The sequence below is a fragment of the Dipodomys spectabilis genome, unplaced genomic scaffold (assembly GCF_019054845.1).
Source record: "Dipodomys spectabilis isolate Male_0828 unplaced genomic scaffold, ASM1905484v1 ptg000001l, whole genome shotgun sequence".
In the NCBI taxonomy this organism is placed as follows: domain Eukaryota; kingdom Metazoa; phylum Chordata; class Mammalia; order Rodentia; family Heteromyidae; genus Dipodomys; species Dipodomys spectabilis.
In genome coordinates, this window is record NW_024870678.1 from 29,183,588 (window position 1) to 29,255,676 (window position 72,089).

Consider the following 72,089-nt stretch of genomic DNA (forward strand, 5'->3'; position numbering starts at 1 on the left):
CCATCATCAAATAAAACAGATGTAAATCTCTGACTCTATGAAGTTCACCCTGCAGTGAGAGGATGTAGACAATAAAATAAGGAAATTATGTAACATGTTGTCCTATAATTATAATTATAATTAGAGAGGGATTGTGGGCAAATTGGGACAAGCAGAGTCAGGTAACTCTTTGTAGAGTGGTAACAGGGGAGACATCATTGCGGGTGGTGTGCATTCATGGAGAAAGAGCCTATCGGGTTGTATTAGTCTGTCTTTTGCTGTTGTAACAAAATACATGGGTTCTTCATGTAAAATAAAGAACCTTCTTTAGCCAGAAGACCAAGATCAAAGAGCCCCACAGGCTCAGCTTGGAGTTAGGGTATCTTGACTGTGTCATGCAGGAGGGATAGACTGAATGGCAAAGAAGCCAAGAACATGGGCAGTCGCACTCTGTAACAGTAGTGTTCACAGAAACTGGCTAGTGTCCTGTGTGAGAACCACATTAGTTCCTCCTGATGATAGCACCCTGACTAACCTAATACCCTGCCAGTGAGCCTCACCTCAGAAATTCTACCACGAGCAACATGATCCGAGATATACTTTTCCAGGCTCTTGTGTGGGGGCAGATTTGACAGTGGTAGGGTCTAGGAGAGAAGGAAGGACAGAAACAGGAATTCTGCAGAGGAATCTATTCCTGAAACCCAGTGTGGCAATCAGACTTGAGAAGGTAAAGCACAGAGAGCAGATCTCCAACAGGCTTTCCTGATGGACCCAATGTGAGGTCTGAAAGAAAACAGGAGAGACAGGGATGGCTTAGAGACTAAAAGCATGCTATGGCTTGAGCATGTCACCGCCCCCCCCCCCCCCAAAATACCAGTATTGAACTTTTATGCTTCAAGGTGCCACTGTTGGGAAGTGGAGTTCAGTGTCATAAGAAAAGACTTGCAGGAATGATTCATTTTCTCCCTTTTTCACAAGTGCCCACATGCCCTTGGCTTTCTACCACGCATTGAAGGAGCATGAAGCCCTCACCAGAAGCCAAACAGATGATGGCACCATACTTTTGGACTTTGCAGTCCCCAGAATCAGGATATAAAATACATTCTTCTTTACACATTCCATTACAAAAACAAAAAACAGACCAAAGCAAAACCTGAATGAGTGAAACTATATACCCTTAGCTGAACTGGGAAAGACTTTTGACATCATGGTATAAGGAAGGGGGGAAAAATACAGTAGCTTCTATTATTGTTCAACTCCTATATATTATAAGTATTATTTTTATAATGAGAAGTGGCTTCATCAGATTTTTCCATTATTTTTATCTAGATCACCCACCAGATTCTCTTTTATTTCCTTGCCCCTTCTGACAGCTAGTGGAAGATTACTTCTAACCAATCTTTCTCTGTGCTGGTACTGGGGCATGAACTTAGGGCCTCGTGTTCTCCCTTAGTTTTTTTTACTTAGGGTAGGTGCTCTACCACGTGGGCCACACCACCATTTCCATAGCCAATCTGATTCCTTCTGAATTCATTCTTGTCTCGCAGAGAAGTAGGAAAACACTGAGCATGTCTAACACAGACATGTCACCTTGACTCCCTTCCGCTTCAGAAGTCACACCATCTCTCTCCCCGCAGAAAACATCTGCTTTTTCTCTTTTTAGGAATATCACTTTTTTTTTTGCTTTTTCTTGCTTTATTCATGTTCTCCCACCTCCCCAACTTCCATGAATCCTTCCATCAATTCTTCTTACTAACCACACTGATCTCATTTCCATTAATTCTCTTCCAATTCCTCAATACCACAATAAATCCTTTGACCTAGCTTCCTGGCTAACTTTCCTCTGGCCCTCAATTACAACTGTTTCATATAAGGAAAAGTCGGTTGATACCTTTGGGTCTGGCTTTGGTTTTTTGCTCCTTTTTAAAATGAAGGAATTACCTAGATTATCTTTTAAATTTGTTGTGTTTTAACTTCTGATTTGGCTCTATGTTTAACTATATTCCATGCTATCACGGGTACCTATCTAGCTCACTTTTCAATCAATTATTTCTCTCATTCTTGAGGCTTAATCATATTTTTGCACCATTTTAATGCCAAGTCACAAGTTTTTCACTTGTACCTTAACGTTGGTCAAAAGGGAGCACATAACTTTTCTACTTTTCCTAACTTTCTTGTACATAGGTAAGAGAAGGATAATGTTCAAAGTCTCTAAGAAAGTAACCTTATTTGGACATTTGTTTACTTGAGTGAGCACTTCTTTTGATTATCTTGGAGAAAGCTGTGGTTGAAAAGTTTCCTAGATCTGGGGGATAGCTAAGTGGGAGAGTGCATGTTTAGTAAATAAGGGTCGTGGATTTAATCCGGAGTACTTCCACCCAGGATAAGCATTCATGCCAGAGACAAGGAGCTAATAACACCCTAGCTGCTTTGATTTTCCAGGCACATTCTTGAAGGTTCATCCTCATTTCTCTGAAGTACCCTTGCATATGAATTCTTTGTCAACTAAATGTGCCTTTCCATAGGCTAATTTGAGAGTAAGAAACAGAGTTTAACTGAGCTGACTCCCCCGTTTACAAATGAAAGCTTATTCTTTGAGGTTCTAGATTAAATGGATAATATTAAAACAATTCTGTCTTTTTGAAATTCATTTATTTAGCAAAAATTCCAGGTGATCTGAGGTAGGGTAGCCATCCTATTCATTGAAGACTACAGGTTATTCCAGAACACTTTCAATAGCCCTAAACTGGTTTTGTTCGGCAGAGCAAAAAGACAAAAAGTTGGAAATACACTCCAAAATTCAATTCTATAGTGGAAATTATGAAGAAATTATACACTAGACATTAAAGAAATTTACACACACATACATGTATACACACACTTATGTATATGAATAGTATTCCATTTTTAGCATTAAATTTCACATGTAATATTATGATTGCTAATGGGTTCTTGAATACAACAGCTATTTCCAGCTCTTTTTAGCACATTATTCAATGCTGGTTTAGCTATTTAACATTGTAAAACTGTACAATTGTAGGGCAAGTGTTGACTGTCTAGTCTCCTCTGCCCAAAACAAATGTCACCTCTCTTGAGTGCCACCCTGCCTCGGAGTGCTACCAGAACTTATTTTCTATCCTTTCCCTAGACCCTCTAAATCACTGTCTGTCCTACCTATCAATACATTACTGTGGAAGAAAGGAACAGAAAAATACACAGGCATTTTAGTTTAACTTTTAAAGTTTGGGTTTTGAGTCAGACAAATGTAGCTCTGTATTGTGTGTCACGTGACAATGGATAGTAGATTTCACCTCTCTGAATCTTAGCTTCCTTGTGGACATACTAAAGATAATGCAAGCTTCCCCACCGGAGCCTATGAAGGTAGAATTAGATAAAATGGTAAAGTACCTAATATATGAAGATGCTATTAGAAGGCGTCTGCACCTGTTGCAACAATGAGAAGTACAAAATGTCATGTCAAAACCAGCTTTACAATGTCGGTGGGGGGGGGGGGGGTATGATTGGGTGGGGGGGAGGGGGGAGGCTGGGAAGGGAGGTGAAGGGTAAACAAAGGAGGAGGCTGCAATGCTTGGTAAGAAATGTATGCATTTTCCTGCCCATGTAATTGTAACCCCTCTGTACAGTATGTTCTCAAATAAAATAAAATTAAATTAAAAAAAAAAAAACTAAAGGAAGGCGTCTGCATCCAGTGTTCTACCATGTCAGTCACACTGGTGTCAATGCAGGTCTGTTTCCAGGTCCTGCATCTCAGAAGGACAAGTCTTGCTCATCTTTGTATAGCCTATAGAACCCAGTGGTTCTAAAGAAACCAGGTTCTAAAGAAACAGCAGCTGTGAGCTGCTTACACTGACAGCTGAACTGTGATCAGACTCAAGCTGCTGAGTCAAATCTGTGGCTTTGGCTCTTGGGGTTGTTTGGATAATACAGTTCTTCTCGGGAACTATGGCCACTCAGGCCCCAGTGGCCTGTAGGTCATCTACTGTGTTTTTAGGTTGCACAAATAGAACTTCTCATCTAAATTCTTTGGCAACTGATCAGGATACTCTTCATTTCTCACTGTAGAAACTGCTACAGGGGTATCGACCTTATCCTGGATACGGATTAAAGTGAATTGACTGCACTATGCTAGAAAGAACAAACTGTATTGAAAACAGCGCTATGTCAGATAAACAAGGGTAACAAACACCAGCTCAGTCCTGTCTAACCACCAGACCCTGGGCAAGTGCTCTATGCTCATTAGACCTCAATTAAAGCAAACACTGAGCTAACTCTAAATCTGCTGTTCCACGGGGAGGCTGGGTAGATAATGAAGACAATGTCTTAAAGTACATTTTAACCATCAGAAAGCAGTATGTAGAAAATATAATGAATGGGAAGCCATTACTTTTGACCCCATTGATCTCTTCCTTTGTCATAATTCAGGCTTCTACTTTTATTTCTCCCTTTGGCAAATGATCATCATTTTAGTTAATAAAAAATGCTCTGTGTGTGTGTATACATGTACTCATAGACTACAGTAATGAACTCCACCAGTCAACCAGGTCAACATGCCAAAACCACAAGAAAGTGCTGTTTTGAATCCCTCACACATAGTAGCAGCAGGGCAAACGTCTCTTCTGCAGCGGAACTGAGTGCATGCTTTGGTTATCTGGTGCTAGAACACTGCATGGCCAACTGCCTCTGGCTTTCTCTCCTGTGGCCATCCCAGCATCCTTTGCACAGTATCTCAAAGACATAGTCCACTAAACACGTCACAGAAAGTCATCCTCACAGGAAGGAAAGAGGCATGGAGGAGGAGAGCACACCAATCTTCACACTTCAGGTGGGGTCTCAGTCGCTAGATCACTTAATTAATATCATCTCACACTTCTCTAAAAACAAGCAAACAAACTGAGAGGAACGAGAAGCAGGTTGGCCAGCTACCGAGTGCATCCGAGAGAACAAATCTTCCCGAATTTCTGGAAGAAATCTTCTTGAGCCCTGGACAAGGCATCTTCGTCGATGAACACGGCGGGCCTCTTGGCCATGAGGAAGTATTGTATCTTCCTGAGCTTCCAGCCCAGCACATAGTGGAGCCAGCCGCAGACGGCCGCAGTGGAGCGCCCCACCCCGGCGTTGCAGTGGACGTACACGTTGTGTCCATTCTCCAGGAGAGCATGCAGGAGACACACGGCCTGGGGTAGCATCTGCACTCGGCCTAGGATTGAGAAAGCACAGCAGGCACGTGAAAGATGAAACCTCCACATCAGCACCCACAACTGAGCCCCCCAGGGCTTGGGGTAGGCCCAGCCCTCTGTGGGGAAGGCCAGGAGGGGAGACTTGGCCTCATTCCTCTGTTTTCAAGAAAAGATGAGATACGTTTAACACCTGCTCAGAACCTCTGGACACTGCTGCTCCGCTCAGTGACTGTCACATCAATGCAGATTTCCCTTGTAAGGAGAATTATTGCCTGTGGTTCAAAAGGATGGATTTGCACATCTTCCAGAAGGGTTTGGAATTGAGTTTCACTTTTCCAAAATGTCCTACTAGCTCAAGAACAGCTGAGTAGAATTCACCCTTATCAGTTAAAGACCTGAGCTCATTCATTGATTAGACAAATGAAATTAGAAACAATTAGATAAGGCTCATTTTCCTTTGTGCAATGGAATGCTGGTACATGTGGGATAATATAATCCTTCATTTCTTCCTTCATGACCCTGTGAGCACTACACCTGATTGAATTTCTGTGTTATGGGACAATTATGGCTATAGTTATGACCATTTTAGGACTGCTATTTTAATTATTACACTATCCAAATACCTTATACTGGGCGAGGGTGTGCCGTGTCCTGCTGAGCCCTGACTAATTCTGCTCCTCCTGTAACCCTGCAGAGCAGAGGAACACTTCACAACCATCCTTTGCACTCTTGCACACAGGAGGACATTCCTGCTCACACGTACTCACTACAGAAATACTTCATGGGTTAAGGTTTTTGGTTGGTTGGTTGGTTGGTTGGTTTTCTCGCGGGTGGAGGGTCATTGTAAATGACTACCTATACAGAATCATGGGTTATAGTTCTGCACTTTCTTATACCTTGGCCTTCTCTGCCTTCCATGGAGGAACACAATGCCCCAGAAGACTATTCCTAGGACTACACAGGAGAGACCTGTGCAGGCTTCATGCTGCCATTGCCACTCAAAGACTGAGGAAACGGGAAAAGCCACTTCCCCAAAATGTCTGATCTGCAGCCAGGTGCCCAGGGCTCACGCCTGTAATCCTAACTGCTCAAGAGGCTGACATCTGGGGATCATGGTTCAAATCCAGCCCAGGCAGGAAAGTCTGTAAGAGTCTTATCTCCAATATATTACCCACCCACCCCCAAAAAAAAGCTGGAAGTGAAGCTGTGACTCAAGTGAAAGAATGTCAGCTATGAGCAAAAGAAGCTCAGGGACAGAGCCCAGGCCCTGAGTTGAAGCCCTAAGACCAGAACACACACACACACACACACACACACTCTCTAACCTGCAGATCTTCCCTAACCACAGATTTCTCCTAGAAGAGCCACTCTGGTCAGTTTAGCCCGTCTTCTTTAGGTCTTCTTTTGAAATGCCACAACACACTGCAGTCAGGTACCAGTACCTTGGAGGAACAGTAATTTTGCAAAAGAGCCCCTCATGGCTGGAAGGCCCTTTCTCAGTCACCGTTCTATCTCACTTCAGGCTTGTCATGCTCTGAGAAGGAGTGGGGGTCTGTAGAGAAGCTAAGATAGTATTCTGATCCTTCTACCTGCTCTTCAGCCCCTCGAACAAAACCATCTAGAGCTGCATGCCCTACCCAGCAGTTCAGAGGTGTTCGCAAGGGAATGATTAGGTGCGCCCAGTTGGTGGTCCCCAGGGGCTCAACTGATGCCCCTCTACTGCCCAGTGCTAGCAACGTGTGATCTCCGCCTGGTTTCTGAACACATCTCGATTAGAGACACACTGGCTCCATGAGAGTCTGGGTCCATGTGCAACCTAGGAATTTTAATTCATTGAAATCCATAGGCCTAGTCTCAGGATGCTCTGAGCAGAGCAGACCTGGCCAGACGTCCTCCTTGAACTCTCTTAGAGGCACTAAGTATCCTGGAGAGAGACAGCAAAGTGGAGAAAGGATCGGAAGTGCCAGCAAATTGCCTCCCTGTGGTCTCAGCCATAGCACTGTGTGGTAGATCCACCATCTGAGTAGAGCTCAATGGAGGTCAACTCTCTTAAGATGTGCTTGATGGGTGTTACTGCTCTCTGCATGGATTCTAGTCCTACTGAGAGGAAGTGCGACACCTGCTGCCACATTTCTGGTGGTAAGAGAATCAACTGGCAACTCTGGGATGCACAGGTGCCTCCCGCTTCTCCCCCATTGACACCACTTGAAAAGTTCTCATCCAGAGCGGCGTTTCCCTCCACCTCCCCTTCGCCCCTCCCTGGATACCATGCCTTGGCAGGAAACATAAGCAACAGTGTTGAGGCAGGTTCTTGTCAAACGCCCGTTCTATGCATAGGCCACAGTCACATTTGCAGCAGGAGCTTCTGGTCTGGGAGTTTCCGCTGCTGATGCTCAGCTTACACTGCATCAGTGAGGTGGCTCTGCCACGAGTCACGGTCTCTCCCCTAGGCCTCGGCCTGCCCTCCGGCTAGAGCTGCTTCAAGGAAGAGTCTTCTCCCATGACACTCATGGTATAAATACCTTCCTTTCTTCTTAATCTCTGAAAGATTATTCAAGAGGCTGACACACAGTTTACTAGTTAGAGGGACGCATGCTGGCTTGAGGTTCTCCTATCTCAGGTTCATCCTTCTGAAAGAACCATGGCAGCTACCCCATCAATGAGCCAAAGGCTCGCAGCTTCACATAGATTTCACACACAGGGACACACCCACCCGTGGCCTCCTCACACAGCCTGACCATGGAGGAGCAGTGCTGAAGAGGACAGGTCGATTTTTAGGAAGGGCACCCATGAAGTGGCCAGGGCAGTGTGTCCATCATCTTAGGCTGGGCCCACTGGAGCCCTGGTGTATCTGAACACAACTGCAGTGACTTCACTCTGCTTTGATGACTGAGAGACAACATGCTGAGGCCTTGCTGCCCACCAACGGCTGTTCTAAGTTCTCCACATCGAAGAGATCCTTGATAATCACCCTTCCACATCTGTGAGGCTGGTGATATGTTGTCCTCTGTTTTTAGATAAAGGAATTGAGGCCTGGAGGTTTACCCAAAGTTAACTCACCCTGTGATCACTCAACTCAGTCCCACCAGACTGACTCCAAAGCTTCTGACTTTAACATCTCCACTGTGGTCCTTCTCTAACTTACATGGTTACTGATACCATCTCCCCAGCTTGACAGTCTGAATTCTCCCTTAGTCCTTCTGTGCCCTACTGTGCTAGTCTTGTGCTGAATGGGAGAGGTATGCCCCATACATAGCAGCACTTCTCCTACAGAAGCTCTCTGCACCCCAAGGGGCCCATCTCTCTGCTTCCTAGGAAGCCCAGACCAGTAAGGATCAAAAAGAAGGTCCTGGGCAAAATGCTATTGTATACAGGTACCATATTTTTTGGATCCACTCATCTTTTGTGGGGCATCTGGGCTGTATGTCAGTTGCAGAGAAATGAATAGAACTAGAATAAATCATGTTAAGTGAGGTAAGCCAAGATCAGAGAGACAAACAGCACATGTTCTCTCTGATATGCAAAAGTTAGATCTAAAACACATTGGGAGATGACAAATTATATAGGATTCTAGATATTTGCATACAGTAAGATCAAAAGAGGGTGTTGTTAGGAGAGAATCACAAATGTGCAATGCCTAAGCGCCTCTTCATATTTTTATAAAATATATACCGAAATGAACTCCAAGATAGGGGAACAAAAGACTTATTTTTCTTTTTTCAGTTTTCAGTCTATCTTCTATACCTTATAAATGGTGTATTCACATGTGCATTTTTGCACAGGGCACAGAACTCTAGGGGAAAAGGGTAAAAAAGTACAATAGTGGAGCACACTGGATATTGGTAAAAATAAAGTATACAACTTGTGAAGAGACGGGAGGGAAGGAGTAGGAGAGAATGAGGGAATGGCTGACACTGTATGCAAGGAAATGTACTTATTACTTGACTGAAAGGAAATGTACTTATTACTTGACTCATGTAAATGTAACACCGCTAGACATCACCTCTATAATAACAATAATGTAATTTAAAATTTTTTATTGGAAAGGTGATTTACAGAGGGTTCAAAGTTACATGAGGTAATGAGTACATTTTTTTTGAACAATGTTGTCCCTTTCCTCATTTTCTCCTGTTTTCCCACCCCTCCCACTTTCCTCCCTCACCAAGTTATAAAGTTCCAATAGAGTGTCTTGTGAGTATCGCTGGTGGATCGGTTTATCCTTTGTCCTACTGTTTCTGTGATTCCCCTTCCCTTTCCCAAATCAGATAAACATATACAAGACAAAGGATACAAAATCAAAAACAGTGACAGCAGGAATAAACTAAAGGGAAAAAACAGAAAGAAAAAAGAACTGATCACGAACAGTACACTAGAATAAAACCTCTTGTTTCCATTTCTTGGAGTTCATTTCAATAAGCATCATTTTATATGGTCATATGCATAGCTATTGAACTATTGTGATTCTATGCTAAGAATATCCTAGACAAATTCTAGTTATTACAAATGAGGGAAAAAATGCAGTCTATGTTTCTTTTGATCTGGCTTGCTTCACTTAATAAAATTTTTTCCAAGTCTTACCATTTCCTTACGAATGGGCCAGTATTATTCTTTATGATGAAAGCATAGAATTCCACTGTATATATTGATCCATTCATCTACTGAGGGCATCTGGATTGATTCTGTATCTTAGCTATGGTAAACAATGCTGCAGTGACGTGGTTGTGGTGGTAGATTTAATATGGCTTTGTTTGTGGTCATTTGGGCAAATGCCCAGGAGCAGAATTGCTGGGTCCATGTTTAGTTTTTTGAGGATCCTCCATACTGCTTTCCAGAGTGGCTGAATCAGCTTACATTCCCACCAACAGTGTAGTAGTGTTCCCTTTTGGCCACATCCCCACCAGTATCTGTTATTAATTTTCCTTGATAATGGCCATTCTAACTTGGGTGAGATAGAATCTTGGTATTGTTCTGATTTGCATAAAAATTAATAATAAAGTAAATTTTAAAAAAGAAGATCCTCAGGGTCAAGGTTCACCATAAAACACCTGCATCACAGGGTCAGTGTCCACCAGAGCAACTAATGTTTAGATTTCCTATACAATAGCTCCATAGAGAACTTAATTTGAGAAGAAAAGTTTCCATTTGTGAAAAAAAAAGTAATATATCTCAAGATAAGGCAAAAATTCAGATCTTTTTATGTAAAAGATTCCAGATTTTAAATGCTGGCAACTGAGTTGAAATTGTATAAACCTTATGTAGGTCAAACAAAATACTCTACCATCTGTGTTTCTCACTTTGGAATTTAGAACAGGCTTTGGGGCTCAATAGACGTTCAGTAAACATTCTTTAAGTGCACAGATAAAAAGAAAAATAATAAAAACATTCAAACAATCCTGAAAGGGCGAGTCACTGCTCAGATCCTCTCTACACAATTTTTGGTTCACACTTAGTCCAGGCTGGTCCAATTCTGGACTGATGAAAGCATCCTGAAGGTGATCCACCTATTGAGTAACTCAAGGTTGTAAGACAGGATAGTTCACTTGGGCACATTATGTGGAGCCTCCTAAAGCATCAGAGTCTCAGACAGGGAGGCCAATGATCCCTACAGGAATGCTTTACCTGCAGCTGACTTTGTGTGCAATCTTTCATAGCTCGATTTTCAGCCTTTCTAAAACACACACACATACACACAAACACACACACACATACACACACATACACATACACACACACACATACATACACACATACGCACATACACATACACACATATACACACACATACACACATACACACATACACACTTTCCTTACTACAGAAGCAGACATATGGCTGAGAATATTATTATTTCATTTGAGCCTATCTTTTTTTGAGCTTAATGTGGATAAGGTCCATTCAATCTGTAACAACTTTTGGAAGAGACTTAGAATCTGAGGACTGATCCTATAGTCCTAGCTTCAGGACTTTCACGGCCTTTTCGTTACCTGCCCCTATTGCTATAATCCAGTGAGGTAGAAATTGCTGGGTCTATTTTCCAATGCAGGAGCTACAGGGTAAGTGTCGCACAGTTGCTCAGTGACTACATTGCTGGTGCCCAGGTGTCCTACGTCCAAGGTCAGTGCCCGCACAGTGGCAGTGCTGAGCTCAGTCTGTTGAATGAATGAAAGCCAATGTGATCCCAACTACAGAGGGTGGCTGAGGACACTGAGCGTCACACTAACTCATTCAGGAGGCCAGGGCAGGCCACACATCATACACAGCTCTGCATGAACCCAGGTCAGAATTCAATCTGAATTCTCTCCATGGGGTGGATGTTTCCATGAGCAACTTTGTTCTGTTCAGATGAATCCTGAATTTGGGAGACATTCACTTTTCAGGAGAGAGACTAAACTTTAACAAGAAAGAAAAAAGAAGAAGAAGAAATGAAGCTAAGCCACGCCCATGGGCAGATGACAAGGTGCACTAGAAGGATCAATAACACAACCAGTTGTAACCAGTCGGTGACAAGCAGTGGGAACAGTCCAGCCTCACAGACAGTCTCCTTCCCAGAGTTCATCTGACAGCATTATGCCGCTGCTCAAAATGCTTCCAAAGGGATGTGGGTTTATTTTTTTCCTCTAGAGTTCTAAAAATATTCTGCAGGTTTCATCTCTGTGTGCATAGTGCTATTGTTACAAGCAGCATGGATTATCTATTGTAAAATGTTCCTCGGTCAGGCAGGAGTGGGGAGTGGGCGGTAATGCTTTGATAACTCCTTGGGGTTAAGCTGAACGGAAGCTTTCGTGTCACTGTCACCTGTGCTGCCACACTGCCTCTGCACTGAAGGTGGCCCCTGCAGCACTAACTGCTATTGCTGTCTGGGACCTGGTGACCTCCTGACCCCACCAATGGATTGAAGACAACTACAAGGGTTCCTTGGGGACAGATCTCCATCAGGCATCTACAGAACCCAAAGACATTGAGCAAATGACCTACTGCCAGCAAAACCACCATGCCTGGATAGCGTGGCAGACAGAGAGCTCAGCTTCTCTTAGCCTGTCTCCTATAGTAGCCAGGCAATGGAATCGAAGCAGCTACCATCCAGACGCTCTGGTCCTTCTATCCCAACAAGTTTATCTATCTTGAGGCAGCAAAACATGATGGCCAAGGCAAATGCAACCTACGTTTTTTTGGTTCCTTGAGAAAGGACAGAGCTCTTAAGACTAAATCCAGCTTCTTTGTATCAGCTTACCAAAAAGAAATAACCAAGCTATCCATAAAGCTCCCCATCTCTGAGAATAACAATTAGACCCCCATCTTCAGTGGTAATGGGTCCAGTCTGGCCAATGGGACCACTTGAGGCCCAAAAGAGGCCAAGGAGGAGCTTCCCTGTGGTCCTCGAGGTGCAACGTCTTGCCGACCACAGACTCTTCCAGAAATAAGCAACCTCCCCTGCAGCTTGAACCCTTGCATAAAACTCTAGTTTATCATGGGTGTTATGGACTGAAACTATGTCCATCTATGGAATGCGCCTGAAGAGTATGTTTGGGAATGTAGGGAGACATTTCATAGTGTTGTATCTGGGGCAATTCTCTGGCTCAAGACTGCAGGCCTTGAAATCCAGGCTGCGTGTCTTTTTAGTTCTATTACCTGGTCAAGCTTACTTAACTTTTTGCCCCTTACTCTCTTCCTCTGTGAAAATGGAATTAACTATAAGGTCTGTCCAGAGCCACCTTAGGAGAATTAGTTACATGCATGCATGTAAGCTGCCTAGGAAAGCATTTGCTGGGTAGGAAGGGCTGATGGTACAATGTTTCCTGATTCCCTGTCTGGGCTTCACTTTGAAGCCTGTTGCCTTTTCAGAAACAGGTTACCAAACTACCTCTGCCTATGAAATTTCCACAGCTCTCTGCTGCCCCCTGCTGACATACCATTGACACTATCAGCGTAACTGTCAGCTACAGTTACCACTACCCACTCAACATTGAATAATATACCCTAATCTATAACCAAGCTGACATACATATTGTCCCTCTAAAATCCCATGCTTTCTGGGTCACTAATCTACTAAACATATCCTTTCTCCCCTCACCTCCCCCTACCCAAGCCAGGCCCATCTGAAATACAAGGCATTTGCCTGGCCTCACTGTGCTCCTCCAAAACTCTAACCCTCCCAGAGCACATTGCTCATTCTATCACGTCTATTCTTCTCTTTGTGGTAGTACGTTGTGAACTCATCTCTGCCTTTAGATCAGAACTCTGCCTCCCCAGCAGCACAGGAATGACCACACACTAATTCCCTGTTCAAAGGCCTCCTGTCCAGTACTTGCAGAGTCAGTGATGGATGATTCATCAGCCCCAACCCCTGCAGTCACCTGGGCTCCTACTCAAGCCTCACTTCCTGAGGAAAGCTTCCTAGATGATCTGGGTTTTCTCAAAGCAACATCTTTGTATCATTCTAACACCAGCATGTACCATACCTTTCCATTTCCATTTTTACTTGTGCGTTTAATACTGGCCGTCCCTACAAGACTACAAGGCTTTACGACGGCCATGGTGCCTGCCTTTCTTTACCATCCTGTTCCCGGACACCGGGGTACTGCCACACATACATGAAGTTACACAATGAACTATTTGATGAAGCCAGAATAAACTAAGGAAGCCAGAATAAACAGAATCTGAGTCAAGATGTTAAGAGATATGTATTCAATGTATTCATTCTAATACTTTACATTTGCTCCATTTCAACCTTTCACATTTAAGACACTGAATTATAGCTAAGTAGGGATATAGATTACATAGATGGATAGATCGATGTTTAGACAGAGACAGACAGACAGACAGACATAGACAAAGAATAACCGTTTCCTAGAATGCGGTCAGAGTCTTCCTCTGATCTTTACCTTCAGTGCTCATGTCTGCTGTGGGCATCCAGACATAGGCCAAGCCTTCCTCCTTATACAGCTTCATCATAGTGTCTGGACTCATGGGTTCTGGGTAGCGGTTACAGCCGGAGGAGTTCTGCACGATATCCCATTCCGTCTGGAAATTCATGACAGCTGTAATCCCCAGTTCATGCTTCAGCTTGACGGTAACATGCTCCACTTGGCGAGGACAGCTTCCCAGCCAGATATTTGGCACAATTCTAACAAGAATACATGGGCCAACTATTAGCATTGTGGCTCTAACATGATGGCCAAGAAGTATTAAAATATAATTTGCCTTTCGGTCTGGCAGAGAGAAACTTGCATTTTATAGGGCTGTGAAGGACAGTGCTATTCTTATTGAAAGAAAAGGCATGTGGATGCTGCTGTTTTGAGGAAAACAAAGAATTCACTTAGCTAGGATGTCGGACATGGGTACCAGCAAACCTCATCAGACGGCACCAGTGCCCTTTGCCCCTCCAATCTCAGGCCACCCTCCACCCGGTATGCTGCAGGGAGCAAGATGTCTGATGTCACTTCTCAACAGTACGTAAACTTGTACAAATTTGTTCCAAAGAGAATAATCTGACACCTTTAAAAGTGCCTTTTTGTTCATTTTATCTTACCTCTAATCATCCTTTAATGTGAGTGACAGTTTAAGCAATTTTTAGTATCAGAATTTTTAAGGTAGGAAAAAAAGCTTGTTTAAGTAGGCTGTTTAGAGAATAAAAATTCTATTTAGGTACCTTTTATGTAAGACATACCAAAACACAAAGACATAAGAAAAGAATAAATGTTATGGCGATCTTGCAATTGAATTGTAAAAGACATTATAACTCACCAGAGAACCATTTTGTGAATAATTTACCACAGATTATGATTGACATGGAGGATGTCTGGTTTCTCTAGTAGAGATCATTTAGAAAGGTCAGAGAAGTCACTACCAAATGGACAGTGACAATCTACCCAGAGAAGGATTAAAAGCAGGGCTTAAAAATATATTTTAATTATCCCTAAGTAGTTCTACAAAGGATTTGCAATTCCATACGTCAGTCTCTGAGTGCAATGGCTATGGATTAATGTCACCCCTTTCGTGATTCTTCCCAGTCCCTGCCAACCCTATCCACCCCTCAATTTATCTAGCTTAATTTGCATATATACACAACTAATAGTATGACATTTGCCCACCCTTTCTAGCTTTGCATTCATGTCACATGAGGTACATTATAAAAACAGCTATTACCAGAATCTTTCTGAGACATATTCCTAACATGGGTCTTAAATAAGGACTGTGATTTCATGGATCATTGGTCTTTCTTGTTTCTCTAAGAAATTTGCCAGATTATTTATTCAGTCATATTTCAGACTCACAGCTTGGTAGTCTCTTTAAGCATGCAAGAAAATCTTCATAAATAGATCCTGATACCTTTCAAAAGCAGTCTGTTTGGAAAGAAGAGAACATGGAATTTCTCAGTGACACCACATGTACACATAAATTGAAGTCTCATCTTTCTCCACAAATAATTTCAAGACTGTAAATGACTCCTAGACAGAAAGTAAGAAATATGACAGAGTTTTGAGAGACTGTCTGTCCATGTGTTTAATGCACAGGGTCAGGCACCAGTGGCTCACACCTGTAATGCCAGCTACTCAGGAGGCTGAGATCTGAGGATCACAGTTTGAAGCCAGGATGGGCAGGAAAGTCTGTGAGACTCTTATCTCCAATAAGCTCTACTAGAAAAAGCTGGAAGTGGTGCTGTGGCTCAAGTGGTAGAGCACTAGCCTTGAGCAAAAGAAGCTCAGGGACAGAGTTCAGGCCCTGAGTTCAAACCGCAGGACTGGCAAAACAAAAACAAAATCTAAACATTAAAAAAGAAACACCTAAACATACTCGAGTCATGACAAGTATTTATTGTGGTTATACGCAAAAAAAAGAATAATTTGTAGGAAAAAATTGTACGCTTGAATTTTTTAACTATTTCTGCTGAGATTTAACCAAACTACATTTAAATAAAATCCATCCTAGTCATGTTACAAGTTAACTGAACACCAGGGGAAAGAAATGAATGGCTGCCAATTTGGAGTCTGCCTTCTCAGACTACATCTCAAAATCCATGTAATCCATTTGAGGGAGTGTGGGCCTGCACAGGGAGTCACGCCATTTGTTTAACCTTGGGGACTGGGAGCCTGTCCTACAGCAGCTACTGAAGTGAAAGGCATGAGCCACTGGCTCACATCAGCGGTCAGGCAGAGGAGGCCTCCCTGGCAATAATGAGGACACCAGGTAGAGTGAGAACCCACGTGCTGGAAAAAATCACCACAGGGGACTGATGGGAAGAACTGGCACAGAAGAGACAAGAGACACCAGGAGGCATATCCACTCCGTGGGCTCAACAGCAGAGAGCCCATCACTAATGGCCATGAGAAACTGCAGAATAACCTTTACCTAAAGGTAAGAATTATTACGTCCACAGGAGATATAAAAAGAGTAGCGAGAAACCCCAGATAATGGTGGCACAGATGTATGCACATTGGCTTTTATTTATGCAGTGCCCTCCTCCCTGGCAAACCAGCCCTACACCATTCTAAAAGCAACAAACAACAACAAAAACAAACATGAGGCTCTTTCAAAACCCAGCTAAGAACTTAAGGGGAAAACACAATGTGGTATTTTGTCAGTTAGATAACAGTGCTACATTTAAATTATTTACTATTTTGACTGTGGCTCAAGTGGTAGAGTGCTAGCCTTGAGCTGAAGAGCTGAGGGACAGTGCCCAGGTCCAGAGTTCAAGCCCCACGACCGGACCAAAAAAAAAATTATTATTTTGGGGGCAATTCAATGTGAAATTAAAATGTGGCCTGGCTACTAAATAATAAGTAAAATAAAAAGTCTATCAGTCCTGTACTTTGGACCTCATTAGTGACAAAGCAAGAGAAACATAAAAAAAAATCAACATATCATAAGCTCTAACTTTCATGAGCGCATACAGCCCCTTCTGCTCAAAGTTTGTCCTCTAGTATTCAGTATTAAATTATTAATGACAAATGTCTACTCCAAAAGGGCGCTTATAACAGGGGAAGCTAGTTCAGGCTGAATAACTGCTCCAAGACAAATTCCAGTTTAGAAAGTCATACTAATTAGCTCCTTTTTAAAACATCATTTTATTAGCATTTCACATGGATCACACAATATAGCATACATAGAGTGCATGGAGATTGCGTTAAATGACAATACTAGGGTTTTTTTTCACTATGTTACATAGCCGATAGCCAGATGAAGCAAACAATTTTGATCTAATGTCCTTTTTATTTTCTATCTTATTATATTCCATATGATTAAATCAATCACAAAAATATAATGAGATGATGTCCCCCAAAGTTTATATGATGAAGTCTTTACACCGTCTTCTCGGAGAGTGACCTTGTGTGGAGGCAGGGTCTCTGTATTAGTAACTAAGTTAATCTGAGATCCTCCATCCAACTCAATGCAGACGATGTTCTTGCAAGGCAACAGCTGGAAATAGACACCGAGGGAAGGCGATGTAAAGACACAGAAAGAACATGGTCACTGCTGCAAACCGGCCAAGGAGGCGGCCTGCAACAGATCTTTCTCTTGCCCCCTGCCCCATTATGAGAACTTTTAGACACACAGAAATGTAAAGCCGCACATCTCTCTCATGAGACCACTTATATGACGGGCCTTTGTTACAGCAGCCATAGTAGACTAACAAATGCCTGAACCTTCTGGTTTAAAATATATCATCCATCCCATCATCCAGATTCTTCTTCGTATATCGAGCTACAGGTGTATTTTCACAGGCATTTTTCACTAGTCAGCGTGATTGTGACAAACACTCCTACTGTTTGTGTATAGCACTCAAATGACTCCCTGGGACACAGTACACACCCACCACCCCGCTCCATCATCCTGCATCCTCTCCCCTGAACTCCTTCCACGTGGCAGTGAACACCACCACATCCTGGCTAAACCCTTCCCTTCAGCTTTCTGGCAACACCTCAGTTCTGAAGTAACTCGTTTTGATCCATGCAGTACAGTGTTGAGCTCCTCCACAGGGCCTTCAAAGACTAGACTCCAATGGAAAGTCACCTAAAATGTATCAGAGTACAGTCTCTAAAAGTCATAGCTAGGCTCATGCTTTCTTTGCCTTTTCTTTTTTCCTTTTTTGGTGCTGGAAGCACCTTATTTATATGCCTACTATTCTATCATGAACACACTTTCAATCCTTTAGCTTTTAGGTTGCTTTTGAGAGGTCTCACTAACTTTTGCCTGGGCTAGCCTTGGACCACAATCTTTATACCTCCTCCTCCCAAGTTGCTGGGACCACTGGTGTGCACTATGGTGCCCAGCATTATAACTTCTTAAGGCTCTTGAGTCAAAGACAGTTTGGCCTTCTCGCTCTAAAGCATTTGTTACCCTGGAATTCTATGATATGCCATATTACAAAGTACAGGGGCAAAATTACTCACACAGTTCACTTCTTAAAAGTCAACCACAAGGTTACACAAAGACTGAGATACATAGCTTTGCGGCTTCAGCTGGTTCCCTTGACATGAATTGAAACAAAGTGTTCCTCTAAAATAGCCTCTTGGTGTGTTCATTTTGTTTCCAGGGCTGAGCCTCCTTTGAAGGAGTAAAATGTCATCTTTGGAATTTTTCCACATAATGAACTTGAAAGGATTTATTTAAAATTAATCACTTGGCATAATAAATGGGAAACAACAGAAGATCAAAGAAGTAATAAAAATTAAACATGGGTAACTGTATTTGTTTTAAGATCATTCGGCCTGTTCAACAAATATGTAATGATGCCTGTTTGTCTGGTTTGGGGTTTTTTTTTGGCCACGCACTCAAAGCGCACTTTTATTTGGGTCTGCAGAGTCTGAGGGCAGGCAATAAATATCAATTTACCCAATTTATAAAGGACAAACTCAGGGATTCAAATAGACAGTCCTGGGAGAGCTGGACTTCAGATTAGACAGGAGAGGCTTTTCTGACGCAGTGGTACTACACCTGAGATCTGACATACAAAACTGGGTGACTGGGTCATGAGATATCATCCTCACAAACTGACACGTTCAGTTAAAAATCCCTTTGTACAACTACTTAATGACAATATAAATAAATCAAATAAATTTAATTGCATTTTAAAACAGAAAAAAAATGAAAAGAAAATTCAGCCCAGGAGCCAACAGCCAACACCTACTAAAATCCAGCTGACACAAATGCTATTTCACAGAGACAGTTTAACATACACTTGGTTTCTGTGTCTCTTCCAAATTACCTCGTTAGGTGGTTGTGCATATCTATTATCTGGTCTGTGACACTCTGTTTTTCCAGTTTATGGTCACATGCCTCTTGTCTCTCTGTGATCTCTACATGCCTTCTAAGTGTAAATGTTTCTCAGAGTCCCAAACTGGTCTCTCTTCAGTTGTTACATGCCTAGATGTCTCCTTAACATAACTGCTTAAACTGCCATCCATAAGGCAGGCAAATTCCAAATCTACTTTGCTCAGATCTCAACTGGGAATTCTCCTGTATCAACTGAACTCATCTGTGCCAACTTGTACTTTTCGCTTCCTACCCACAAACCTGATTCTTCTGAATTTTGCCCAGTCTCCATAAATGGTGCTACAAAGTGCCCAGTTATCTAAGCCAGGAAATTTTACTTGGATTCTCGCTCTTCCTTTCCCTCTCCCATTAACCTAGCCATGCAAGTCAATATCCTGCATTAATGTCAATTGCTTCCTGATTGCCATTACCATCGCCTTCCTTCAGATCCTCAGCACTCAAAAAGTGGTTTATACCAATAGCTTCTTAAGTGACCTCCCAGCCTGTCTTCCTTTCCTACATTACTGGAGTTGTCATTTCAAACAAATCACGGCCAGGAGCCAGTGGCTCAAGCCTGTAACCCTAAGCTACTTAGGAGGCTGAGATCTGAAAAGCATAGTTCAAAGCCAGCCCAGGCAGAAAAGTCCATGAGACTCTTTAATTCAATTAACCACCTAAAATCTGGAAGTGGAACTGTGGCTCAAGATAGTAGATTGCTAGCCTTGAGCACAAAAGCTCAGGGAAAGCTTCCAGGTCCTGAGTTCAAGCCCCACAACCAAGCCAACCCCCCCCAAAAAAAAAAAAAAAATATATATATATATATATATATATATATATATATATATATCCTGACACCCTGCTATCAATACGGAGGTGATTACCCATCATTTTCTACGACATCTCAATACTTTGACCTCATCCTTTAGAATATGACTCCCATGGAAATCTCTAATCCCACATCACCATGTGAGCAGAAAATTTAAGGGTAATGTGTTTACTTGTCTTGAAAAGTCCCATGCCTTCTCCTCTCCTGCTACTCTTCTTCTTGTGTTGCGTTTTCACTGTTCATATTCTGGTTAAGCTAACTTCATCTTCTTGATTCTCCAAAGGCCCTGAGCTCCTTCTTACATTCCCATGACAATTCATGCAAATAATCGCAGAGCTTTAGTGCAGACTCCTGTCTCTCTACCCTGAATGATCAGTCTTACGGAAAGCTTCCTGCTCCACAGTGAGCACCTGAAAACTAGAGTGATGTTACTCATCGCCATATCCTTAGAACTTAACATCAGGGGTTTCCGGTCAGGGTCTGGGCGAAGGCGCGGTTGGCATCATGTCCGGCCGCGAAGGTGGCAAGAAGAAGCCCCTGAAGCAGCCCAAGAAGCAGGCCAAGGAGATGGATGAGGAAGACAAGGCCTTCAAGCAGAAACAGAAAGAGGAGCAGAAGAAACTCGAGGAGCTGAAAGCGAAGGCCTCAGGGAAATAAATCTGGCAAAAAGTTCCTTGTCCCTGAGATGATGGTGACCCTTGATTCCATTCCCATTCAACATCTGGATTTCCTGTCGTAACATTTCTGCCACCTATAGGTAGAATGAAGTTTTGTCTAGGACTCTGAACATTAAGAACAACCTTTAAAAAAAAAAATCCTACAGTGGCTCAGTCTGTAGTTTGTCAGCCATTGCTGAGCCATTGCTACCTCAGCTGTAAATTTCAAGTAACCCAGCCTGGGTTCCTGCCAGAGTCTGCTCTTTGTTCTACTCTTGCATTCTGTATCATCTTGAAAGTAAACCAACTCATTTAAAAGGCTAAAAAAAAAGAAAAAGAAATAGAACTTAACATCAGCCTCATCGCAACCATTAAAAGCAATAGATGGTTGAAAGAACAAATGAAGGAATGAAGTACCATCTGTAGATATGGCTTTACTAGCCAAAGACATTTTAGCTGGTTCATTCAACCACCACTAACTAAACAGCCTTTCCATGACTTTTGCAAACTGTGATGACATTTTCAACAGTGTTATCCCAAGGATATATGCAATAAGTTATTGGTTGAATTTAGCTCAAAAATAATACTTTTCTCTACAGGCAAACACAAAAGCTTTTTTTAGTAAGAATATAGAACTATGTACCTCAGTGTGTTTCTTTTTTTTTCCTTAACTGCCAGAAAGCTTAAATTTAGTGTTTAATAGTACTAATTAGACTGTCTCAAATCCTTTATAATTTTTATTCTATTTGTTCTCATGGACAGTCTGTTTCCTATCCTAAATGCTTCTATGTATTTGATAGCTTTTCTAAAACCTCCTAAGGTACCTCAGCGCAGTAGGTAGCACTTCAGTCTCATAAAAACCTCCTATTATAAATAATTGTATATTTGTAAGCTGGTGGAGAATGGTGGTAAAGTCTTCAAACTACTTACTTCTTCCACCTTCATGGTCTCCATCAAGACAGCCACATAAACACAGAGACAGGCCTCTATTTGAGCCGTCCAGTTTCATTACATTTCAGAATCCTTGAATCTTGGTCAGTTTGATTCTGCAGCTATGCACATCTATTCAAAGATCTCACTGACACAAACTAAACTGAATATTGTAACAGGCAGTACAATTCATCTGCAATAATTATATATATATATATTACCTATTATGTATTACCACCTATCATGCTAAATATTATAACCCATGCACAATAAGGCTGTTTCATTTCCTGCTATGCACTTTATATGTTAGCTATTAATCCAAGTGGACACGCTTATAGACAAAACCAAGTGAAATTCTAGAGTATGCTTAAAACCATGGACAACATTAGAATTCCTTGGAGATTTCATGGAAATATTTCTGTCCAATCCTCAGTGAATTCAGGATCTCTGCAGTGGTGGGAGTGTCTTCAAGGATCATTATTCTAAGTCTTCCTAATGATTCTAATGGACATTGAGGCTTAGCAATCACTAGGGTGAAGTGGGGGAGAAGGGTCAAGCTTAGCAATACTGGAGCCATGGAAAGGGGTCAAGCTGGAGATAAAAAATTTGTCATCTTTGCAGTTGGCCTAACCAAACAGAACCAAGAAGATACAAACCAATGAAATAGACATATAACACGTAATAAGACTGAAGCAGTATAAAGAGTCTTCCAACAAAGAAAAGCCAAGGATTCAATGGATTCACTGCTGAAATTTGTTGGACCTTTAAAGAAAAAAATAACATCACTACTCCTCCAATGTGTTCATACAATAGAAATGGAAGTAACACTATCAACTTCATTCTATGAAGCCATCACTACCCTCATTCCCAAATCAGAAAAGGACATAACTTATAAAAAAAAAAAAAATTATAGGCCAATATCTCTTGTGAACATAGATACAAAAGTTCTTAATAAAAATACTTTCAAACCAAATTTCAATAATATTTTCAAAAATATCATACACCATGATCAAGTTGGCATCACACCAGGGATTCAACGAGAGTTCAATACACAATCAATAGATATAAACAGATGAGGGACAAAAGCCACATCATCTCGGCACATAATAAGCTTTAGACAAAATTCAACACTCAAAAAATCCCAGAAGAAAAGGAATAGAAGGAATGTGCCCCAATATAACAAAGGCTATATGGGACAATCCTATAGGCAACATCATGCTAACAAGGAAACCATGAAATCATATTCACAAGAAATAATGCAGGGGTGTACATGCTTCTCACCTTTATTCAATATAGTACCAGAACTCCTGGCCAGGACAATAAGAAAAAGAAATAAGAGGGATTCAAATAGAGAAGGAAGAAGTAGACTTATCCCTATTAGCAGGAGATATGATCTTATATTTAAATACCCCAAAATAACACAAAGATCTCTGATATCTGATAAACTCAGCTGTGTAGGAGGATATAAAATCAGTGTTAAAAAATCTATAGTTTTGCCAGGTATCAGTGGCTCATGCCTGTAATCCTAGATACTCAGGAGGCTGAGATCTGAGGATCACAGTTCAAAGCTAGCCCAAGCAGGAAAGTCCATGAGACTCTTATCTCCAATTAACCACCAAAAAGCAGAAGTGGAGCTGTGGCTCAAAGTAGTTGAACACTAGCCTTGAGCCAAAGGAGCTCAGGGACAATGCCCAAGTCCTGAGTTCAAGCCCCATGATGGACAAAAAAAAAAAATCTACAGTTTATCTATAACAAAAAGGAACAGGATAAGAAAGAAACCAGTAAACCAGAGGGTAGTTCCACTGACAATAGTATTCAAAGAAAAAACTAGATTAAAAAAATGGAGATACTAGAAGACAGAAAGACCTCTCATATGCATGAAGTGGCAGAATTAATATCATGAATATGCCTCATTTAAGAGTATTATGTAACTAATCCTACAAGAACAGCATAAGGGTAACCTCACATGGGTAAACTTGTTCCAATACACATTCGGCTGCAGGGTGACCAGCCTCTGTGGAGCACACCTCAGGAAACACAAGACTGGTAAAGCCCTTTAAACCCCAGTGTAACTTGAGTCATCTCTCTACCTTCAAAGGGCTGGAAAAATATAGTCCATAGTTGAAAACCACCTTGTCCCATGTTTTGCAAATAAAGTTTTACTCAAAATAGCCATATTTAATTGCCTACCCATTGCTTTTATCTTATTCTCCACAATTGTAGCAGATTTGAATCATCAAGACAGAAACTATATAACCCACAAAGGTTAAAATGTATCTTGAAAAAAACGCCGGTCTCTGCTTTACAGGCATAATGAATTGGGAAGCCTGCAGCTCAACTTCAGACTCACTGAATCATCAAGGAAAATTTTGTTCTAGCAATGAGTACTTCTATACCTATTTGTCTGTAAGGAGAAAGGCAAGATTCACATATCTAGCTAGCTGGATGGATAGATAGATAGATAGATAGATGGATGGATGGATGGATGGATGGATGGATGGATGGATGGATGGATGGATGGATGTAGACAAAGAGAGAGGAAGAGTACAAAGACAGCAAATGGCCATAGGCGTGGTGGCAGAGACAAACAATGAGGATTATCACAAAAGCTCCTGTGATGGAGAAGAAGCAAACTGTAAACAGAAGATGATTGATGGTTCTAACCTTCAAGTTAGATGCTTTCATGTGATGGGCACTTTTTCACACTGCCTCTCCAATAGTCTATACAAATATCTTTTTCTTTCCTTTATAATTACTACTATTAATCAAGTATAGACCTAGAAAATATGCTCTGGTTATCTGATTCTCGTAAGTCAGGTCTTCTCATCTTCACTCTATAGGTGAATAAGCCAAGTCATATCAAGTTTAAGCAAACTCTCCATGCCTTCTCCATGGTTGAGCTTGTTGTCAAACTTCATTTGCTCAGTTTCAATTTTTTTTTTCTCCTACTAATAGCCTATTGATTCTCTACAAGCTCAGCTCTTGGATAGGGGTAAAAGAAAATTTAAAGACAGGTGAGGCAAAATAAAGTAAGGAATCTGCCAGAATCTGGCATAGATAGAAACTCCCATAACATTTATCTTAGGGGCTGAATTTGATATGAGTAGAAACACAGGAAGCTACTGAAGAATAAAGAATAACCGCATTGTCTGAAAATGGCAGCTGCAAACCTTCTCTCTTGTGTTCCATCTAGTCAGCTTCTCTCAGCCAAATGTACAAGAAATATAATTTGGTGTTTAGAAAATATGCTTAATTTACCACCAAAGCCATACAATTTTTCTTGAAGAAGTGAATCCTGCATCAGCGTTTTAAAATGATGGTGATTAAGATGACTACAATACACTTCCACTGTTCCTTTCCTTCCATTATTTGCGGCACCCTGACGGCAGGTAATTATGCTTTGGTGGACTTTCCTTAGATGTAATTTGGACCACTTATCTGAGATGCTCAGAAGGGAGCTGACTAAAGAGAAACCTGCTTCGACCAATGCAAAGGATGCTGCTTCTCCTGAGAGCCTCTTCCTCTCCTGGCAACACACAACTGTTCTGCAACCTGAAGCAGGGAGTGCTGTGCTCATGAATTGCCTTCTCTAGACAGTGCTTCATTTAAAAGAAAGCAAGATTTGTATGACATATGACTTCATATTTACAAAAGGAAGGTCACGAGTGTGAAATAACCAAGGAAAGAAAACAGATTTAGGGACATATGTGCCTACAGACAGACAAACACATCTACAAATTCCCTCAGCTACTCAGCTACTTGAACAACTCATAATTTGCAATTGTGCTATTTCATAAAATAGGTCAAAAGGGACTTCAAGAAGTGCATGTCTGTTTGCCACACATAGAAATTCTGTGCATGGCCGGGCGCTGGTGGCTCACGCCTGTAATCCTAGCTACTCAGGAGGCTGAGATCTGAGGATCGCGGTTCAAAGCCAGCCCGGGCAGGAGAGACCGTGAGACTCCTATCTCCAATAAAACCACCAGAAAACCGGAAGTGGCGCTGTAGCTCAAGTGGTAGAGAGCTTGCCTTGAGCTGAAGAGCTGAGGGACAGCACCCAGGCCCAGAGTTCAAGCCCCACGACCGACAAAAAAAAAAGAAATTCTGTGCATGGAAATTCTCTGCAGCCTCTTCTCTTTGGCATGGTACTCACTGTGGCTCATAAAAAGAGGATGGTCCCAGGGCTTTATTAAAACACTAAATTACTCTATTTCTGACTAGGTCCTGGGACGCTTCAACTACATTTTTATGAGACTTTTATTCCTTTTATAATCTAAGACAGTGCAGCTATTACCTGGCTTTTTTTTACGGTATCCTAACAAACATCAGGACGCATTTTGGCAAATACAGCCATTTGGCTTCACTGCATTCTTGAGATAAGTGTAAGTGAGAAGAATACCAAAGATGTGAGTGCACAACTCAGGGAAATCCACTGCAAATCAGGTGATGAACTGAAAGGAGGATTTGCTTTCCTTTGACTACACTTTGCTACCTTCTTTTGTTTTCCATGAATGGGAATCCAATTTCCTGGTGGAAAATATTGAGGGAAAACAGGGTAACATGTTCTTCTGATTATTCATCTTTCAAATACATTAGGATTTTTGCAACCTATCTTTTTTTGAAGTATTTACAAGAAAGAGTATATGTACTGTAAAACATGAGTGCTTTACAGGTATACCAGAGTATACTGTTCAGTAAGTTTTTAAAAATTGGGTATGTTCATATATCCGACCAGTGGCAGAATACAGAATACAGAACTCACACCTCTTTTCAATTTTTACCAACAAGAAGTCACTTTGTCTAGCTTCCTGGATACATAAACTTCCATGACCTTGCTTTATCTACAAACTGAAACAGAAGTACTGAGCCTGAAGTCATCTCTATATTGTCATGCAACTCTGAAAGAATAAAGTCTAGACTTTTCATCTGGTGTATTATCACCGGACTTCCTCCTAGCCAGTGGAGAGAAAAATTCCATAGGACAAGCCGATCTCTTTTGCACATTAAAGGAACTTGTGACTGCTTTCAATATAAGGATTAGAGGATATTCTCCTTCAAAGTCTTTATACAAAACCTTTGATATTGTTCCTTATGACCTTTAGCAGCTCACCATCTAGGAAAGAAAATTAAACACAGAAAAAGGATGTTAAGACAATAGATAAATTATAATCAAACCTTCAACTAATTGTCTCTGCTCAGATCACAGTTCTCAGCTGCTATTGGTTTTATGTTAATAAGAATTCTTCAGAGAAAAAAAATGAAGTGTGTGTGTGTGAATTAGAGAAAGTGACTTAGTTCAGGAACTGGCTTAACTACTTACAGAAGCTAACAAGTCCCATTTGCAGGGTGAATCTTTAGTAGGCTAAAGACTAAGAGCCCACAACACAGTTCAAATCCAAAGCAATCTGTTAGCAGAATGCCCTCTTCTTCCAGAAAAGGTCATCTTTCCCCAAGATCCACTCACACTAGGGATGCTAATCTGTTTAACTCAAAGTCAACTGTTTCATGTGCCAGTCTTACCTAAAGGTTCTGCTATGACTTGAATATGGATTAAAACTTTGGAGGCGTGGCCCCCAGTGCAACAATGTACAAGAAATAGAAGCCAAAAGATGGAGGAGGCTCTTACATCAAGGGGAGTGCTGCCCTGGGAAAGGATTAAGACACTTCTCAGGAAACACACTTTCAGTCCTTTTAAGAAAGGTGTTCTGGAAGCTGGAGCCTGGTCTCACTCAGTCTCTGGCTTCTTGTGCTGAAATGTGATCCCTTCCTACAGTCTATACCCCACCACTGTACCCACCATCCGGAGATGCAGCCAGGTACAAGCCCTCAAGCAGAGCCTTGCCTCTGTCCTGACTTTCAGCCCCTAAGACTCTGAGCTATACAGGTGTTTATTCTTTATACAGTTAACTGATCTTGGGTATTCCATTATGGTAGTGAAAAGCTAGCTCGGATACCTTCAAAGAAAGATTTAGAAAAATATTTGATTAGATATCCAATGGCTTAGCTACTAACATAAAATTTGGGGAGGGGAAGGGAAAAAAACAAAATGGTTAAATAGGGATACAGGTTGACCCACTGTAACAATGAGATATACAAGACACTGTACACTGAACTTTACAACTTCAGGTGCTAGGGACTGGGGGCCGTGGTGCGGGCAGGAGGGAGGGGGGAGGGGGGAGGGAGGAGTTCGGGAGGTGAGAAGGAAAGGGATGGTAGGGGGAAAAAAGGAGGGGGTAACAATGCTCAATAGGAAATGGACTCATTACCTTACCCATGTAACTGTAACCCCTCTGTACAGTATCTTTACAATAAAAATATATTAAAAAAAATTAACCATCAAAAGTATGTATCACATGCTTTCTCTTAGGAGTTCTGATCTTTTCTTCACTTGATAGATTGATTTATTGCTAATTAAATTAGCAGGGATTCATGCTAGTTAATAAGCTCCTAGGGCAGGGAGATTGTCAATAGAGCAATATATTTTTATACAAATGTCAATAAAGTACCATATTCTGCACAGTGTGCAATCTTAACATTGTGTCAAAGCACAAATGACAGAAAGTCATTTTAGGACCACAGAGCAGGATTAATAATAATAATATAATAACAATAATCTAACCTATGTTACTGAACATTTTCTTGATTTCAGGAAATACAAAGGGATTTTGATCTGCTCTATTCATAGTCCAACAGGAATTCCCAGGTGTCTACAGACCTTTATAAACTGGAATTCTAACTCATTTTTTTTATTTCTGCAGTATTGGTAGACATAAATAATTTGCTCATGGACAACACCTCCTGCCTATCTATATAAAATAAACCACAAATTTTGCTTGTACAGAGAATTTGCTACCTGGCTACTGATTTCCTAATATTAAGTATTTATAACAAGTATTATAGTCTAAATAATTTATCAAAATGACAAAGTAATATATCACTTATAATAACAAAAGTACATAGAGTGTAACAATAAAAATAGATATTTAAAAGGAACACAGAAAAATCCCACCTAATACAATAAAAACTGTCTTGTTTCCATATGAAGGAGCTGTGTAATAAAAGATAGCTATGGTCTCTAAAGCAAAAGCATGCTCATATTTCAAAGTTTTTAGTTAGTAAAAATAAGAAACATCCTATGTGTCTTGCAATTTATCAGAAAAAATGAGCTTATACAACAGAGAGATGGTATCTAGATTGTTAAATAAAAGGAAAGTTTAAATAGGTGGCATAAATAGGACTGAATATTTTATAACACTAAATATTAACAGGCTAGATTTACCCAGCAATAAACAAAAAATGACTCTCTTAATCATTGAAAAGGCAAAAGTGAATGTGGTAAACATAAAATCGTACTAAAAGTAAACTTGTTTGGAAATGTGCAAAATAAATTTAAAAGTAATTTTTATCATTTTCTTTTATTCAACATGAATACACCAAGGCTTAAGATTCTGGTTGTTGTTTTAAGGTAGGGTCTCACTATGTAATTCAGACTGGTGTTAAATGCTTCATCCTTCTTGCTCACTCTCACAAGTGCTAGGATTATCACTGGGGGCTACTGTGTCCAGCCAAGGCTTAAGATTTTAATAGCATGCAAGGTTGAATTCAATGCAAAAATGAGAACTTTTGGCTATTTGAGAACTTTTGGCTATTCCACAGCATTGAACCCCCTGAATGGACAATAAAATTACATTTTACAATCAATTAAATGATTGAATATGCTGATAAAATTCTTACTGACACGTTCAAATTTTTATCCAGTGGCAGGAAAAGGACTTCCCTAATGAGTTCTAGAGCAACTTAGTTGCTAATTTACAATACTCTTTATGGTGATCATCAAACATGTCTTAGAAACTTATGTGTAATAATGTTTTGCCTCATTTAATCCTGGCAATAAAACCACACAAGATAAGCTTTCAAGGGTAAGGAGTAGACAAATGAAGAGGAGAATGTATATCCTAAAGGATATGTATATCCTAAGGGATATTATCATAAGAAGCTGAAGGAAAGGGTTGGTAGGAGAAGGATGAATGACAATTTTGAAAGGGGAGATCAAAATATATTATATTCATAAACTGCTTTATTAAATAGCAACTCCTTTGTACAATTAAATAATAAAAATAAAAATGGTAAAATGATAGTCATTGTTATTCACTAATAGGCAACATAGCAGTTAACTAACCCCCAACGCCACCAATACATAGTATAAAGTTAGGGTTCAAATCCCTGACAGTCCAACTCGGAGAACAGGATTTTAATAACTCTATAATATAAGCAGAAATTAATTTAAAACCTTAATAAAAAAAAAAAAAACCTCACTTGAAGCACAGGCATGCCAGTACTGTGGGGGTTTTCAGACATTATGCTCTGGCACTAAAGTTACCTTAACCCCCCCATTTACTGGTGGACATGCTACTTTTGCGAGTCTGTCGATTCTGGTCAGGATTGGCTCAGGGTATCAATTACCTCGAATTGGTCCTATAAAGTAAATGTGCCAAAGTTCCCCAAGATCATCCCCACATTTAAATTTGAGTGCCTGTGTCCCTCTTGAAATTCACATTTTGAAATCCTAATCTCCAAAGTTTTAGCATTTGAGGTAGAATCCTTGAGAGTCCTAAGAGCAGAAGCCTGGTAAGTGGGATTAGTGCCTTAGATGAGCAGCCAGAAAAAGTTCCCTTGCCACTTCGACCATGCGATGCTGTGGCCAGACAGTGCCATCTGCGAACTAAAAGGGAGGCCCAACCCCGCTGATACCTTCACCATGCAACTCCCCAACTGCAGAACTATGAAATAAATCTCTGCTGTTTGCAAGCGAGACAGTTTACAGAAGCTCATCAGAGTTTCCCAAGGAGACTGACATTCAAACTCTGTAATCTGCTCCATCTCACCAGAGCCACTTGTACTCGCAGCTGAGATGTATTATAATGAAAAGATACAAAGGAGACCCAGCAAAGGACAACGATCCGGGGGTGGGGGGGGGGGGGGAGCAGGCACAAGCTTCCAATAGTCAGAGGAAACCCAACTGTGCCGGATGTGCTTAGCTCCCCCTACCCCCCACGCCCATAACAAGTTGAGTCCACACAAGGAAGTGCTGCTACAAGGACGCCCATTGGAGAGACTAATTGCCAATCATTTCTACTGGGAGCTGGTGGGTTGGTCCCCTCTTCCTAGCATGGGCCCAAATTCTGGGCTCCCAGAAAGGTAAGTTTTCATAAACACACTTTTTGCACAGTTCAGGCACAGTGAGTCACCTTTATTTCAGGAAAACTGTTTTTCTGTTTTTATTAATGTTAATTGCACATAACATTGATATTAATTGCACATAAATGTTTACCAGCTAAATCCCAGAAACCAGCAAAAGACCAGAGTTGTATGCATCCTTCTCTAAGAATAGTTCCAGGCCTGTTACATGTATAGTGAACATAAAGCTACCTCCAACGGTTGTGGATCACTCTATAATAATAATGGACAATTCTCTACTTCTAACATTTCTTGGTTTAGATTCTTTGTTTTCCTCCACTCAAAACTACCCACTCCATCCACGAGTTCTCACTGGAAACATCACCTTGTTTGGTTTCCTCTGACAAAGCATAGTCAGACTCCAGCAGTCTGGACAATCTAAAGAGGAGAAGGTAACATCTCTGATGGTAACCAAGTTACAACTGTGTAGCAACTGGGTTTTCATCTCCTCTTCCCAGTGCTCGGACCCCACGTGACACCTACCTGAAAGTTGCAAAAGCCTTGAACAAAAGTTCTGGATTGGAAAAGAATAATGAGCCACTAAATTTCACAAAATTCACCATGCAACCTACACATCTGAGCATCCGTTACGTAAAAAGCAGTGAGGAGATACAAAGATTGAAATCAGACATCGCTCTGAGTTAGGAAGTAGTCTTTTTGCCAATTTGGGAGGTTTCAAGGAGTAACTTTCACACCAAGCAGGTGAAGTGAAGGTAAGGCTGAGAACACATCAGTGAATTGACAGGGAGAGTAACATTACAGAGGGACATGGTCAGTATTTAGGACATCCTGACATATGATGAGAAGATGTTTATTATAAATATTAAAAATATATGCTATAATATGCAAAATATAGATTATGAATCTATTATTAATATAGCATATTATTTATGTAATAATATATATGTAGTATATAGTAACATACACTATAGTTCTATATAGAACATAGACAATATATTTACATATAAATAATTTAACATAATTATAATATATATTTTATATTTTTTTATATAAAAATATGTATTTTATATAATGTATACAATGCATCTTAGTATATGTAATACATAATATAGTGAATATTAGCATACACTATAGTTATATATAAATATAACTATATTGTAAGTATAATAAATTTAAAATGAATTGCATATAAATATATTATTCATAAAAATATAAGTATAGTATAAATAAATGTATATACTTATATGTGTATAAATGTATATATTAATATACATGATGTGTTATATAAATATGTTATATATTCATATATAGTATATAATATGTAACATATGATAATATTTTATATATCATATATTTATGTACATAAAAATACTATAGTTGTATATTATATATTTATAATATGTAATAGTATAAACAACTATATAGTTATAAATATGTACACATATAAAATACTATAAATGTACATATTTATAAATATTCCCATAGCCTTTTTATGTGCTTTTCCTCAAAATGTCATACACCATATTTGAAGCTTCCAGTCACCTCTGATCTACAAGGCCCTTTTGAATGTCTTTGATGGTCAGGCTGCATGAAATTTGCCCAAAGATTGTGAGGGCCAAGTATGGTGGTTCATGCCTAAAAGCCACTCAGGAGGCAGAGATCAAGTGAATTGTTGTTAGAGGCCAGTCCAGGCAAAAAGATAGGGTGCCCCATCTCAACCAATGAAAAGGTAGACATGTTGAAAGTACTGGACACTCCAGCAATGAGGAAGTATAAACAGGAAGATGGCAGTCCAGTTCAGCCTCCGCCTAAAGGTAAGACCCTGTCTCAAACGTAACCAAGACAAATCAGCTGAGGCAAGCTGCAGTGGTACAGTGCCTGCTTATAACTCACAAGGCCCTGAATGCCACAACGAAAGGGGGGTTCAGAATTCAATATTGTTTTGCTAAAGGTAAAACACTCTCTTGGCCCTTATGCTTATTAGACAATTCTGTTATTATTTGTTGTTGTTGTATTTACTTTGTCTTTCTGGCCTTTGCCTTCTTTCATTTCTATCCTTCACTTCGCTCCTTCTTCCCTGCTAGTCTCTCACGCATTTGGTCCCATAGTAACAACGGCTCTGACTTTCAGGTTACATGGCATTTTATAATCATTGGTTTGAGCAGCCGGGTCCTGAGGCTATTGCAGAACAGAATGTTCTGAGAAGTGTAGGAACAGAGGATGGCTTTTTTGTTGAGATGTTCAAGTTCATGTTCAGGACCAGTGTCATGGTCTATCAGGAGAGCGTCAGTCCACTCTCATCATAGCAAAGACGGATAGCCTGTGTCCTGGGGACACACTGTATTCAGGCACAGAGCACGCAGGTGCTAAGTCTCTGGACTGCTCTTCTGTCTTGTCCTAAATGGATTCCCATCAGCTGAGTAGATCATAATACTACATTCACTTTACCTAGGATCTGGAATAAAACTTGATTTCTGAAAGTTTTCTTAGTACACAAACTACCTTTACAATGTCTATAGTTGCTATTTGGCTGTTCCCTCAAAAGGTATTTGCATTAACAGGAAAGCCCAAGACAAATATCTTTAAATAAGAAATTTATCTATCAATAAGACAAAATAGTTTAAGCCAATGTTGGATAGCAAATACTTTCTGCATCTATCCAAGCATGCAGTTATATTTTACCCTCTCCTTACTTTGCATTTTAATTATAGATATGTTCCATTCAATGGCTGACCTGTTCTGCACTCTATAGCATTATTTAAATTTATGGGCTTCTTATTTTTAATGAGGACCCATCATTTGAGTTCAGCATTTACAATACAGTAGATGATTTCTGCTTCTCAAGTCATTATTTCTTCTTGTCATAACTATTACTAGAACTCAGCAACATTTCCAAAGTTACTTGTGCTCACTTTTATTTCTAAAAGCAAAAATCCAAGCAGATGTCTTTCGTATTCCTTTAATTTAAAAATACAACCAAAAAGTCTTATTTCAGTTTGCTTTGGTAATGGCATATTTCACTGAATTTCAGATGAATGTTATGCTGTTTTCATTAAAATTCAATTCATCATTAAGCAATAAGAACATCTACTCTAGGATGACACATGCCTCAATAGTCTATTTTACAAACCTAAGTATGTAGAAAAATATACTTTGCCTTCATAAGTGAAAGTAGTGAAAAGCCATAACAGCTTTCTAATTTCAAAATCCAAAAGTGGCTTTGATGTTTAATTAAACTGCTACCAACTGAGTTTCTTAAATTATTATTTTAATTGTACAAATTTATGGGGTATGATATGGTAATTTGATACATGCATACACTGTGCAGTAATCCAATCAGGAGAGTTCCTTCCTTCTCCTTAAAATATTTAAAATGTTTTAACACAAAATAATCACACATATTGACAGAGTACAGTATGATTTCATACTCATGCACAATAAACACTGGTAAAACCAGGGTAACTGACATGTCTGTTCTCTTGTTATTACTTTGTGTTTAGAGCCTTTGCACACCTAGTTTTTGCTAAAATGCATCATAGGTTATCATAAACTCTAGACACACACACACACACACACACACACACACACACACACACACACACACGTGCATATGTCACCCACCCTATTCTGTAGAAGACTAGAACTTACTCCTTCCTATGACTGTGTTGGCTACTTATTACCTAACCTCCTTCTAACTCTCTGTCATCATGATATATCTTACAAATGGCCTTTCTCTCTTTTTTTAACACCTCCGTATGAGAGAGAACCTGTGGGATTTGTTTTTCTGCATCTGGCTGTTTTACCTCCTGTAACAAGCTCTGCTTTCATCTGTTTGGCTGAGAGGATACCATTCTTTTTATGGCTACGCAATATTCCCCAGCTGAGGCTCAAAACATAACGTCAGCAACACTGCACCCGAACCAATGGCAAATTTAGGGGCACTTGTTGGTCTGGCAAATGGATTAGACACCTTTGTATCATTTTTAATCTCCATTATCCTATTTTGTTTAGAAATATTTGTTTCCAGGTTTAGATGTTCAGTAAATAGCAAGTACCATCAAATCCATTGTTTGGTTCATAAAGCCACAAATCATGTTTTACACCTCTCTTCTTCATAATTTGTTTCCACTCAATCAGTCAGGCTAAAATCAAACAGGAATAAGTCAGAAAGATGTGTTCACCGAGAATACTAATTCCTTAATATTTTGAAGTTGCATATTCTTTCACTCCCAGTGCTCATATTCTATTAATTATAGCTCTAACCAAAGCAATAAATTTTCATACACATGAGAATATATTTCCTTGCCTATGGCATAAATATTGCATGTTCTATAGTAAATAATATTTAAGTGATAATTGAAATGTTGGCAATTTAATTTTGAATTTCAAAGTATCAAAGGATGAATAACATTCATATTTACTAAATAAACTTTAAATTCTATGAACTTTGAAAGTGCAAAAAGTAAAACAAGAGTTGGTAGGTGAAAGTAAATGTCAAAAAATATGGAGACCCAAAAATCCCAATCTTAGAAAATAGGAAATTTCAAGATAAGACACTGTCAAAAATTGATGGATCACAAAATAGAGTTTTTATGAAAGTAAGTCATAATAGCAGTTTTTGTTACATCCGTTAGAGATTAGAGAAGAGAGAGAGGACAAATACAGAGCTGAATTTCTCACAGGCAATACAGGACAATCAATAGCTATTTTATACCAATACATTAATAAATGAATTATAAACATCTCATTTCAGACTCCAGAAAAACTAAGCATAAAGTCATTAACTATAATCACATCTGATGAGTAGGAATGAAGGAAAAGTATCATAAGCTCTGCTTTTCATCTAGCTTTCTCTTCAGTATTTTTATTATCGCATATATTGCTAGTTAATACTTAAACAAATATGTTAAAACATTAATAAATAATAAAGGAAATGACCACACCCAAACCTCACGGTTTGTTTTCCACACAGTTATTTGAATACATTTTTATAAGGATACACCACTTCTCATTGATCTGTTGGTCAGTATGATGCAACTGCTCATCTAGGATATTTTTAGTGCATTTTTATTTTTAACTCACAATATCTAAATAAATGGGTGGTTACTAACCTGACAAAATGCACTGATAAGAACATATGTATCTAATATAAGGATTCTCCTTTTTTTAAAAAAAGCATCTTTCATATATAGAACCAAAAGAGCTTATACTCTGACTCACTGTCTTTTTCTCCTCAAAGCACTGAAGGTCTGTAGACTGTCCCCCCCCCCCCCCAAAGAAGCCACTGCCATGTTCAACACAGTAAATATTCCCATTGTCACTTCCAGTTCTACTTTTAACTTATCAACATGGCGCTATTTTTACCTTGAATAGTGCATGGCATGGTGGCCTGCGATATTAAAATAGAAATCTGTTGTGTGTTTCATCTCATTGGTATGACCCGTGGCTTCAATCCAGTGTCCTATTGGGAGACAATAAACACCATCCACCACGTTGTTTTCATTGTAAATACAGCAACGGTCATGATGAGGCCCATTGCCTGGGAAAAGAAGAAATGACAATAGAGCAATTAGATGAACGCTCTGCGCCAACAACCTTTGAGTGGCTGATTCGAAATTAATAGCCAGATGAAAGTAAACACAGAACCACTTAACCTACACATTTCCATATAAACACATCAAGTGAGAAAACAGTAGGAAGTTGCAAACTGTCACTTATGAAAATCAAGAGGATTCTGTGCTTCCTTTGAGTACAAAAGTCTAAAAAAAAATTATTAACTCCTTCAGAATCTCATGGTACTGCTCTGTGCCTTAAAAGGCCAGCAGGTAAAACGGGTTATTATCACTTATAAATAAGGAAACTAAGTGTTTACTAGCTTGTCCAAGATCACCAAATGACTAAGCACAGAGTGGGTAGTAAGTTGATTTCCCTAGACCCTTACGTTTCAAGCACCTAGTAGTTTCATGCTACTCTCTGCCTAGATCACATATATAAAAACATGGTATCTTCCTCCCAGGACTAGGAGATAGAGACAAAAGAATATATCTCTAAAACATTATTTACCTATTTTTCAATTCTGTCTAATACCAACCCCATTAGATGCTTTGCTCTGAATGTTCAAATCATAGCTCCTGCCCCACCCCAGAAATGTCTTATGCTGAAATCCAAACCCCTAAGGCAATAGCACTGGGAAGTAGAACCTTTGGGAGACAATTAGGTCATGGGGTAGAATCCTCACAAAGCAGGGGCTACTTGAAAAGAGGCCTCATAGATTCTGCTTGGTTCATTCTGCATGCAAACATACAAAGGTATCATCTCTGAGCCACTGTGGGCCTTCACCAAACATGGAAGCTGCTAGTGTCTTGATTTTAGATTCCTATGTTCACAATTACAATATGCTTCTGTTGATTTTAAGTGATTAAATCTATGACATTCTGCTAAAAAAGGAGCAGGGGCAAGTGGTAGGAGAGAGGAGTAGAAAAGGGGAAGGGAGAGGAGGAGAGGAGATAAGCCTTCATTCATATGAAATTGATCATTATTTATTATTAAAATATGTGATTATTTTAAATTATTCTTTTCTTTAAACCATGTACATGTCATAAATTATAAGAAAACTATATCAGCAAAATACATGTCTGAGTGATTTATAGGAATTACATTTGTTATGACTACAAAAACTAAGTAAATGGTTTGCTACATGTTCTTTCTTACAAAGTAGCCTAAAGTTGCAGAACATAAAATCTAAGGAAAAAAAGCTAAATTATTAGGTGGTTCTCTGGAATAGAACCCCCTTTCAATCAACTGGAAAGCACAATGACTCACTTAATAAATCATTACTAATCTTCTTAGATTAGACTCTTCTATTCCCTTAATGGCTGCAAGTCACTGCACCGCCTCTCCATTAACCTTGATATTTAATAGATGATAGCTAACCTATACCAGAAACACACTTGACATTTATGTTCAACAGAACTATTAGCAAGAATATAGATAGATACTAATAGTATTTAATAGAAAATATTGAGAACTGTGTAAGTTTATTCTTCTATAAATAGATATTGAGACAAATCTTTTACTAGGTCATGAGAAGAATTTAAATATTTGTCATAAGAACAATGTTCTTATGTAATATTTTAAGCCTGTATGGCCAAACTTTTGTTTTGAAAAGACCTGTCTGGTTCCAAAATGGAATTTCCAATTTCCAAAGGAAAACTGGTTGAAGAATAATGAGAGAAAAAGGATAGTAGTAGTAAACTACTATGTGATCACCAGTAGAGGATGAGGAAATGTTCTTGGTAGAAATGGAAAGTAGATTCAGAAGGGACAGGCTACAGGACGTGGTCAATAAAAAGAACTTGGGGAAAAGATAAACTTCAATAATCAATAATAAAATAGAGGAAATGGAATCAATAAGAATTCTCAAGCTTGGGCTGGGAAGGTGGCTCAGTGGTAGAGCGCTTGCCTTACATGCATGAGGCCCTGGGTTCGATTCCTCAGGCCCATATAAGAAAAAAGAAAAAAGCTGGAAGTGGCGCTGTGGCTCAAGTGGTAGAGTGCTAGCCTTGAGCTGAAGAGCTGAGGGATAGCGCCCAGGCCCAGAGTTCAGGCCCCACGACTGGACCCAAAAAAAAAAAAAAAAAGAATTCTCAAGCTTTTAGTGAATGTAACTGCAACAGGGAGTGGTACCATCTACTTAGATGCCAAATCTGGAAGAAACTGGGTTTAGAATGTTGAGTTGCCAGGGCAAATTTAGTTTATTTTTAGATATACAAAAGGAGGTGTCAAGTTGAGCTACAGTTAATGGTTTGACACTCCGATCAGAATCCTGAGCTAAAAATACAGATGAGTCATCTGAGTGTAAATGACAATTGAGATAAGACCCAGATGAATCATAAAGAAAAGCAATATTGAGTGACAGAAGGAAGGGAGGGAGGGAAGGAGGGTGGGAGGGAGGAAGGAAGGAAGGAAGGAAGGGAGGAAGGAAGGGAGGAAGGAAGGGAGGAAGGAAGGGAGGAAGGAAGGGAGGGTGGGAGGGAAGGACTTTGAAATGTGGGATAATAAGCCTTTTGTGAATCTGCACATGAAAATTTACCTCTAGTCACAACTGAGCCACACAGTGGAGAACAATTTTTCTATTTGATAGAATAACAAGTTAGTGGATTCATACTCTGTACATCATAGGCCTGGCCTCATTTGTTCTCATTAATAGTCAAACTAGGTTTATTCATATGCAATGAGAACACAACAAAGGTCTTTGCATGTTGTTTAGCAGCCGGTGGGACACAGTGGTGCTTTCCGAGGTAAGCTTGAGGTAAGCTTAAGGCAGCATAAAGAGCAGGAGAAATAAATACAGCTCAGCCTGGGAGCCACTCACAGCACACCTCCAGAGGGAGACCTTCGAAAGATGACTCCCCAAAGAAACCTGATCAGGTCTAGCAAAGAATTTTAAGAAAATATTTATTACACAAAACAGAAAACACTAGAAGGGAAGATTTCCATGTTAAAGAAAGACATGAGGACAGCAGAGACTTTTATCAAGCTAAATTGAAGCAGTGTGCTAGGGGAGTAACAAAGAACTTGGAGGGGAAAAAATAAATGTCAGTTGTTCTTTCCTGAGGAGAATTAGCAGAGGTTGAAAATAGTTCACTCTAATGTCGTGTTTTCAATGTATGGTGGCTGAAATGCTACGTCAGAAGGCACACTAAGGGGCAACTGGTCTTTTGGGAAAGGAAATCGTGACGTTTTTCTTGGATAAAGAAGACTGAAAATGGAGTTCCTTGAAGAAAGATGTGTGAGACCAAGAATGTGAGAAAGGGTTGGAAACAGGGGACTTGGACCTTAAGGTTTGGTCAACAACAATGTCTGCATCAGGCACATAAGCAATAAAATGGTTTCTATTTAAAGCAGAACACGGATGAGAACAAATTTAGGTAAGTAGAGGAACAATCTACAGCTCCAGGGGAGGTCTATGTCACTTACCAAAGTACACATCCATGTACTTAACTGGATTCCATGACTTTGAAGAGTACCAGACCCATTTATTCACATCTTCAATCATTATTTAAAGAAGCCATATGTGCTAGTCACCTTCTTGTCACGGTTATGAAAAAACTGAGATCATTAATGTATAAAAAGAGAAAAGACATGTTTTGCTTCTGTTCTGGAAGTTCCAGCCCAAGATCGGGTGAATGAATTCATTGTATTGGGCAAAGGAATGATTGTGTGACTCCTTTCATGAGCCAGGAAGCAAAAAGTGAGAGTTAGAACAAGACACCAGTTATACAGCATAGCCCTGACTCCTTGGGACTTGTGGATTCATGTGAGACCTCCCCCCCACACCCACACTCCCACACACCTCCTAGTCCCTGGGAACTAGTGCTTTAATACAAGTGTCTGTGAGAGGTAGTCAATACCAAAGCTAAAATCTTGACATGAGTAGATTTATAATAATCTACATACCTTGGAATGGAATATATCACAAAGATGGTAAATTCTCCTAAGAAACGCTCAAAAAAAGTTACTATTAATCAATTATGTGTCCATTTGAAGTTAAACATAATAATCAAATTCTTCATCTTACATAATGTCCACAGAAAATCCGAAACTTCTTAACAGACTTGACGCAAAGCAACAAACAAAATTGTGAATAATTCAATAGAATATAACCTTAAAAAAAAGATCCAAGCCAGGCGCCGGTGGCTCACACCTGTAATCCTAGCTACTTCGGAGGCTGAGATCTGAGGATCGAGGTTCAAAGCCAGTCCGGGCAGGAAAGTTCGTGAAACTCTTATCTCCAATAAATCGCTAGAAAACAGGAAGTGGTGCTGTGGCTCAAGTGGTAGAGCACTCATCTTGAGCTGAAGAGCTGAGGGACAACACCCAAGCCCAGAGTTCAAGTCCCACAACCGACAAAAAAAAAAAAAGATTCAAAGATTTGACCTGGTCAGAAATTTTTCTGTGCCTAATGCCATGCCTGAAGGAATGAAACAAAGAGATCACTGAATACATCATCTCTGCATAAATGGAGATACATTGCATTTACTTTCTAAGTCACAGGCAGAGATGTTTATTCATGTATTTAATGAAGTTTTATTAAATTGGACTAATTTTTTTAATGTTGTTTTCTCTACTATCATTACAATGTTTAAGCTACTGTCTAGACTTTTGTTGTTGTTGCTTATTAAATTGGCAGGTCTTTTTTTTTTTCTTTTAGCTCTACAGCCTTCCCAGAATTGAGTAGCGATTTCATGGTGGTCTATCATCAACACAAATCTAAGTTGTAAAAATATATATGACATTTGTGTAAGTTTTCTGATATAAAAGGGAATACTTCTGACCAGATTTTGCTAATTCATTTGTTACACATTGTAAAAGCTTTACATCTCCTGTTTGTGTACAGACAAATAATGCAGGGCAAAAGGAAATCTCAGTAGCCGTATCTCAATTATGTCCAATATTTGGATATGGAAAACATACAGTAACCATATTTGTAACAGAAACTCCTCAGAAAACTGACAATTACCTTACACTTAATGCTATCCTAGCCCAGAAAACATTCATTTTAGCAATTTCATAGCTAATAAATATTTTGACATGAAATATCTCTTCAATTAAGATTTTCTACAATGTGGACCAAATAGCTTAAAACATTCCCTTGAACTGATCAAGTTCTGCTGTGAAAAAAAAAAACCATCTTTGATGGCTTTGTACTTGAGTTTCTTTCTTGTCAAAATATTTTATGAAGATTTTTATATGCAACTGATGCGAAGATCATATAGACCCCAATCTAACTATGGGAAATAAACTACAATTGCACAGATCATTGAAAGAGAGTATGAGAAAGTCAAAATTTCAAAGACTAAATGTTTCTGAAAATGATAAGTCAAATTCTTTGAACTTCTTTTACAGAGATGCTTTAGACTGTGGAAATAACAGTGCTTACTTAATGTATTAATTGGGGAGACAGAATCATGTAACATTTCAGTAATGATGCACTGCCTGAATGAAGATGATCCAGTGAGATATCACTTCATGATGCCTCTTGTTTCCTGTGCTAACTCTCAATGATGTCTAAATAAATTATCATGGTGCAATGGTAGCTCCACCTATAGTCCTAGCTACTCAGAAGGCTGAGATCTGAGGATCATGGTTCAAAGCCAGCCTGGGCAGGAACGTTCATGAGACTCTTCAAATTACCACCAGAAAACCGAAAGTGGAGCTATGAACAAAAGAGCTCTGGAACAGTGCCCATGCCCTGAGTTCAAGCCCCATGACCAACCAGAAGAAAAAAAAAGGAAAGAAAGGAAGGAAGAAAGAGAGAGAAGAAATGATCTAAGGACAAATCTCCACGACCATATCTTGACATTTTCTATACTTGTAAACTATGTACATATAAGAAATAACTCAAGAAGGATTTGTTCCTCTACACACTACACCTAGTCGTAAAAAAAAGAAGTTTTGACTAACAGCAACTTAAACAAATATGTCTATCTCACAGAATGAGGAATGGGAAGTCAGACAGCCCAGAAGCAGTGGATACCCAGTTCCCTCTGAGGCTGAACTACACCATCCTTCAGAGATAGACTTGGTTTTTCATCGGATTCAGGGGCTGACCCTCCCCTGGGCATCATGTCTGGAGTGCTTGCCATATGAAGGATAAAGGCCATGCCAGCTAAGTCTATGCCCCTTTATATGAGAAACGTGGAAGCTCTCCTGGGAGTCTCACCCAAAAGATTTACCCAGCACTTGTGACCTAGATATCTGGAGATCAATTGCTAGCCAAGGGGAATAAAGTAATTGTAACTGCTTAGAGCTACAATGATTGATCACACCACTGCTGAGACAAATGGGTATCCTGTTAGTTAAGGAGAACGTTAAGGAACAAATTGCTACGTATGCCACTGATGGCAATGAAGATAGGTTGGAAAACATCATCTTTCTCCATCAAAAAAAAAAAAACAAAACACAACTTTTTAGGACATAAATCATATTTCCTGAGGGATTACAAATCCCAGCCTGACTTAATTCAAAAGTACCCAATGTATCAAAATTTTAATTGCAGAGGATTTCCAGTTAAGTTAATCAACAATAAAAGAAGCAGTGTTGTAACATACTTCCAAAAAATGGAAAGACTGAGAGGTGTGGTTCAAGTGAACAAGTACCTGCTAGCAAGCCTAAGCCCCAAGGACCAAACAAAGCAAACGGAAAAAAGAACTCTTGTCAAGACAGAAGGAAACAGGCCATTGTTGCCTACTTCCTGAAGGTGATTTGATTTTACAGCCTCCTTGCTGTTCTATCTCCTCCTCCTAACACAAGCCTTAAAGGGCCCTCCCTGAAATCTCAGGTGTGTCTTCCCCCAACGTCCCCCATTGCCTGCTTTCCCAAGACTAGTCTGCCCTCACCCAACTTTCTCACTTCCTGTTCACTCTTGAGAGCACTATTAACATCTCGAGAGCACTATTAATATCTGCCCGCAGCCAATCACAAACCAGCTTCTAAATGAAGTGATATTCTAACTGCCATGTTAATTTCTCTTTTTTTTTCTGTGTGCTAATCTCCTGGAAGGCAGTGTCTTAGAGCAGGCAGTGCATGGTCCCGGGATTCAGCGCCAGACTCCATTTCAGGTCTGTGGGGAGCAGTATCACTCTTTGTACCAGAACCCATAGATGCTTATACCCTTGGAAAGCATGGCACCCTATGTGTGCGTATTCTATTCTTAGCTCCTGGATACTTTAAATCCCTTCTAGGTCATGTAGACTACCTACTGATGTGAAGTCTATATAAATAGTTGTACTGCATTGTTTCATGAGTGCCATTTTTTTTAACAGTCTGTATACATTCAGTACAGATGCAATTCTTTTTTTTTTTTTCAAATAGTTTTGATCCAAAGCTGGTTGAACTCACAGATGTGGAACCCACATCTGTATAGAGAAGGCTTACTGTATTACTTACTGTTTGTACTCGGGAATGAGAAAATCATTTAAGCAACCTGTGGCTGTTTCCTCATTTGTAATTTTTTTAAAAGGCTAACAGGATCTATGACATAGAGTTGTGAGGGAATTCAATTAGATAATCCATTAGAAAAAAGTCTAACACAGGGACTACCACAGTTGGTGCTCAATAACTCAATGACAGCGCTCAAGTACTACTATGCCTTTCTTATATCTTGCAATCCTTGTAGTCTATATGGAAAGCAGATGCACTGACTTGTAAAACAGGTCCAACATTAAACCATGCTCAAAAAGTATTAATATAAGTTTTGTTCGGACTGATGTAATAATATTAACCACATAGATAATGTATTCCCAATTCTAGATCTCTGATTTTTCCTGTGACTCACCTGGTTTTCAGAGTCTGACCACTCCTTTCTTAAACCATGCAAACTTTCCCCTGTGAAACTCCAAAATAGTATCCCTTCTCTTTGACAACAAGCGTCCTGTTTCCTATTTGTCTGAAATAACTTGTTAATGTGAAGATCAGCTTGTATTAATTATTCTTGTTGGTTAATTCTTCAGTACATATTTTGAATATTGCTTCTCTCAATCAAAACACCAACTCTCCCCTACCCCAATTTCCCTTATTGGAAAATTAGCAATTCTTCTTCCTAAATCACCAATGCACACACAGGGCAGCGAAGAGCTGGGAGCAGGCTGCTTCACATGCTCCTCACCTCCTGCTGCAATAGCTTAATAATCAGAGTCCTTAGGGTCCAGTTGCACAACTTGCAATAAATCTACCTCACTAATTAACCAGCCAGGGTCATTTTCTAATTTGTATACAAAAACAAAAATCGTGAAATTTCACAAATATACTTTGCTGAAACTAAGATACTCCTCCAATGTAAGATATACATTTTTCCTGTACAAATTGGATTGATATCAGATCAGGAAAGATTTCAAAGGCGATTTTTAAACCTGTATCTGACATATGCAAAGATGGTGAACTACCAGAGGTTTTTGCTTTCTGTAGTTCCTAAATTCCTGTGTAAATCAGGAAATTAGATCATCTTAGTCAAAAAAATATGTTTTAAATACTCAAGCTGGCAGAGCCCCAAACTTATCATCATTCTAGATATTGTAAATCCAGAACATGGCTTATGACTACAACTTTAAGCGAAAAACATGAAGTTTCCAGCAACGTATCAATTTACTGTCAGATGTTTTAAAGTAAAATAACTTTGCTTCCTCCCTAAAAATATTTTTGAAAGTCTATTTAACACACAGCAATTAAAATTCCTACTAAGTTTCAGGTATTTAAAAATAAAGATGCCCTCTATTTGAGTCTAGTTTAATAAACAATTTAAAATAGCCTAATTTTTAAAACAGGTAATTAATCTTATGCAAGATATAGTTCCTATGGCAGCTTAAAAATCACTTTGATTACCCTCTTACAACTGAACACTAATGATCCACTATAAAACTGGATAATTCTGACTTTCTTTCTTTGAAACAGGACAAGAATACTCTAACTTACACTAAAGCTTAATATCAACAGAAGTCAGCAAGGAAATTCCACTGTGAATTCATCTTGTAGAAAAATTCTCTAGGAGATTCTGACACAAAGTAGACTGATAAGGAATCAGAATAAAGCAAATCTCAAACACATCATAATCATCAAAGGATTCAGAATTACAATAACATGATGGTTTATAGAATATGGAATAATAATATATGAAGCACAGTCTAAAATGCCCACGACTCTTTTGAAAAACAAATTATTAGGCATTCATAAAGAACAAATGGCAAGATTTCTGTGAATAATTTTCAACTAATTTCAAATTTCTGTATCAATAATCACAACAAAGAAATGGGTTTTGATCTGATCCAAAATATGAAGAAGTTCCAGAAGCACTGATGTTTTAGGAAGATTATGTTAACATGTAAATACATATTTTTAAGTAAATGACCATGGTCTTTTTAGAATTTTTTGAAAGGTACATGTTGGATAAGAAGGGAGAAAGAGAAGATGGAAAGAGAATGTGGTCCTCATATAAAATGAATTTTTTTCCATGCAATTGCAAACCCAGTGTAAACATAGTAGAGTAGAAGTGACATGCTGCCACCTAGAGGAACTAAAATGTAGATCACTCTTATTTGAAAAGATTACAAATTTCCTATCATTTTTTAAAGTGGAATAACAGAGCTGAATAATTTTCAAAGTGCCTCCAAATATATTATTCCTTTTTTAAAAAAAGACAGTGGTCTACATAGACATGTTAATACATCTTTCTTGAATCTAGGGCTATGGATTAAGTGGCATGATGGAGTCCTATGACTAAGAGCAAAGAAACATTGGAGTTCACAACACATGATCGTTCTCAATTTCCCGTGACACCTCTGTTCCTGTCCAAACAGTGCAATTTACAGGAGATAAACTGAGACTCAGAGGTAATCTATCATCTATCTACACACACACACACACACACACACACATACACACATATATATAGTCAAGTAGTCTGGGAAACACAGCCCATAACAATACCCTATTACCGTGAAAATCTTGACAGTCTTGTGTCTTTTTCTTTAAAATTCATACGGGATTTGTGTTCTATCCAATAGGACATACATGTGTGTTTTCCTTGTCATATATTTTCTTTTTTCAAATGTCTTTCCAAAAGTTGATGTTCTTAGACAATTTTGTATTGTGATCTCATGTTATAAACTCACAGGCACAGGCTTGCAATCAAGAAAAGAAGACAGAGAGTAGAAGTATACTCAGCTGTTGGGCAAAGTGATTTTCAAACAAATATTCTCCTTAGGAGATACTTTTACATGGCAGTGAAAAATCAAAAACTAATAAACATAAACCAGCCAATGACAAAACATTCAGTATTTATATTAATTCCATCGATAATAGTCTTCTATATTAACTTCACCTTTGTTCATATTATTCTGCACTAGTGTATGTTAAAGTAATACCTTAAACCAATGTATTTTCACAGAACATTTAGAATTACCTCTACCCTAAGGCCAATATTCAAATACAACCAAATCTAAAATGATGGAAATAACAGTGTAACCCTAAATCTACTGCTCCGTGTGTGAGTTCCAGACTTGTGCTGAATGGTTATGATACCCATCAAATAGATCTCCACTGACTGAAATCAATGGAGATGGGAAGATGTTGCTATTTTGCAATGGAAGACATAAATTTCATTACTAACTTTTTCTTAGGGTACAAATAGTTCCTGAAATCTACAATGACAATATTCAGAAACTTTGTAATTCTCTTCTATAGTTTACTTGTGTTTGGTGCAGGGCTTCGTGCTTGCTAGGCAAGTGTTCTACCACCTTAGATATGCCCCCGCCCTTTATGCTTCAATTATTTTTAAGACAGGGTCTCACATTCTTGCTGAGTATCAGCTTTGTATCCTGAACCCTACACCTCCACACACTCCCCCACCTACCAGGCGTGAGCCATCAGGCCCAGCCTAATAATTCTCTTAGAGAAACAGTATGAAGCCTTTTATGACTACACAAAACAATTCCTTATAAATCATTCTCCTAATTCTCTGTAGTTTTTGCTAGACAAAATTCAAGATAATATATTATCCTGAATAGACACATGAATATTTGTGTGTATACAAAGACATATATGCAAGCCGGGCGCCGGTGGCTCACTCCTGTAATCTTAGTTACTCAGAATGCTGAGATCTGAGGATTGTGGTTCAAAGCCAGTCCGGGCAGGAAACTCCATGAGACTCTTATCTCCAATAAACCACTCAGAAAACTGGAAGTGGTGCTGTGGCTCAAGTGGTAGAGCACTCTCCTTGAGCTGAAGAACTGAGGGGCAGCGCCCAAGCCCAGAGTTCAAGCCCCACAATCGACAAAAAAAAGACATATATGCAGATGTATATAAGCATTTTAAAAATAAATAAAATGAAGAATTCTTTTTCATCCATATGTCCCCTGCCGCAGTTTCCTTCACAAATGTTGAGTGTGATCATGTGTGTATATGTGTGTGTGTATGTGTGTGTGTGTGTGTGTGTGTGTGTGTGTGTGTGTGTGTGTGTGTGCCGGTCCTGGGGCTTGAACTCAGGGCTTGAGTATCTAGAATGACAAGAGAAGAATAAATCTGATCCCAAGTGCTCATTGAAAAAAAAAAAAAAAGAGTAGGATGGAAAGAACAAGATGCACACAGCTCAAGAGCTCAAAGTATGATGGAAAGATATACAACAAAAGAATAAGTAGAGCCGGGCACCAGTGGCTCACGCCTATAATCCTAGCTAATCAGAAGGCTGAGATATGAGGATCGCGGTTCAAAGCCAGCCCAGGCAGGAAAGTCCATGAGACTCTTATCTCCAATAAAAACCACCAGAAAACCAGAAGTGGCACTGTGGCTCAAGTGGTAGAGCGCTCTCCTTGAGCTGAAGAGCTGAGGGATAGAGTCCAAACCTATAGTTCAAGCTCCACGACTGACAGAAGAAAAAAAAAAGAATATCATGCTTGATTTTCTTTCAAAATGCTGCAATGTTTCAACTACCTATCTAAGATCTACTGTTCTCATTATTCTTGACAGTCATAACTCTAATTTGCTTCAGGGAGCAATGAACGTTTTGGATCAAGTGTATAGTAGAAACAGCCAAGCACAACATTTGTGGCCAGAAGGAAGGAGTAGTAATGCTTTTGCCTTCTAAATAAAGGGGATTCCAGGGCTGCCTTTTCCTAATGTCCCTCTGCTCTCTTATTCCAGAGAATCCACATGTGATGGCTACAGCCAGGCCAGCCTCTTGTCTCCTTGAGGAGTGCCAGGAGAATGCAGTGGGACATCTCCCTTGACAAGGAATCGTTGGAGTTGTTATTTTTCTTCTCTGGATTAAACCATATATGCATGAGCTGTCTGGAGGGAAGTCTGGCTAGGTGGACTCACATAGGCTGAGTACACAAAGCCCAGGGGAATGGAGAGAGCAATGAGAGAGAAAAGAAAGGCTGTCTGCACTCCCACCTGCTTCTAGTGGGTGATACGACTTCATTCTTTTTTTAGACTGGCTCACATTTGGTTTCTATTACTTGCAACTGAAGAGTCTAGCCACTATAACCAATGTGGTTCTGAGCTGTAATTAGAGGTGTGAGAAAAGCGAGCAGGTGCTGTGAGAAGAGATGAGGTGGTTAGGGAAGACTTCTAAAAAAGCTACAGGAAGCGGCTAGAGTGTGGCTGCAGGGGTAGAGCGCCTGCTTACTGGTACCAAGTCCTCAGTTAAATCCACACTACCGCCTCTCCCCACCAAAAACGAGAAGGAGACCTACAAATAAACATACACCAAACCAGAGAAGACAGAGTCCATGGAAAGATTTCCCACCTCCTTCCTCAATATGACCCCTCCCCAAGGGCCACCAACAGTCAGTGTGTTCCCCAGACACTGGAAAGGACCCTACTGTGGACAAGGGCACTGGAGACCAGCTGCAGCCAACGCTGAGATGTCTGTTTATATGGCTGCTTAAGACATCTATGTATGATACATGTATATGCACACATATTATATACATATATGACACAGGTATTTCTGTAAAATAAAAGTCAAGTAAAGATCTCAGAAATTTATCCAAACACAACAGATGAGAATTAAGAGAGAAAAGCTTAGAAGCACTCTCTATATATGCAGAAGATATAATATATATAATAACTAACATATTTCCAAGGGAAATAAAGACAAAACAGAGAAAGAATTAAACAAATGATGAAAACTGCCCTCAACTAAAGGAACTAATTCCTGGAATTAAAAGACCCAATCAAGTGTCAAGTAACATTAATTAATAATAGTAAGATACATCCTTGTAAAATAAGAGAAAAAATTAAAGTTTCTAAAGAGAGAGGCAGAGAATGAGAGAACAAAAAAAGGCTTAGTTCAACATTAGAATTACGGACCACAAAGAGTATGGGTCAATACTGAGGCAAAGCCAATGAAGAGAGAAAATTACTGAGACCGGTGCACAATACACTCCATAAAGGATCGGCCAATCCCTAGAGCAGAAAGAAGTCATTGATGTCTTCTAGGGACTAAGATACTGTCATCCATTTCTTAAAAGTTATTTGAGAATACAATCAACAAAATGAGGTGTTCAGGAATTCAATGATATAGATTCAAAACAACACAACGAACATAGGAGTTTGATTTTTCTTTAAAAGAAAGTCTCACATAGTCTTTACAGAAACAGATTACTGAAAAACAGGATAGGAATTCCAATACTTCAACCCAAAACTATCTTAAAGAGCTCAGCAATTTCCACTCAGGAAATAGAGCAATGAAGCAGGAAATGTTGGAAGTTCCCTCTGATTCTTCAGGTAAAATAATTAATATGAAGTTGAGAACGAAGTTGTAGACGAACATGTTAGTCCAAATATGAAGTCAAGTCTGCTATCATTTTATGTAAAAGACTTGATTTGAAGAGACAAAAATGGGTAGGTTTTTTTTCCTTCCAACGATGGTTTTTGTATCACAGGTTTGTATTTATTCTTTAATCTAATTTTAAAACTTGGCTTCTGACACAAATAATAAGAGCTAGCCCTATGGAACACATAATACATGTTCTATCGGAACCTAGTTCATTCCTGAAGCAGTTTGATCCTTTCAATGATGGCCGTGGTTACCGGGCTCTCTCAGGACAACCGATTGGCTGATAAACTGAGGCCACGTGATACAAGAACACAAGAGTCTTTGCTCTTGACCACCTGACAGCCTCTCCACATTCTTCTCATAATTTACAGTCCTTAGAACCAACCCATCAGCCTAAAACAAGTCACAAGAAGAAAACAGAGCAAAACCTGTAGAATTTAACAACGCAGAAGATAAACTAAGCAGGAATGATGTGTTAGTTGTTTTTCTTATCTCTTTTTAGGGGTAATTTTCTTCATAATGGAACTACATTCATGAATCTTCTACATAATGGAAAATTAAGTCACATATATTTATGTAATTTAAAATAATATAAAAATCAGCAGGGAGAAGAGGAATGAACTAGAGCTGAGTTCCTCACATTTTAATTGGTTAATTTTATGTGCATCCACTAGGTGTCAATAGATACTGCCTAATTTTAATTTTTTTTAAATCACATAAAATTTATGAGGAACTCTCTAAGCACAAAGTGAGTCCATTCAAAAAAGTCATATAAGTGAATTATTAGAGCTTTAGGAGGAATCCCAGAATGCTAATGAAAGAAAAGGAGAGGGCTTGGGGAAAGGAAAGACTTTTCCCCAAGTTACATTTTTATTAAAAGTGAGCATGAAAAACAATTCTGTGTTATAAGTGAGTGATGCCTGGAATGAAAATGATAATAAATACTACCAGAGATTGTTGTTTTTAATGTACTATGTGATTTTTTTTGTTTCTTTTGCATGTTCTTCCCCCTCTTGTCACTGTATTTGATTTTGGTGCTCTGCATCTTGTATACACATTTATCTGATTTGGGGAAGGGAAGGGGAATAACAAAATGCTCAAACAAGGACACAGGATGACCCACTGCAACAATGATACAAAACACCAAGTTGGAAATGAACTTTACAACTGGGTGGGGGGGGGGGGAGGAATGGGGGAGAAAAACAAAGGTGAGGGTAACAATGTTCAACAAGAAATGTACTCATTATCTTACTCATGTAACCACCCCCGCTTTACAAGGAAATATTTTTTTTAAAAAAACTGTTGGGTACAAAAAGAGGAACAAAGACCAGATTGAAACATAGTCCAGCGCACTCCTTCATTTTTGTGAATTCCTTTTGGGCTACATAGTCCATTTTCCTCTCAGATGAACTTCTCAAGAGACACTCCTGTCATTGATTGGCCTTCAACAGCATTGAATTCCTCACACCCCAAGCTCCCACCTTCTCCAATTTACACACTGAGAGACTACGCCTTGCTATCACTTTGTCAGGGTATAATCTGCCCCTGAAATGCACCATCTGGCTACATATTTGGACCTAATCATTTCACTTCTCTGGCTCTATTCAACGATGCACAACATGCCCAAATGTTCAAAGAGAACGCTCCACTGCGGGGGCTCCCAGGCCAGCCACCTCCACTCCTAGCCTAGGAGACCTGGCACTCCAAACCGCCTTCCTTTTCTTTTTTCTTTTCTATTTTATATAAAACGAAAACACCGGTCGTGATACTGAGAGATACCCACAATGTCCGGCTAAGCAGGATTCTGAATGATGTGTGCATGGTAGGATTTGGGGTTGGGAAAGCGTGGGGACTCTGTCTTGGCCTGTGCGCTCAGATGATGATGTGTTCACAACCGGTGCTAAGCGGTGTTTATACTTTTCTAAAGAAATCGGCGCATGCATGTCTCAGTCCTTCCATACCTGAGAAAACGTGTTTTTCTCCCCAATCGTTCCTTCTCAATAATCTAAGAGGAAGAAAGTATTTTATACAGTAAGTAGACAGTGAAATCTGGGAGTTGTAAAGATTTCCATTGCCAGAATCAGATTTTAACGCACCGGGGACCAAAGAAGTGCTCGGAGTACAGCTAAGGCAGAGCGCAGCGGGACCCCTTTCCCCGCCGCCCCTCCCCCGGTCCCGGGGTGGTGCCCGGCCCGGACGCCCCGAGTGCGCCCTGGGAGCCGGGGAGGGGACAGGGATGGGGCGGGGAGAACACGGGGGGGGGGGGTAACCCGCGATGGCGCAAAGAACTGGGGTATGCGGGGCGGGGTGGGGTGAGGCGGTGACCAGGGAAAGTGACCCGCCACGCACCAAGGGGCCGGGGGCGCAGAGACCAAGGATCGGCCGCGGGGTCTCGGGCCCGCGCTGCCCGCGGCCCAGGCCGGGCGGGCCGAGGGCGACCCCGACCGCGGGGTAGCGCCAGGACGGCTCGGGGCCGCGCCGGGCCCGTACCTTCCCAGGCGAGCTCTCCTCCCGGCTCGCGCTTCAAGAACTTGTACCAGAAGGTGTCCACGCGGCCCGGCTCCGCCCCGTCCGGCGCCCCCTCCTCGGGCGCGGGCCGCAGCTCCACCTCCCCGAGCCACAGGCCCGGCTCCGGCAGCGCCAGCGCCCCCGCGCCCGCCGCCGTGCCCGCCGGCCTCATGCGCACCGCGCCGCGCGGCTCCCAGCGCCCCAGCTCGGCCCGCGACCCCACGATCAGCAGCTCCGGCCCGGCGCCAGCCACGGCGGGCGGCACCACCACCCCGAAGCGGAACCGCATGGCGATAGGAGGCGGCGGGCGGCGGGGCTCCCGCGCGCGGCGTCCCCGAGGCCGGGCGACTAGGCCCGGGCGCCTGGCGGCCGCGGCGATTGGACGGCGGGGCCGGGGGCGGAGGAGGAGGAGGCCGGGGCGACTGCGGGGACGCGGGCGGCTCTGCGCCTTTTTGGGGCGGCATCACGCGGCCCCGGAGCGCAGGCCACGGCCAGTCGCGGCGTGGGGCTGCGGGAAGTGGTCAGCGGAGCCAGCCGTGGCCTCTGGCCGCGTCACAGCCTCGCGGAAGGTTGGTTTCCACGGGGACTTGGCGGTGAGAAGAGAGAGAGAGGGAAATGGGACACAGAGAGGGGAGAGAGAGGGAGAGGAGAGACGGGGGGGGGGAGTGAGAGGAGTGGGGGGAAAAGAGGAGAGAGAGAAAAGAGCGAGGGGGGGGAGGAAAAATCCTCCCAACTCCGAGATTGGCCAGCCACCTTTCCCAGAGATTTGAAAGGATCTCGCCTAAGGGCACCGCGGAGGAAATGGCTTCGAAACTGCGCCTCCGAATGGCGAAATGGAGAGAAGATTCTAGAGCGGGTGTTTGTGAACCTCAGGTTCTGTGTTGGAAAATGAGGGGGGGGGGAAGTGATCTCTCAAGACCCCACCAGCCCCGAAGGATCTGTGATCAGGAACCCAGAGCGCACCCTCATCCGTCCACCCACCCCCACTCCCTTAACTCCAGTCTCCTGTCTGGAAAAACACTTTTCTCAGTACATACCACTTTTTTCCTAGCATGTATAAAACAGGATTGGAATAAGTACTTCCGAATATCTCCCAAGGTCAACGCAAGGCAACAACTAATTCAGTGTTTATCAGGATTACGACTTTCATGTATGATCTTTTGTGGTGTTTCATGGCATAGACATAAATAAAGCCCTTTGTCCAAATTTTATTTCTAATACAAAACACAACTTTCACAACATTCTTAAGTCAACTAATGAGTTTGTAGTCAATTTGGCCTGAAGACATTGCTCATGTAAATGTGAAGGACTCTTCATTTTGTCGCTGCTGTAGACTTTTGTTTACATCTACTTGAAACATCACATTATCCTCACTCTTACTTCTGTATGTTCACCAACCTTTAACACAACACATGTCTAATGAGAATTAAACATGCATAAACATGCATGTTTGTTAGTATTTCAAAGCATATGCATACTGAAGGGGAAACAAAATGTGTGTGGAGAAAATCCTTATGACAAAAGTACAAAAATGTAAACTGCCAAACAGTAAACCAGTAGCACATCTCGCCCTGAAGGTTGATAGTCAACGTTTAATTGGTTGCTAAGCTTAAGGAGAAACATCAGGAAACAATGTGAAGACAGCCAGGCTGGCCAAACACAGCTGATTCAGTAGCAAAGCAGACGTGAACTCACAGTGACACGCAAGTCAGTTTATTCAAGCTGCCATTACAAAACAGTGATTTTAGGAAAATAGTGCACAGGGGCCTATTGGTCTATAGTGGAATTTGGACTTCAGTGAGTCTTCTCATTTTTTTTTTTAGGAACCCCAAACCTAACTGTTCAGAATTTTGTTGTGTACAGTGATCAGTTTGTTCAATGGACATTATTTCCTTCTCTCTCTCATCATAGAGTTAGATAATTTTAACTGTTGGAAGAAGTGAAGCCCCTTTGAGCCACTAAACAAACTAGAGTATATATTTAATGGTATTGGTCTTAAACATGGTACAAATTTTATGGTTACAGTATGTACCAAGAAAACTGCAACTGGAAAGAATGCCAAAGTAGAGATTAAATGACATATTTCATGACCTTGACCATATTTGGCTATCAGTCTTTTGGCTTGATTGACAGTCATTGCCACTGGCCTCTTACTGTGTGCCACACAGCTCACATACATCTCATTTTATCATCTCATTTAAACCATCCTGTGAGGTAACTACAATTATCCCCATTTTCAAACACAAGGAAACTGAGAAATAAGCCCTTCTGTGCTTCAGTATGCAGTCCACAGCAAACAAAGGGCCACACCACATGGTAAAAGACATCCAATCACAGTTAAAGATACACAGGTAAGGGGCTGGGAAGGTGGCTCAGTGGCAGAGCACTTGGCTCACATGCATGAGGCCCTGGGTTCTTCTATTCCTCAGCACCACATAAGCAGAAAAAGCCGGAAGTGGCCCTGTAGCTTAAATGATAGAATGCTAGCATTGAGCTGAAGAGCTGAGGGACAGCACGCAGGCCCAGAGTTCAGGTCCATGACTGACAAAAAAAAAAAAAAAAAGCCCACGGGTAAATGCATAGCTTGATCAGGATAACTTTATAGGATGTACTTAAATCTAAGCATATTTAAAGGTTCTTTTCCATTAGGTCTCAATACAAAGTGAACTTCCTGCAATTTTAACCTGTGACTAATTGCATCCTCAGGAGTGATGCAAATAGATGAATCACCAGTGGTAGTCTAAACGGATCAATGAGTCTATAAAGACAAATATTTTGGTCTTAATAGAGGATTTGACTTCAGTCCTAGGAATTTGTAAATTTTGTTCTTTTATAGTCTTTTCTTGTTGACAACAGACTTAAGAATTTGTGCTTTACCAGTAACTTTTGTACTGTTCGCCTAAAAATACTCCTATGAAAGCTTTTCCTTTTACATTTTAAAGAACCACAGCTTTGAGTGAAAGGAATAATTTTTGAGATATATGGAGGTCAGATTTTTGGGAACAATTCTGGGAACAAGCTGAATTTAGAGCAAAAATTAGTTCAGTAGAGTAACAATTCAGAAAATTTTTTAAAAAAAACAAATTTCATGTGCATTGAATTTCACTTCTGAAGTGACATCTGGTAAGTTACTGCAATATTACTAGTAGAATGGATGATAATTTCAAACAGAATTCCAGTAGCCAACTCAAATACATTCTTTCAAAGTCTCCTTGGGAGAAAACTGTAAATTGGTTCTCTAGTGATTTGTTTTCTAAGCAATCTTTCACTAGTCAGTGAGTTACAAATCTTTCCTTTTATAATATTATGTATGTAGATATACACTCACTGATGTAAACCACTTTTTTTTTTTTTTTTGGGTCCGGTCGTGGGGCCTGAATTCTCGGCCTGGGCACTGTCCCTCAGCTCTTCAGCTCAAGGCTAGCGCTCTACCACTGGGCCACAGCGCCACTTCCGGCTTTTTACTTTTTGCTTATGTGGTGCTGGGGAATTGAACCCAGGCCCTCATGCATGCAAGGCAAGCCCTCTACCACTGAGCCACCTTCCCAGCCCCGTAAACCACATTTTATTCATGTCTTTTAAGGGCTGTTATATGTGTTAGTTTTTTACTCAACTGAATAAATCTAAAAGTTAAATGTATCACATATACCATTCCAATTTTGTAGCTTGAGAAAGTCTGCATACAGCTTAGAAAGTTTCAAATGTAGCTAGTGCTTTCTGGGTTAGAAAACTGTGTACTTGGTTCTTTGAGACCTTTTGGAGAATGCGTAACAATAGAAAGATACACATTACACCAAATCTTTGTCTAAAAGTCCCATAACTATTTTTTAATCTGCTACTTTTGTAACATATCAAAATTTCCCAACTCCAGTAGCTTCTCATAATTCCACTTTTCCATCCATCTAAACAGAGTGAATTTCTGCTGTTACTGAAATTTATGCATGTTTAACCAAACTTTGATTCTTGCATCTGACCTAAAAAGACCTGAGAAGATTTAGTCAATGTAGTGCCAGTGGCTTACGGCTGTAATCCTAGCTACTCAGGAGGCTGAGATCCAAAGATTGCGGTTTGAAGCCAACCCTGTCAGGAAAAGCCATGAGACTCTTAATTGACACTGCGGCTCAAGCAGTAAAGTGGTAGCCTTGAACAAAAAAGCTCAGGGACAGCGCACAAGCCCTGAGCTCAAGCCCCACAACCAAAGAACAAACAAAAAAAAAGTAAATGTAGTAAAAGTGATGGAAAAGTTTATTGGGAAAGGAATATGGCAGAGAAAGCAATTGTGTAGCATAATGCCACAGAAAGACAGAACTGCAGATCACCCCCAGCCCTCTTCAGGGTACAGACCTGAGCATTAAGTTTCCATAGCAAACAATTAAGGATAGGGGACAAAGGTATGCATAGTTTAAGAGCCATTATCTCAGTTCTGTACTTCAGTAATTTCAGGCCAGGGCCAAATAACATGAATGGTCAGGAATGAACACTTTACCTCAATTAGCTCTTTACAGAAACTCTTATCTTCACTGTATTATTTGGAATGTAGGCTAGCATGGTCATCGCTAAGTTGGCAAAAGAATCCAAGTATTTTAAGCAATGGCTTTAAATCTTCTTTGTAATCAGAGAACAACAGCAAGAGACTTGTTGCTAATCCCAAAAGCCCACCTGCTTTTATAGTTCTATATTTGTCTTCAGTGGACTCCTACCTCTTACCACATATGAAAATTAACCCAAGATAAATCAGGGACCTGAAAGCTAAAATTATAGAATTCTAGGATAGAAACTCCGCCTGATTTTGTATTAATAGCAATCCTTATCTGTGGCACCATCGCTAAAGCAAAAACAAAAAACAAAAAAAAGGGTTAAATCTCCCTTCATTAAAATCAAGAACATTATGGAGAAAGTGAAAAGACAACTCATAGACTGGAAAAAATATTTGCCAATCATATATATAATAAATGTAATATCCAGATCTTATGAAGGAATCCTATAGCCAAACAATAAAATGATAATTGTGTTAAAATGTCAATAAATTATTTGAACTGATATTCTCCAAAATGATATAGCATGGAAAGCCAGGGAATGGCGCTCACAGATGCAATCCTAGTTACTCAGGAGGCTGAGATCTGAGAATTCCAAACCAGCACAGGCAGGAATGCCATGAGACTTGGATCTCCAGTTAACCACCAAAAAGTTGAAAGTGGAACTGTGGCTTAAGTGGTAGAGTGCTAGCCTTCAGCAAAAAAGCTTAGGGACAGCTCCAGGCTCTGACTTCAAGCCTTAGGACTACACAAAACTATAGAGATATAACATGCAAATATATTCAACATCATTAGTCATTAAAGAAATACATATTAAAACCACAGTAGCATACCAATTCAGACCCACTAAAATAGGTGTAATAAAAACCATAAACAATAATGATAATACTTCAAAAAATAACAAGTATTGGCAAGGGTGGGGATAAATTTGAACCTTCGTGTGGTGCTAAAATGAATCTAAATGTAATGTCACTGCCATGGATACAGTTTGAAAGGTTCTAAAAAATTAAACATAAAATCAACATATAATCCAACAATGTCCTTCCTATGTATACACCCAAGATAATTGGCAGCAAATGTTCTCATGTAAACTTGTACAAACATCCCTTGACTGTTCATAGCAGCATTATTTATAATTCTTCCAAGTGGAAATAACTCAAATGTCTGGCAGTAGAATGGATGAGCACAAAATGGAATATACATTGTAAAACAATGGATATTTTTATTCAGCCAAAAACAGAAATGCAATATGTATATGCTATTGCATATACATGTTGATGTTATGGTAAGTGAAAGAAATCAAGCAAGAATGACTACATGTGAAATCTATAGATAATTTATAAAAATAGGCAAATCCACAGAGACAACAATTTGATTAGGAAATTAGTTGTCACAAGATACAGAAAGAGAGAAATTGAGACTGGTTGTAAACATGTATAATGATAATGTACTAGAATGATGATAATAATGTACTAGAATTAATTTGTGTTGATTGTTGTACAACACAGTAGATATATTGTTAAAAAGCTTAATTATATACCTTAACAGTATGAGGTTTATGTTATGTGAATTACACTGACAGAAAGTTACAGTATCCTGATTATTTTCCACTATTACTGACCCAGGGGTTGCCTGCATTGTTTGATTCATTTTGGTCAAAATCAAGAGAAGACACAATTAGGCTACTTTAGTTCATGAGAACTCCACATGAAAATGAGAGCTCCACAGCCATATAACAGATAGCGGTAGTTCAATTGTTTCTGTTTCTATTTAGCATATTTTATTGTTTGAATACACAATACACTATACATTTTGGCGATAGCAGGTAGGTGAGTTATTTTCAGATTGGCCTAATTTTTAAAAAAGGAAGGTAACTAATCCTGAAAGGTATGTCTTAAGAAACTTTTGCAAAAGTTTCTCTAGAGTGTATACCTTGAAGTGCAGTTGTAAATCATTGAATAGGTTCATATTCTGTTCCTTAAAGAATGTTCCAAAGAATAGACAGTACTCTTTATCCAGAGCACTACTGTAGCAAGTACAACTTCTTCCTAATCACAAATGTTATTCACCCTAACTCCAGTGCATGAATTCTGATACTATGAAGTATGTGTGGGAAAGGGCAAAGGCTTTTCATTCTTCAAGTATAATGTATAGTTGCTATTCAGTGAGTATAATGTCCCTAATTTTTCTGTTTGCCTCAACAAATAAACGTCAGTTCTTTACTCATTTATTTTTTCTGTGAGGACTATCTCTAAGGTCTCTTAATTATTTCCATTATTAGCATAGGACTAACTTTTCAAATCTAGACCATGTAATTCATCATCTACCATAGGTCAGTTTGGATCTAAAAAGAAGTGCAAAAATAATTAACAGTTTCTATTTACAGAAGGTATAAAATAGACCCATCCCAAGCAAACCAGAATGTATTGTCTTCTTAGCCACAGTACACTTTATATGTCTATTCTCAGAGCCCATAAAGAATGCTTTCGGAGAACTAGCTCACATTTAATACTAAAGAACAGTGATTAGCCACACGACACAGACACATTTGTAATCTCATCTTCAGAGTCTTCATTGAGGATAAGTAACAGGACTTAATGAGGTTCCTAAGCAGGAAGTCTAGATCTAGATCTCTTAGTAGGTTTCAATTTTGTCTTTTAGGAAAATGGTAGCTGTGTTTTTAATCCACAACTTAACCACCAACACAATTCTCAATAGTATTATTCAAAGGAGATTTTTCAGGAGTGTTAGCTGGCTGCTAAGTAACCAGTGACCCCATAGGAAAGGAGCAGTAAGGAAAAAGTTACTAACTTCCTTTGTGTTTACTGACTTCAGAAAAGATTTTTTTTTTTTTTTACTTAGGACTGGTTCAACAATTTGTACTTGGAAAATTGGAAGTGTGACATTTTTCTACAAGCAGAAATATGCAAAAACAAAACTATTTTAGTCACAAAGAAATTTCACAGGGTTAGTATTTGTTTTTCTAGAGCAGTCTATCAGACATCTCATCGCTTAGATAAGTGAAACATCTGAATATAAAAAAAAAGTTTGGGAAAAGGCCTAATTGCCTCAGACATACTTGGATTTTCTGAAATAGCTTGGCAATAACAGTAAGAGGAATTTTATACTGTAGCTACATTGTCTAATAAAAATCTCCTTAAACCAGGTGCTGGTGGCTCACACCTGTAATCCTAGCTACTCAGGAGGCTGAGATCTGAGGATTGTGGTTCAAAGCCAGCTCCAGCAGGAAAAGTCCATAAGACTCTTATCTCCAATTAATCACAGAAAAAGCTGCAAGTGGTGCTGTAACTCAAGTGTTAGAGTGCTAGCCTTGACCAAAAGAAGCTTAGAAACAGTACCCAGGCCCAGAGTTCAAGGCCCAGGACCGGCAAAAAAATCTACATAATCACTTTACCAAATACAAAATGATCCTATTTCGAAGCAAAAGTGGTTAGTTACATAAATACTTATATTTTTCCAAGTTAGTAAGTAGCTGATTTGATATTTGAACTCACTTCTCTCCAGAAATCTTACATGTTTAATAAAATCTTGTGAGGTATTAATTTTACTCATTCATCAGAAAAGATTTTTCAGTTCAAATAACATATTTATCTAAACAGAAAAATATAGTGCCAACACTTGAGGGTATCAGGATTATAATGATAACACAATTCAAAATGGCTTAAATATGGATTTGGAAACTCAATAATTCTTCAAGAGGTTGACTTAATCTAAGAAATAGGAAAAATAATACTATGTTATACTAAATATTGAACTGCAGAGTCTTGGAAAGTTCATTTAAGTAGTATCTCTGAAGAAATATGGATCAATTAATATTAAAAGTGTATAATCAAATAAATAGATTTAACACCCCAACTTTTTTTTTTTTTTTTGTCCATCATGGGGCTTGAACTCTGGGCCTGGGCACTGTCCCTCAGCTCTTCAGCTAAAGGCAAGTGCTCTACCACTTTTAGCCACAGCACCACTTCTGGTTTTCTAGTGGTTTATTGGAGATAAGAGTCTCACGGACTTTGCTGCCAGGGCTGTCTTTGAACTGTGATCCTCAGATCTCAGCCTCCTAAGTAGCTAAGATTACAGGCATGAGCCACCGGCGCCCAGTTCCCCCCTCCCGCAACTTTTTTAAGTGAGATTTTTTTTTTTCCAGTTACCTCTGAAATTCATAGTTTTGCCTTGACAAAATTTCACTTTGGTAGATGAATTTTTAGCAAAAAAATTGAAATCATTTAGAATATTCCGTTGTAACCCTCTGTTTCAAAGGGCATTGAAAGCTGATTTTTTATTATTCATTTTTTTGTTGTTGTTTTCTCCTTTTCCATTTTGTCCATCCTATCTAGTTTCCACAAAGAAACCCGCTAATCTTCTTACCCTTTGGGCTCCCTTCCTTGGCTTTTAACTCCTTGTAAATTCTTTTGAAATGTCTCAACCAAATGAGCTATCCATCTTCCTTGAGTTTATTAAATATAACAATTTACGCAAAAAGTTCCCAAATCTATTATAAGCCACATATTCAGGGTAAAACACTAAAAAAGAAAAAAAAGTCAGGGTAACTTTCCTAACTCACTGGCTAGATGTGACAGTATTTGAAGAAAATCCTGGAGAGTATTGCTATCTTGCTATCACAAAAATCAAGGATGACAAACTTCTGAGAAAATTACATGAACTTAAGAAGAAACGTGAGGTGGTATTTTTCTTCATTTCTGAAAGTTGCTGGGTCATAAAGTAAACCTAGTAATATAGCTCTGGAGAGGAACTAGCATTTCAATTCCAGATCAGTGAAGATTTGATTCTGAATGACTTTTAAGATTTGATTAAATTGTGAGAGCATACAGTTTGGGATTGATACATCCTACAGAAAATCAGTTTTCTGTTTTCAATAAAACACTAAACACTTGCTCTAGTGTGTGTGTGGGGTGTGTGTGTGTGTGTGTGTGTCTTTTAACAGCAGTAACAGCCTAGGGATAGAGGCAAGAGATGATCTTATTTTCCAAAAGAAATGAGCAGCCTCATGTCAGAAAGATGTGGCTACTAGGAGGTCACCTCAAATAAAAATGTACTTGAAAAACAAAAATAGTTGACTTACTGATGCTCAAGGCAAGATTTACAATTATCTGCTAAACACTGACTGAGGCACACAGCCAGAGAGTCAGAATGCCAATATTCATAAATTATACAGAGTTTCATCATGATTATCATAGATGAGTAGTCCAACTCTGTTGTTCTAGTTGTAGAACAAAGGACTCTTCTGGATTAAGGGTTAACAGAGTCTAACCCAGCAATCATTTGTATGTATTTGTGAATGAGTTAATTGAAGATATAGCCATTCCACTCATTCATGTATGATCCCTGGCTCATACTTCCTCACTAAAACTACAGAAGTGAGCAGGTGAGATACAAATTAACTGGCTTTCCAAACCTACAGGAAAACTATTTCCACTCCTGCTCTAGGACAAGGGGTTCTCAACTGTAGCAGTAGTAACACTTTGCTCTCTGGATGCCAGTAGTGCACAACTGTGCCAATCAAAACATCTGCAGACATTGCCAGATGTTCCCTGAGAGATGTATCACCAGCCATCGAGAGCCACTGCTCTATACAAGTATCATTTTTCTAAGCATACTTCCTATTTCCCTTCCATCTTGATCTGCATAACAACACAAAGAGCTCAAGGAATTTTGAAAACATAAAAATAATTATGTAAAAAACCCTACAAGCTCTCATTCCATCTCTATGGAACATTCAAGTGTGTATTTTTACCATGTGCCTGTCCTCACTTTAAAGTAGGTGCTGGTCCTCCTGGGGCCCAATCCATCCCCACCTAGATCTCTTCCCTCTCCTCTGTTCAAATGCTTCCATTTCCCCCTTTCCCCACTGGCTCATCAGTTACTATATCTCTAATCAGGCCCCTCAGTAACGTTTTTCTTCAAACAGACAAAAAAAATACCTCTCTCAGTTCTCCTGTTAATATTCACAATCACTGATGCCACCTATAGAACACTTCTTGAGAGACATAAATCTGCAGATTCAAAAAATTGTAATAAATTCTAAGCAGAATAAATTAGAAATCTAATCTATGTCATTAGAGCACTAATGACATAAAGGTTATGTTGAAAGCAGTCAGAGAAAGACAATCTGTAATCTACAAAGGATGATTTTACACTTCTTGCCATCTTCCATCTAGATTGACTGCTGACTTCTCATAGCAAAACTGAAAGCCATCAGGTGATTGAATAACAGCTTCATAGCCCTTGATGAAGGGGAGCTTGCCTACTGGTGATACCTCCATGGGAAAGAGTGCTTCCTTTTGTGATGCTGATTCATTGGCCTCATCTTGAAAACAAGGACAGTGACAGTCACATCTCCTTGAACTGAAGGCATGATTGCTGCTGGATGCTATTTGTTAGCGTTTAGTCATAAGGTTAATTTATTCCTACCATATTCTCACTTCCTAAATAACCACTTTTAGGATAATTATAAATACATAAATCAGTGTACCCATGCAATATTTTTTAGTTTATAGCACATTTTTTTAAAAAGCACAAAACCACTGAATAAGTAAAAGTATATCTAGTAAAAAATTTCTAGGATTAATGACACACATATGAATTCCATGTAGACAAGTAGATGAGTGAATGACATGAAACTAAATAGAAAATGGGCTATAAAGCAACTCCCAATTACTCTCTCACATTGAAGGAGTAAAGTACATGGAAACAGAGGTAGCCTGGGTTCATCTTCTTTGAAAATCTATTGCTTCTAAAAGTGAGTGTTTACAAAAAGAAAATGTCCATGTGTAACAGTACTTGAAGGCTGTGCTGAAGATGTGAACCAAATAAAATGAGGTCCATTTCTATAGAATTTAGTATAAGCTTAGACTTAGTCAAATCTTGTTCCACCAAAAACATAAACAGAAGTGATTGTCAGAATAAGTGCCAAGATAAAGCCCTGGTGGGCATTTACATTAAGGAAGAGCTCTGAGACCAACAAGGAATGTTTATTTGACAAGTAGCTATGAGTTTCTTCTACCCCATGCACTGACAATTCCTAGTAATGGGAATGAGAAGAGCATGGGTAAGAAAAGATGTAGTCTACATTTTTCAAAAGACAACTCAAAAAGCAGCTAAATGAAACATCAAAAAAGGAAAAGCGGAAACAGTATAGAGGGAGGTATGGATTTCAAGAGTTTCTAGTGGTACCAAGAGTTTGAATAAGATAAGAATGATGGGAAATATCCTGATGGGATTAACAATTCAAAAGTCTTCTTCCTTCTCAGTGTTTTGCAAGGAAAGTTGAATTACTCAAGGTGGATGGAGGACTTGACATGAACTAATGGAGAATGATAGCCTAATCTTTCAAAAAAGTTGACATGAAAAGCCAACAGGTCTGATGGGATGTGGGGAAAGAAGAGAACTAGGAGTTTCTGTTTATGTAAAGACAGAGATGATTATGGGAGAAAGCATGGAGACAGCATTTAAGTGGGCACAGCAAAAGATGCCAACTAATGGAGCAAATATCTCCTAAGTGATAGAAGCAAGAGATGGAATCCAAAGCGCTGGCAGAGGGATTGGCTTTCTAATCATGAAGAATAACTATTTGAAAGCAAAAGCAGAGATGATGAATAAATATCCAAAAAGTTAGAATAAAGGTGGATAGAAGATGATGGTGTGTCTAATGAAGCCTTTGCTTTCCTGATACTAGAGTAAGTACCCCTGCATTCAGTGAGGGAATAGAGGTTCTTTAGATAGCTGACTAATAGAGATTGGCTGAAGAGCTCTGCATCCATTCATGGCTTGTCTAGAAAGCATCTGTTTGCCAGGAAGTCTTCTAAAACCTTGATTGCACCCAAGGAAAATCCCTCATACCTGCCCATCGAGACCAGGAAAACCTGAAGTACTCAGTTTTTACCTTTCTAAGATGACAACTGTAACTCCAAGAAAACACTGATTAAAAGCAAAAGCAGAGCTGATGACTCATGGAGTGACAATTATGCACTAGGAACATCTTTTAAGGAGGATATTTGAGCTAATAAATATTTCATCTTTTAAGTCTATTCTGTCCTTACGTTCTCAGCTCTGTCATCTCATAATGCATTTGGCATTATCATCAAAGGTCTCAAGTGTGAACAAATAATCATTTAAAGTTCAGCTTTAATAAACAAATGCTATTCCCATTGATCAGCTTTCCGGAAGGGTCGGAAGAAGGGAAGGGACAAGAGAGGCGATAGGAAATGAGCAGGAACCAGGTCTATTCTCTGTGTCAAACTCATTATTGCTGTTAACACCATTTGCTACTGCAAAGGTATGAATTATTGAAAGCACTTATGATTCGTGATGCTGTAATCAATTTTACCTTATTTTTAATTTTACTTATGGATAAATTATTCATGCAGAAGAAAACTGTAAGGGAAGAACTTTCAATTGGCAGATCTTTGTTATACACAGTAAGATTAATCCTCTAAACATTTCTGTTTGTAATAATACATACTATTGAAAATCAAATTAAGATCAGGCAAAAGAAAATATAGTTTAAAATTTAGTTTAAAATATAGTTTGAATTCAAAATCCTTTTTTATGTTAATGATATTGAAATTGCTCAGCTTTTATTAGTAGATTGAGGGGGGAGTTACTGGTACTGGAATTTGAACTAAGGGTCTGTGTTCACTTGACTTGCTCTTTCAGCTGGCACTGTACCTCTTGAGTCTTATCTCCAGCTCTGCTTTTTGCTGGTTACTTTGGAGGTGGAATCTTACGAACTTTTCTGCCAAAACTGGTTTGAGGGTCTGGGAAGGTGGCTCAGTGGTAGAGCACTTGCCTTGCATGCATGAGGCCCTGGGTTCGATTCCTCAGCACCACATAAGCAAAAAGAAAAAAGCAGGAAGTGGCGCTGTGGCTCAAGTGGTAGAGTGCTAGCCTTGAGCTGAAGAGCTGAGGGACAGCGCCCAGGCCCAGAGTTCAAGCCCCACGACCAGACCCCAAAAAAACTGGTTTGAAACTACAGTCTTCCAGATACCTTCCTCTCGAACAGCTAGGATTATAGGCATGAGCCACCAGAGTCTGACCTTTGAATGTTGAAGTTGGAACATAAATTATGCAGTAACACTCACCCTTTTAAAGTGTACAACTCATTAGTATTCTCACAGAAGATATTCCTTCTTAATAAGAAATCTCATGCCCAGATACAAAATATTTTACTGCAGTGCTTACCAACCAATTCATCAACTTTGTCTATGAATTTGCCTACTCTGCACATTTTATATAAAAGGGATAACACAATATAAGATCTTTTATATCTTGACAAGGGCTTCACTTTCAGGAAACAATTTGTTTTCAAGGTATATCCCAAGTTGTAGTTACTTATTAATATCTGTTCCTTTTCTAATTGCTATATAGCATCTGTACATGGCTATCACATTTTGTACATCCACTCATCATTGTTTCTACTTTTTAGCAAATATGAGTAAAGATCCAAAGAACCTGTGTGTTCAAGTTTTCACAAGACCATGTTTACAGTTCTCTCAGGCATGTATTTAGGACTAGAATTACTAGGTTCTACAACACCTCTATTTCAAGGAATCCCTAAACTTTCTGAATTAGTTCTCACCAGCCATGTATGAAAGTTTCAATTTTTTCCACATCCTTACCAACACATGTTATTTTTGTTTTTTTTTTTTTAATGACAGACATTTTAGTGGGTATTAAGTACTATTCTCATGTGGTTTTGAGTCTCACTTTCCTAATGATAGAAGACATTGAGTATCTTTGTATGTACTAATTGGTCATTTGTATATTAGCTTTGTAAAACAAAAGCTATTCAAATCCTTTGCCCACTTTTAATTGGGATTTTTTTATCATTGAGGTTTAAGAGTATCATATTTAGAAATCATTGCTTAATCCAAGATCATAAATATTTATGCATGTTTTCTGTTGAGAGTTTGTAATTTAGGTCCTACATTTAGTTATTTTTGTTGTTGTTGTCCATTTTGAGTTGTTTTCTGTTTGTGGTATGAGAAATAAAATCTAACTTTCCTCTTCACTAATGGATATCCAACATCATTTGTTGAAAACACCATTCTTTCTCCCACTGAATTAACTGCTTTATTGAAAAGCCATAAACATGAGGGTTTACAGACTCTTAACTTTATTCCATTTGTTTATAGATCCACATACCAATAACATATTGTCCAACATATTGTCTTTATTACTATAGTTTGAAGTACTTCTTAAATTGGGAAAATTGAATTATCCAACTTTAGTTTTTGCTGTTAAACTGTCATATGTTCACTTGTAAATTAAGAAATACAATAAAAAAGTAACCTTAGAATGAATATGCATCATCTGAAATATTTGTTTACTGGTCTCTCATAAACTGCAATCCCTTGGGTTCAGCAGTCTACTCCATGCTTCCACTTGATTACCAAGCATTCCCCCATGGGACAAGATCACAGGGCGTTAGGTGTGAGTGACACCTTACTTCTCTCTCAAAACACTGGGGTTTTTGGAGCTGCAGAATACATTCTTTCTTGGATTCCTGTCTTGCCAATCAGTACTTCCTGTAATATGATTTCTTCCTCAATTCTTTCCCAACACTTACAAAAGTCCAAGGAAACATTTTCCACAAGCCCTCTATGCTTTACCCTGGTTGAAATGTATTCATTTTCAATTTTTTTTTCCTATTCCAGGTCCCTTCCATTTCCATATGAACTTTACAGTCATAACTGTCCATCTCTATAATGCCAGTTTGGACAGAGAGTTCATTGAATCTGTAGATCAATTTGAGGAGTACTGATATATTAGTATCAAACCTTCAGAATGTACCTTCTTCCCATATGCTTAGATCTTCGATTTCTTCAGCCAGTGTTACATAGTTTTCAAAATATAACCCTTGTACTTCATTGATGGAATTTGTTTCCAAGTATGTTATTTTGATGCTAGTTTAAATGGGATTGATTCCATAATTACATTTTCAAATTGTTCATTGCTAATGAATCAAAATATAATTGGCTTATTTATTTACCTATCACACCAAATTGCTTAAAGTTACCCATTTTGTTTTCAGTCTATTTCTTAGAATTTTCTATATGCAAAATCATGTCATTTGCAGATAGTTTTCTTTTTCTTCCATCTGAATGTTTTTTAAAAAGAAAGTTCAAGAGATATCCTTGTTTTGTTTCTAGAATATATATAGGTTCCTGTCATTATCATTGTCTGGTGGTACATTAATAAATGTGAAAGCAATGGCATATATGGGCTTACTCACTGGAGCTTATTTTCTTGTGTTCTTGCTACTGCCATAGAAATGAGTCTGGGCTAGCCCGATAGATGATGAAAGAAATAAGGATTAATCATCCCATGACTCCAGCCCACAGTCTGCCAACTTCCAGGCTGTGATCTTAGATCATCCATTTGTCAGCCCACTGATCAGCTGATCATGGACATACGAGCCAACAAGGCAGCAGCTGGATTAGGCCAAGCAAGAGCAGCCTAGGTAACTAATCATGAGCATGTTATAGTTATTTCAGGGTGGCATGAAAAGCTAACAGTCTCTTTCAAAATGAGACCAACAAATGAGTTCTGACTGCCTTTGTGTGTAAGGACCTCACCTAGGTACAGGAACCCAAAACTAAGAAGACAATCTCTACCTAGAGGGGCCAACAGCTTATAATTACTACCAGTGAACAGATAGTGGTAGTGAGTCTTATCCAACAAATGAAGTCTGACTGCCTTTGTGTGTAAGGACCTCACCTAGGTACAGGAACCCAAAACTAAGAAGACAATCTCTACCTAGAGGGGCCAACAGCTTATAATCACTACCAGTGAACAGATAGTGGTAGTGAGTCTTATTAATGCTGGGGGGATGAGTATTAAAAGATAAAACATGGGATTTGAGATGGTAATTCGTTAATTTAGAATGATCTGGAAAGAAAAGATGAAAAGGGATTGGATATTTACCAATAAATGAGGCAAATTGGGGGGAGAACACTTTAGGCAAAAGAAATGGTATAATCAAAAGGCCTAGAAACATCAAAAGATATAAAATTTAAAGAAAATGGTGAGAAGTATAACACAGCAAAGATGTAGCATGTAAGAAGATGAAAGATGGATGATTGATGGAATTTTGGTCAAATATGCTATATCTTAATTACTGCTGAAGTGTCATAAAATTAAGTAAGGAATCATTAACATGAAAAAACATGATAAGGCCTTATTTACCTCCTTATTCACTTTGCTTTGGAGCCTGTTGCACTATGTAGGTAAAGCTATGTAGTGTAAGTCTCTTCTTGTCTTGTGTTTACCCTGATGGTTTAGCTCATAGTATCAGCCTATTGTGTTGAGCGCATTCAATTACATGTATCATTGTTCTCCTCAGAACGCACACCCATTGAACTGGCATGTATACCCCCAATTATACGACAGGCCATTATTTCAAAGAAATTGGACTATTTTTAAATATTGATTTGAATCAGCAGTTTTGCAGTTAGCTTCTTAAAACACTCTAGAAAATAATTGGTTTAAAGATATTTGAATATAATCACCCCAAAGTCAGGAACATTACAAAATGTATTCCTTAAGTAGTTTCTTTGTGATCTTGAGTATTTAAATTTGGAGAAATATGTGAAGGAAACATTCAAAGTGAACCTCTGTTTAAAGGCTTTGCTCCTTTAAAGCTTGTCCATTTGTCCATGTCTAGCATAATTACTAGATAGAAAAACAATACATTACCTATGAAATTTTAGCATTGAATCATCATTCCAGAGAGAGTAAAGCCTACACAGCATCTGGAATGAGTGTTCAATAAATGTTTGTGGATGAACCCACTGATCTCAGTGTCAATTTCAACAAATCTGAGAAAACAAATGATCATTAGAAATGATCGTTAAGGCCCCTATTAATTTCAGGTACCTCATATCCACTAGACAGTACCAAAGAATAAAAAAGATTTATATGTGCCCCAGTTAAATTTATTTAGTTTTGTCTAATACATAATTGCATTTGCTCTATAAAATAAACAGAAAGTATAAAACTGTAAAAAAAACAGTACTGAAAATTATACAAACTGTTTCAAAGTATTTTCTAAAACAGATCTTTTAAGTCCAACTGCAATGTACCCCAAGGAATGGTAATAAAATGTGAAAGGTAGAAAATGATCATTGACAGAAGCCAGCAACACAGTCAGAATCTCTCAATGATAGGAAATGCTGAAGAACTGCAGCTCCGCTCCTGCTGCTGTCCTTGGTACTTCAGTGACGAGATTCACCGATTTTTATTATTGAACAAACCTGCTACATTACTAATGCTATACATGAATTTTAAAGCACAGCTTGAGCATTTCACAAACCTTGAGACCATTATACTTTTCAGATTTGGTCATTTATGACCTCAAATACCACATCCTTTAAAAAAAACAACTGTGGCAAAAATACATGTAAAACTTTACCATCACAAAAATGTACAACTAAGTACATTTACATTCACAATACTATGCAACCAACACTACTAACTTGTTCTGAAACATTTGCATCACTCTGAAAGAAAACCCTATAACCATTCTATAGTCATACTGTTCACCCTTGCCAACCACTCATCTGATTTATTTCTATGGACTTGCTTACTCTGGTTATTTCATATAAATGGAATTATAAAGTATATGGCCTTTATGGTCTAGCATTATACACTTAGTATTTTTTAAACAAATATTACATCCCTTTGCATTGAAGACAGATGCTGGTATGAATCATGTATAAAGAAAAGATCCATCAGAAACTACTGGGGAAGGAGATGTGCGGGAGGCAGGTGTGAATCACCCGAGTCCTTTCAGAATGCATGTCATTCGCAGTACTAACTAGTGTTTCACGATGAGTGTCTCAACAACAGATTTAACACTTTAAATGAAAAATTAAAAGTCTATAGAATTCATGTTCACCAAATTATTAACCATTCAAGGCAATTTCATGTCATGTCACAGCTGTTTTCACAAAACGATTACTATTGTAGGGAATCAATGCTGTTCTCCCCATATATCAGATCCCTTATTTAACTAAATAATGGTGAGTTATCCGTAGTTACTTAAGTCAGGTCATAATTTTCTCATTAATTGAATTGATAATGACTGTTGACATGATAAACCACTGGGTAGTATTTACCACCATTTTAATTTCTACAGCTTACTTTAGATAAATAACATGATTAAATCAGAAATGCTGTGTTTCAAATTTCTCAAATTACAAATTTGTTTTTGCTGACACTTTGAAAGAAGTCACTAAATCTAAAATTGTTATCTCAGAAGGCTTTGAATCAATGAGTTTTATTCTTATTTCTACGAAGCATGTTCACGAACTTTCCATGTAACCCACTTCTTTGTAATTAATTAAAAGTCCCTCTCTATATGTGTTGGATTATCCAGTAAGCTAAATACAAAGTGTCACTTTTGAAATGTTCTAAGGTAAGAAGAGGGCCTTTATCTCTGTAATAAATCTGAAAATCTGTTGGCCAGAACATACCAAACTTGGTTAGCTTTCTTTTTGGTATAATCCCTAAATTCTCTTCCAAACAGTAGCAAACACAATTCTAGGCAATGATATTTATTTGCTTTTTCTTAATCTAAATGTCCCTTCTCTTTCTGCATTTGTAAAGTGGGAAAGTGAGCCATGTCAGGT

At 39.2% G+C, this 72,089-nt stretch overlaps 2 protein-coding genes across 2 annotated transcripts; one reads left to right on the forward strand and one right to left on the reverse strand.

The window, feature by feature from the left end:
• Nucleotides 1-4,841: 4,841 nt before the first annotated feature.
• Epm2a (EPM2A glucan phosphatase, laforin) lies at nucleotides 4,842-53,183 on the reverse strand. Its single transcript, XM_042684821.1, has 4 exons — nucleotides 52,868-53,183; nucleotides 36,406-36,580; nucleotides 14,061-14,302; nucleotides 4,842-5,197 (listed from the first exon to the last, which is right to left on the reverse strand). The coding sequence occupies exons 1-4, from the start codon at nucleotides 53,172-53,174 to the stop codon at nucleotides 4,920-4,922; spliced, it is 1,002 nt and encodes a 333-aa protein (XP_042540755.1). The 5' UTR covers nucleotides 53,175-53,183; the 3' UTR covers nucleotides 4,842-4,919.
• Nucleotides 20,723-20,914, forward strand: LOC122112053 (translation machinery-associated protein 7). Its single transcript, XM_042684908.1, has one exon. It carries the CDS (start codon nucleotides 20,762-20,764, stop codon nucleotides 20,912-20,914), a length of 153 nt encoding a protein of 50 aa, XP_042540842.1. The 5' UTR covers nucleotides 20,723-20,761.
• Nucleotides 53,184-72,089: the final 18,906 nt, after the last annotated feature.

What these genes read in the sequence shown, in the direction of transcription:
- LOC122112053 (XM_042684908.1), top strand. Translation starts at nt 20,762, where the DNA reads ATGTCCGGCCGCGAAGGTGGCAAGAAGAAGCCCCTGAAGCAGCCCAAG.
- Epm2a (XM_042684821.1), bottom strand. Translation starts at nt 53,174, where the DNA reads ATGCGGTTCCGCTTCGGGGTGGTGGTGCCGCCCGCCGTGGCTGGCGCC. An exon ending in CATGCCATGCACTATTCAAG is followed by an intron (nt 14,303 to 36,405) that starts GTAAAAATAGCG and finishes TATTCTTGTTAG; the next exon opens with AATTGTGCCAAATATCTGGC. An exon ending in AGCAGACATGAGCACTGAAG is followed by an intron (nt 5,198 to 14,060) that starts GTAAAGATCAGA and finishes TCTCAATCCTAG; the next exon opens with GCCGAGTGCAGATGCTACCC.